Genomic DNA, 72,089 nt, shown 5'->3' on the forward strand with positions numbered 1-72,089 from the left:
TATAGGAACACTGCTTCAGAAGTGTGCTAAATTTGTGTCTTTAATTGTATTATCCTCTACTGCAGATACAGTTGCAGTAGGTCTTTAAGATGTAGAACTGGGTGGGTGTAAAGGCTATTGGCAATAGCATCTTGAAAACTCTAAGGCAGGTTTTCTGTCAAGTACGTAGCGTAGTTGCTGGTGAGAAGTGGCAAGGAGCCAAGATTTCCTTAGCATCCCTTCAAGAGAGTCTACAGTTTTGGTTTCTCTATTAAAACGTGGGTAATTCAGCCAAGCACTTATAGGTGTACCATAGAAAAAAGTTTGTGCATGAGATAAATCACAGTGTAAATACTCAATTTTGTAATTTTATTATGCTTATTGTTGGAGATAAAGAAAAAGGCTGGATTCAGTAATTTCATGTCAAGGAAGAGGTTTATGTTGGGCCCTGGTGGTCCCGAAGGAGGAGGCTAGGCTGCACCACTCTTGGGCTAGCCTGTCCCCACATTGCTGGCTGCAATGTCGTCCCCAAATGAAGGCATTTTCACTACAAAATGATGCTTAGTAGCAAAATATGGCACATTGTTGCCAGAATTCCTATTTTACTCTACAACTTAAGGACATATCCAACAGATATATCAATTTCTGTCAGTTATTAGAAGAATTTCACATGAATATCAATACTTATCCCAGAAATTAAAATTTGTCACTTAAGTATCATTCTTCATCCTTGCAAAACTTTGGTTTTCTAACCAAAATAATGCTTTTCATCCTTACAAAATCAGTTGGCATGAGGTAGCTGCCTATTCATCTAAGGTTCCCATAGAAGTACTTTACATGATCCCACAAGTGGTTTCAGTAAAAAAGGACAAGGTTGGGGGGGAATATAACTGTGTGACCTCCTGTTGTATCAACTAGTTCTGATATGCTCCCTTCCAGTCTGATCTCCACCTGTTCTCCTATGACTGTTTTATGTACACACTGAAGCCTTTCCTGGTCCAGTAGAGGTCAGTGATTAAATTCTGTAGAATTTCTTCAAAGAAATCAATTGGAATACGAGCAGAATACATGGGGCTGATTTGCCTTTCTGCCCACCCCTCCAACCCTTTTCCTACCCCCACCCCCCACCCCCCCCATTCCTTTTTATCCCCTTCTTTTCCTTTTCTTCTCTACGTCTCAGAAAACAGAAGGAAATTCCAAACCCAATACTCTACTGGCATGTCAGCAAACCAAGTTCAGAGCGGGTGCTCTGGGCTTTAATATTCTTTGATGTTCTTTTTGGTCAGAATAAATGAAAACTCAAATAGCTCCTGGAAAAGCTCCACCTGTCTGATTCTGCAGTTAAGTGTAAAAATGGAACCTCCCATTCAGAAGTGAAGTTTGGGCACTAAGATTAGTAAGAGAAACATTCAGCACTAGTCATACTCCTTTGGGTAACAGACATGTTTCTGCCTGCTCTCTCTTCTAAGTATTCATTATGATTGTGTGTTAGTGACTTTCTAAACAGAAATTCCATGTGAATAACGAACAAAATATTGCCCTGCCCTCTGCTCTAATAATTTCCTATTCTTTTAGCAATCCTTATATACCATCAACAGTATGCTGATATACTAACTGGATATCCCAGGCTTGGCTATTTTATTATCCATTCCTTTAGCTATCTGCTCTGATTACTGACCCTAAAGAGAGTTTATAGATTAAAAATTATGAATTAGACCTCACTGTTGTATTGCAGTTTGGCTTTCAGAGAATAACTTGCAGGGAGAGAAAGAGAAGTGCACATGGGAAGCCCCTTCCGAACCCCCTCATGAAAGAGCAGTGAAAAACAGACTTAGCATGTTCAAAGGAGACTATAAAAGACACTGAGGACCCGTGTTATTATTATGGCGCTTAGCATTGACGGAATTTTCTTCAGTCCTCATTCTAACATGGGGGAAAAATTTGTGCACTGGGGGACAGAGACCATCTCACATTCCAGCAAGGGTACAGTACATAAGCAGAGACAGACTTTTGTGTTTGATGCCCCCCAAGCCTGAGTCAAAGGAGCACATCCAGGTTGCACTGCTTCCACTCAGTCTCCTTCGACCTCCGTGGGTGGATGTGTGAGCTAGTAGGAGTACACAACATTGAGCAGTAAGTGTTTCCTGCCTTCCTGCTCTGCATCTACGTGGTGGGACTAAAAGGAACCTCAGAGCAAAAGTGGCAAGGCACCAAGGTTTACCACTGCTTGGAGCCGCGCACTGCAGGAGAGCTGGGACACAGCTCGCACTTTCTCCTGTCAGCAGAGCCCTCCGAACTTCTCTGATAGCCCATGTGAGGACGATTTGTAGTGTTGGACTGACCTCTAGCGCCGCCGGTACGGCAGGGCTCGGCAACAGACTGCGAAGCTCCGAAAGCCCTGCCGGCAAGTTCTGCTGGGCAATTGCAATCCTCAGACACGGAGTCACATCGTCGCCAAAACAACAGGCTCCGATCTTGACTACGCCTCACCGTACTAGCAGTCCGCAATGACAAAGCTGTCAAAAAACTCCTGCTCACACCGAAACCAGAGCGATGCAGCATTCCCTGCAAGACTGTTCACAGGGACAACATAGTGTCACCACTGTGGACCTAAATGCCACGACAGCTGTGATAGTCATTTCTCATAGTTGGCAAGAGTAATGAATGCGTACTTGTCAAAGTTAGTATACCCTGTATCTCGAGGGTGGTCCTAGTGTGTTCAGGCAGTAGCAGCATCTACACTCCTGGTGGGAGAAAGCAGGAAATTAACTTTCAGGGGGCAATTGATTGTTAGTCCTCATCAGGTAATAGCAGTTTTCACTCAAAAAGAAAAGAGATGGCTGATGGATTCCAGAATACCTAAATACAATGCAATGTTGATTGAAAAAGATTATTTAACTGTTATCTCTGATGCTATCGTGAATTCTGCTTCCTTCTTAATAAAGATGCTATAGACATAGAACATATTTCTTGACTTAAGAAATTACCAAATAGAAATAAGGTTAGAAATGCAGAATGTACCTTTAGGTGCAGAAGAAATTTTGTTAAGAGATGAATCTCCCAGAGTCGTAAATGGGAAACAGTGTAATGGTTGTGCAGTTACTGGGGGAACAGATGGGAAGGTAGCAGAAATGGGAAGATTCACAAATTACTGGTCAGTTCAGACTTCTGGAAGAGACCTCTAGAGATCACGTAGTCCAACTCCCCTGCCAAAGCAGGCTCTCTAGACCAGACTGCACAAGTAGACATCGAGGTGGGTCTTCAGTGTTTCCAGAGGAGGAGATTCCATAGCCTCTGTGGGCAGCCTGTTCCAATGCTCTGTCACCCTTACCAAGAAGTTTTTCTTACACGCATTTGTGTGGAACTTCCTATGCTTCGGTTTGTGGCCATTTCCCCTTGTCCTTTTGCCCTGCACTGCTGAAAAGACTCTGGCCTCATCCCTTTGCCTCCCACAACATTTACAGACATTGATCAGATCCCCTCCAAGTCTTCTTTTCTCCAGGCTGATCAGACCCAGGTTGTACAAACTTTCCTCATTAGAGAGGTGCTCCAGGCCCTTTATCATCTTTGTGGCTGTCCACTGAACTCTTTCCAGGATATCCCTGTCCTTTTTATACCAGTGAGCCCAGAATTGGACACAGGGCTCCAGGTGAGGCCACACGTGGGTAGAGTACAAGGGGAAATGATTGATATGCCTTGAATCAAACATTAAAACTTTCACAATAGGGAATTACATAGACAGAGACATGTTATTTATATAAAATTGTACATACACTTGGAAAAAAAAAAAGAAAAAGAAAAAAAAAAGGGGAGAAAGTGGTAATAAACGGCAGAAAGAAGGAGCTGGCTCATGAAGACAGATCTTGCAAAACCTGTTACTAACCTAAGAAATTTCTGTAGTACATATAAGGGGACATCAAAAAGGAAATTCTTTGTTAGCACAGGAAAATAGAGTTGCTGATGAGAAAGTGAAGGAGGCTGCTTTTCTCTTAGAAAAAGTGATGAAACCATCATCATGGTATTGTGTATTCCTTCCCAACTCATAGCAGCGAAGAGCCAACAGAGACAAAACCACTGGAGGTCCAGGATGTTCACAACATATTCACGACATATTCTGGAAGCTAGCTTCTGAAAAATGCTTGAGCTAGGTTAGGATTATTATTTCCGGCATTCAGGATCCTCCATAAAATCCTGATCCAGAGTATGAAGTCCATCTTGGAAAGTAACTAGTTGAAAAGCAGAACAGTCAGAGATAGAGATTATCATGGTTAAAGGACCCATGAGGGGACTACGATTCAGATTCCTTTTCTACGGATTCTAACCACCTTGCCATTCCTTAGACAGCCACCTACCTGTTGAGCAATCCCCTTTGAGTCTTCTCCCTGGAGAGAAGTTTAACTCTCCAGGGAGTTAAACACTAGATAGTCAAGCACTGAATGAAAACAGTTTCATGGAGCAGACACCACATTATTTGCACCTATGGAGTTTACTTTTGCTCTCCTTCCAGTCCACTTACAACCCTGGCTATATGATGTCCAAAAGCAATCTAGAGGTTAGAGCAGTCTTTTAGGATCTGTGGGATGTAAGACTAAATCCCTTTGCCCTGAGAAAGGATGAGATACAGATATAGCTCAGTTCCTAAGTAAAATGAAGGAAACAGAGTCCCCAGTTCTTCTTGTAGGATACTATTTGTGGCTGAGTTAATTTCTGCCTGCATACACATTAAGTGCATCCAAAGACTTCAGATTTCTAAACTGCAAGCCTCTCTCTCAGTTCTGAACTGCAGTTGTGTCACGGTTTGAACTAAAAATCCACCTGCGTCCGTGACAGGGGGCCGTGGGCCCCAGAGGGGCCCTAGGCCGAAAGGAAAAAAAAATTAATTAGGAAAAGAAAACAGCGGCAACGATCTAAGGAGGCACACTTATTTACTAAATACTATATCGAAATACAGGATAACACAATATAATACAATATAATTGAAAATTGATCTAACGAATCAAGCAAAATAGGAGAGAGAATGAGTCCCGTAACCGAGAGGCCTACTGTAAATCTAGGCGAACGGCTGAAGGCTCCCACACACTCCCCTGAATGCCAGAACTCGAAAGACGTCAGTCTGTTCTGCGACTGAGTTAATATAGAGTCCAGGTCCCGTGACCTATCGTGTTGTTCCCTGGGAGATGTAGTCTTCTTCTGTAAGTTGCAGATTCAGTAAAATTATTCATGCTTTATATGATGTTATGATGTGGAATACTGATAGCAAAAAATACAAAATTATTAAACCATGACATTCCACCCCTTATTCTACATCATTACATTATGTTTATACATACATACACACTCATATGTATAATTGTGAATAATCAGCAACCTTATTTTTCTCAACAATTTATATTTATTCCATACAAATCCCTAAGTTGAGAACAAAACTCTATAACCTAACCTACTATTTATTAATTTTGAGAAAATGGCAAAACTGCCAGAAAAAGGAAAACATGTCAGCGGTAGAGGGGAAAGGCAGCGCTAGTAGGGCGTCCCCCACATCAAGGTGCACTCATCCCTTCCCAGCCACCACAGCAGATTTCCTTTTGACTTATACTTCTTTCCATGTGTGCTCTACACATGCATGGCCAGTGCAGGATATAGAGTCCAGATGGAAAACTTGCTTACAGAATGCCTAATTAAGGTATATAGAGAAAAAGTGTTTCCTTAACATTAATCCACTCTATCTTAAGTCCTATACCTAATTGAACTATTCTGTACCTAATTGAAATATTTTCTGAGACTCTACCTATATATTTACAGGAAAATCATTGGTTGCACTCCCCCAACATCAAATTCCCTTGTGGTACACATTGAACATTCCCATTTTTGTCCATCACCCACCATGTGCACCCAGGTCCCTGGGCAAAGACAGTACCCCGGAGAGGTTTGCCCTTTCCAGACGCTGGAAGGACCCAAACCGTCTTTCCCAACACGCTCTTTATGTGTACTACAGGAACCTTATCTCCCTCCACGGTACGTAGGGAGCTGGATTGGTTAGGACCATTGCGATTACTAGATCCTCGAGTGTTGACCAACCAGGTGGCTTCTGCTAAATGGTTCTCCCAATTTTTATACGTTCCGCCACCCATTGCTTTCAACATAGTTTTCAACAACCCATTGAATCGTTCAATCTTACCAGAAGCTGGTGCATGATAGGGAATATGGTAAATCCACTCAATGCCATGATTTTTGGCCCAAGTGGTTACAAGGGAATTTTTAAAATGGGTCCCATTATCTGATTCAATTCTTTCTGGAGTGCCATGCCGCCACAGGATTTGCTTTTCCAACCCTAATATGGTGTTTCGGGCGGTAGCATGGGGTACTGCGTATGTTCCGAGCCACCCAGTGGTTGCCTCCACCATGGTGAGTACATAACGCTTACCATTGCGAGATCGTGGCAAGGTGATATAATCAACCTGCCATGCCTCTCCATATTTATACTTTTGCCATTGCCCTTCCCCCCAAAGAGGTTTCATCCTCTTGGCTTGTTTAATTATGGCGCATGTTTCACAATCATGAATAACCTGAGCAATAGCATCCATAGTTAAGTCCACCCCTCGGTCTCTGGCCCACTTATATGTTGCATCCCTTCCTTGATGACCTGAAGTCTCATGGGCCCACCGAGCTAGGAATAATTCACCCTTGTTCTGCCAGTCCAAGTCTATTTGAGCCACCTCAATTTTGGCAGCTCGATCAACCTGATGGTTATTTTTATGTTCTTCAGTAGCCTTACTTTTAGGCACATGAGCATCTACATGGCGCACCTTTACAACAATGTTCCTTATTCGGGCAGCAATGTCTTTCCACAGTTCAGCAGCCCAAACAGGTTTACCCTTTCGTTGCCAATTATCATCTTCCCACTGTTGCAACCACCCCCATAAGGCATTTGCCACCATCCATGAATCAGTATAAAGATGAAGCATTGGCCACCTCTCCCGTTCAGCCACATCTAAAGCCAGCTGAACAGCCTTTACCTCTGCAAATTGACTTGATTCTCCTTTACCTTCAGTGGCCTCTGCAACTTGTCGTGTGGGGCTCCATACAGCAGCTTTCCATCTGTGATGCTTCCCTACAATACGACATGATCCGTCTGTGAATAGGGCAAATTTCTTTTCGTTTTCTGGTAGCTCATTGTATGGTGGTGCCTCTTTAGCACGTGATACCTCTTCTGTAGGTGGTATTTCAATTTTTTTACTCTCAGGCCAGTCCATGATCACTTCTAGAATTCCAGGATGGCTGAGTTTTCCCATTCGAGCTCATTGAGTAATTAATGAAATCCACTTACTCCAAGTGGCATCAGTAGCATGATGGGTGGAGGGAACCTGTCCTTTAAACATCCAGTTTATTACTGGCAAGCGAGGTGCTAGAAGAAGCTGAACCTCTGTCCCAACTACTTCAGAAGCAGCCCGAACCCCCTCATACACGGCTAAGATCTCCTTCTCAGTCGGAGTGTAGCGCTCCTCAGACCCTTTATATGCTTGACTCCAAAATCCTAGGGGTCGGCCTCGGGTCTCTCCTGAGGCTCTTTGCCACAAACTCCAGGTGGGACCTTTGTCTCCAGCAGCAGTGTAGAGGATGTTCTTCACATCCTGTCCCGTCCGTACTGGCCCCAAGGCCACGGCACGGGCTATTTCTTGTTTTATCTGCTCAAAAGCCTGCTGCTGCTCAGGACCCCATGAGAAATTATTCTTCTTCCGTGTTACCTGATAGAGAGGGCTCACTATGTGGCTGTAGTTTGGGACATGCATTCTCCAAAAGCCCACTACTCCCAGAAAAGATTGGGTCTCTGTTTTATTTGTGGGCGGAGACATAGCAGTGATTTTGTCAATCACATCTGCTGGGATGTGACGACGTCCATCTTGCCATTTTATGCCTAAGAACTGGATTTCCTGGGCAGGCCCCTTCACCTTGCTGCGCTTAATGGCAAAACCAGCTTTCAAAAGAATTTGGATTATCTGTTTCCCTTTCTTGAAAACCTCTGCTGCTGTATGGCCCCACACCACAATGTCATCAATATACTGCAAGTGCTCAGGAGCATTACCCTGTTCCAAAACAGCTTGGATCAATCCATGGCAAATTGTTGGGCTGTGCTTCCACCCCTGGGGTAAACGGTTCCAGGTATACTGAATACCTCTCCAGGTAAAAGCAAACTGTGGCCTACATTTTGCAGCCAATGGGATGGAAAAGAAGGCATTAGCAATATCAATGGTGGCATACCACCTAGCTTCTTTTGACTCCAATTCATACTGGAGTTCTAGCATGTCTGGTACAGCAGCACTTAATGGAGGTGTGACTTCATTCAGGCCACGGTAATCTACCGTCAGCCTCCATTCCCCACTGGTTTTACGCACTGGCCATATGGGGCTGTTAAAAGGCGAGTGCGTTTTGCTAATCACTCCCTGATTTTCTAATTGGCGAATTAGCTTTTGAATGGGGAGCAATGAGTCCCTATTGGTGCGGTACTGCCGTCTGTGAACCACTTTGGTGGCAATTGGTACCTCTTGGTCTTTTACCTGGAGCAACCCCACAGCAGAAGGATCATCTGACAGACCAGGTAAAGTTGACAGCTGCTTAACACCATTTGTGTTTACAGCAGCTATCCCAAAGGCCCATCGATACCCCTTGGGATCCTTGAAATATCCCATCCTAAGGTAATCGATTCCCAGTATACATGGAGCCTCTGGACCAGTCACAATAGGGTGCCTTCGCCAGTTTTTACCAGTGAGGCTTATTTCGGCCTCCAACATAGTCAATTCTTGGGAACCCCCAGTCACTCCATGGATATATATTGGTTGTGTCCCTTGGTGACTTGAGGGCATTAGGGTGCATTGTGCACCAGTGTCCACCAAGGCTTTATATTTCTGTGGTTGAGATGTGCCAGGCCACTTAATCCACACAGTCCAGTATACTCTGTTGTCCCTTTCCCCCCCCTGGCTGGGGGCAGGGCCCCTCTATTGTTTACCTCGTTGACTTGCAGCAACTGGAACTCTCCCCTTCTTGGAAGAGTTCACCTTGGTAGTTGTTTCACCTTGTAATTCTTTCACTCGTGCCTGAAGTGCAGAAGTGGATGAATTACACCACTTCTTCATGTCCTCCCCATGACTACAGAGGAAAAGCAACAAGGCAAGACGTGTAGTCTCATTGTTGATTCGAGGTGACTTATCATCGTCATTTGCTTGAATACGAGGACGTCTCTTTTTAATGGTTGAGATTTTCGATGATACAGGTCGAGAGGAACTCATGTTGTTTAGCTTCCTCAATAGGCGATTGTGGAAATCCTGGTTTCCATCATCTTGTACCACCGTGGATTCATCTACATCAGGCACATTAGCCAATTTGTCAATAATATCATTTTGTGTTCCCTCCACTTCGTTTAACCTTTCCACAATTTTGACAATGGCTGAAGTATACAGATTAACTTCTGTGGCGCTTATAAATAATTCAAGTTCCTGAAGTCTGCCAATTAGTTCATTCACAAAGGGTTTCCTGTCCCCTTTGCCATATACTAATGCAAGTGCACTGGCATGCTTTTCTGGAGCTGCTTTTGTAAAGTCACGCCACATTTGTCGTGGAACGCGGACTGCTTCGGGATCATGTAATTGGTCTGGATCATTACGATTGAACTCGCGGCTGTATAGCATTTCCACCAGAGCATTTTCTCTCAAAAACTGGATACCTTTCTCAATATCAGTCCATTTCTTTCTCTCAGGCTCCAAGTCCCGTTTAAAGGGGAATCTATCTCTTACCGCTATCAACATCCGCTTCCAGAGGGTGTAGGACCGATTTTGGCATGTGCCAATACCTCTGTCCACACGTGGGTCCCTGGAAATGCTACCCAGTTGGCGAGCTTCACTGCCATCGAGCCATGCACTGTTGGCACCATTGCCCCAGCAGTGAAGTAACCAAGTGACCATATTTTCTTTTGGCTGACGTGTGTAATCCTTTCTTAGATCTCGAATTTCACTCAGTTTAAAAGATCGATCAATAATGGTCGTAATACTTTGCTCACCTTTTGCTCTATCAAGAGTCCCAGGTGTTGATGGTGGCAACTGTGTTGATGAGGCTGCCCCATCTACAAGTTTGGACTTGAGAAATTCTCGTAAAGAAAAAGTAGCTTTTGGCTCCTCTTCTGACTCTGACCCTGACCCTGATGCTTGTGTTATTTCCTCCAGGTAACCCTCCTTCTTTTTCCTCTCTCCTAACTTTCTCTGCTCCTCTAACTTCTTCTGCTCCTCTATCATCTTCTGCTCCTCTATCATCTTCTTATACCCCTCTAACATCCTCTGCTCCTCCAACTTCTTCTGGTCTTCTGACTCCCCCTGCTCCCCTGAGTCTCCTGAGTCCTGCTCTCCTAACTCCCTCCGCTCTTCTAACTCCTTCTGCATTTTCTCTAACTGAGTTGAAACTTGTTTTGTCTTTCGCCCTCTTACAGGGGCAACCAACATTGTATCTGGTGTCCCAGATGGTTGGTCCAATTGGACTACCTGTGCCCCCATGGCTGGTCAGATTGGACTACATGTGCCCCCAATGGCTGGCCAAATTGGACTACATGTGCCCCTGGTAGTTGGTTAAATACATTCAACTCACCCTGGAGGGCACATAGCTGGTCTCGGAGAGCGTTCCGCTCAAACTGGACAGCACCAAGCTCAGTCTGGAGGCTGTTGTAGTTGGACTGGAGAGTGTTGTACCCGAGCCGGAGGACGTTATGCTCGGCCTGGAGGGCAGTGTGCTCAGTCTGGAGAGTGTTGAGCTTGGTCTGGAGGGCATTGTGTTCGGTCTGAAGAGCGTTATGCTCGGACTGGAGGGCATTATGCTCGGACTGAAGAGTGTTGTGCTCGGTCCGGAGGGCATTGTGCTCAGTCTGAAGAGCGTTATGCTCGGACCGGAGGGCATTATGCACAGACTGAAGAGTGTTGTGCTCGGACTGGAGGGTGTCGCAGTTGGATTGGAAGGCATCATGCTTGGCCTGGAGGGTGCCGCACTCAGACTGGACGGCGTCATACTTGGACTGGAGAGTGTTGTGCTCGGTCTGGAGGGCATTGTGCTCGGTCCGGAGGGCATCGCGCTCAATCTGGAGAGTGTTATACTCGGACCGGAGGGCGCTGTACTTGGACTGGAGAGTGTCGTGCTCGGACCGGAGGGCGCTGTGCTCGGACTGGAGAGTGTCGTGCTCGGACCGGAGGGCATCGCGCTCAGTCTGGAGAGTGTCGTGCTCGGACTGGAGGGCGCCGTGCTCGGACTGGAGAGTGTCGTGCTCGGACCGGAGGGCGCCGTGCTCGGACTGGAGAGTGTCATGCTCGGACCGGAGGGCGCTGTGCTCGGACTGGAGAGTGCTGAGTTGGGATTGCAGGGAGCTTTTCTCATCCCAAAGTTTTTCTGCGTCAGCTCTAAGATTCTCTTTCTCGTACCAGATTGAGTCTCATTGGTACAGGAGATCTTTTCTCTCAGCTTCAAAAACTTTTTCTCTCTCTACCTTCTCATCCCAAAGTTTTTCTGCGTCAGCTCTAAGACTCTCTTTCTCGTACCAGATTGAGTCTCGTTGGTACAGGAGATCTTTTCTCTCAGCTTCAAAAGCTTTTTCTCTCTCTACCTTCTCAGTCCAAAGTTTTTCTGCCTCAGCTCTAAGACTCTCCTTCTCGGCCCTGAGACTCTCTCTCTCAGCTTCAAAAACTTCCCTCTCAGGAATGGTATTGACTAAGGCCCGATAAGCATTAGCTAGGCCCAAAATCATTTGTGCCTCCTGAGATCTGCCTGAGCCACAACATTCCTGCCTCAAATATGCAATCAAACTCTCAGGATTCTTCAAGTGTTCAGGAGTGAAGCTCCATAACACTGAAGATGTCTGTCCTTTGAGAATCTCTTCAAAGCCTCTCCACACTCCCTGCCACTCAGTATTCTCTGGTTCTAGGGAAGACTTCCTCCGGATGTTATAAATCCAGATACTGAGTGAGATTATTACAATAATCAACAGTAAGATCAGGGAGATTAAGAGTGTGGCCCACTGATCATTCAAAAACTGCATAAAGGATTCATAGAAAGAAAGAGGAGCACGCTTAAAAATCACCATTTCTGTATAATTAGTTGCATTAGTTGCTCCCTCTGGAGCTGTATACAGATACGAAGTGAGCATTGCTAACCATGCTTTCAATCCATTATACAATTGTATAGCTCCATAAGAAAAAGTGGCTAGCTTAAACATGACCCAATATGTTCGGAGCGTCTCAAAAAAGGAACCAATGGCACACAGTCCCTGGTAAAACAAATTTAGTAGAGAAAACATTTTTTTTTCCTCCAATAGAGAGAAAAAAAGTAAAAGAAAACAAAGCTCAGCAGTGTTTATAAAATATACCGGAGTATTGGCAGTCCGCCTGGACTTTCAAGGTCAAGCTCGCAGGTGCAGAATCGCAAACACGAGATAGCTCCTTAACAGGGAAAAAAAAAAAAACTCGTAGCTCTGTTAAAAGCTAAAAGAGCAACAGAAGAAAACACAGAAAAACAGCAACTCAATTTGCCCGCATTCTCCACCAAAATCTGTCACGGTTTGAACTAAAAATCCACCTGCGTCCATGACAGGGGGCCGTGGACCCCAGAGGGGCCCTAGGCCGAAAGGAAAAAAAAATTAATTAGGAAAAGAAAACAGCGGCAATGATCTAAGGAGGCACACTTATTTACTAAATACTATATCGAAATACAGGATAACACAATATAATACAATATAATTGAAAATTGATCTAACGAATCAAGCAAAATAGGAGAGAGAATGAGTCCCGTAACCGAGAGGCCTACTGTAAATCTAGGCGAACGGCTGAAGGCTCCCACACACTCCCCTGAACGCCAGAACTCGAAAGACGTCAGTCTGTTCTGCGACTGAGTTAATATAGAGTCCAGGTCCCGTGACCTATCGTGTTGTTCCCTGGGAGATGTAGTCTTCTTCTGTAAGTTGCAGATTCAGTAAAATTATTCATGCTTTATATGATGTTATGATGTGGAATACTGATAGCAAAAAATACAAAATTATTAAACCATGACAAGTTGTGATACAGAAAGTGAAAAGCAGGCTGTTGTTACCAACAACTGACCCTGGACTGGACCCCGTCCAGAATGGATCCCATAAATGGCGGAGGGCCCCTATAATGGGTGGGGGTGTTAAAATGGGGGGGGGTTAACAAGGGAGGGGGGTTCCTTAAAATGGGGTGACTTAAATGGGGTTCATTGGCCATAAATGACCTGGAGGTGCATCAGCATCAGGAGCTGCAGGAGGCAGGTCCTTAGAAGGTGGGGGTAGTTAAATGCAGTGGAGGCTTTAAATGGTGGGGGGGTCCTTTAAATGGGGGGGAGGCTTTAGATGGTGGGGGGGTCCTTTAAATGGGATTGCATGGCCATAAAGGACTTGGAGAGGGACATAATTGGGGTGGGGTGGAGGGGGTTCCTAAAATGGGGGTATTGCTTAAAATGGGGGAGGTCCTTAAATGGGGTGGCAGTCCATAAAATGGGGGGTAGTCCTTAAATTGAGGGAGAACCAATAATGGGTGGGGGGGGTTAAAATAAAAAGTACACTCTTAGATATCACTCTTGATTCTAGCAAAACTATGTTTTTCTTCCCAAACTAATGCTTTTCATCCCTACAAATAGCAATTTCTCCCTAAATTACTGGTTTTCATCCCCAAAAGAAGAAATTTTCTCTACAAAATGATGCTTTGTAGCAAAATATGGCACACTGATTCCAGAATACCTATCTTACTCTACAATTTAAGGACATTTCCAAAGATACATCATTTTCTGACAAATTATTAGAAGAATTTTACAGGAATATCAGGACCTCCTTATATTAGCCTCCTGCAGCTCCTGATGCTAATGCACCTCCAGGTCATTTATGGCCAAAGAACCACATTTAAGTCCCCCCATTATAAGGACCCCCCCCTTTTAAACCCCCCCCCGTTTTAATGCCACCACCCATTATAGGGTGCTCCCATTTAAGGACCCCCCACAAATTAATGACCTTCCTGCTATTTAAAGGACCATCACATTTTAACCCCCCCCCCACATTATAGGGTCCCCCCATTTAAGAACAACCTCCCTGTAAAGGACTCCTCTAATTTTTAACCCCCCCCCTTCTAAGATCCCCCCATTCTATGGTCCCCCCCACATTAATCGACCCCTACCCATTTATATGGATCCCCCCCCAATTTAAAGGACTCCTCCCATTTAAAGACCCCTCCATTTTAATGTCCCCCTCCAGTTAAGAACCACCCCATTTAAATGCCCCTCCCTTTTAAATGACCCCTCCATTTTAACCCCCCACACCCATTATTGGTTCCCCCTCAATTTAAGGACTACCACCCATTTTATGGTCCCCCCACATTAATCGACCCCTACCCATTTATATGGATCCCCCGCCAATTTAAAGGACTCCTCCCATTTTAAAGCCCCCCCCCCCCACTTAAAGACCCCTCCATTTTAATGTCCTCCTCCATTTAAGAACACCCACCTTTAAATGCACCCTTCTTTTAAAGGACCTTTCCATTTTAACCCCCTCCACGCATTATTAGTTCCCCCACAATTTAAGAACTACACCCCATTTTATGGACCGCCCCACATTTAAGGACCCCCCCCCTTATTTAAGGACAACCCTCCCCAACCTGCCTCCTCCAGGTACTTTATGGCCATTGACTCCTCATTTTAAGCCCCCCACTCAATTTAAGGACCCCCCCAAATTTTGTGGACCCCCGCCCATTTTAACAATCCCCACCGTTATAGGGTCCCACATTTTAACCCCCCCTCCTAATTTAAGGACCCTCACCCCCATTTAAGACCGCTTCCCATTTTAAAGACCCTCACCCCCATTTTATGAACCACCCCCCATTTTAGGACCCCTCCCATTTTAGGCATCACCCCCATTTTATGAACCCCTCCCCCCCCACCCCCATTATGTCCCTCTCCAAGTCCTTTATGGCCATGGAACACCCATTTAAAGTACCCCACCCTTTTAAAGCCTCCCCCCCATTTAAAGGACAACCCCCCATTTATAGCCACCCCCCCATTTAAGGACCAACCGCATTTAAGTACCCCCCCCCCCCCTTTTAAGGACCTGCCTCCTGCAGCTCCTAACGCTGATGCACCTCCAGGACACTTATGGCCAATGAACCCCATTAAACAAAATCTTTTCATTAACTGCAGTGGAGTCTCTATTACAGTACTAGCATGATCTATTTAGGATTAAGTATTTCTTTAAAAACACACTGCTTTTAGTTCTGAAGCATTTCCCATGCCACGGGACTCAATAATGATTCAGATCAGCAAAATGTTGAAAATCTGCATCACGTTTAACAAAAAGAGTAACTGAAGCATCCTGTATTCTGCAGAAGTGCTCCTTGGGTTTGATTTAACGGCCAATTAATCATATTTAACAAGCAGTTCCGTTCATTTGTTCAATCAGTTCTCATGTAGTTTTATCCTGCTTCGTAGCTGCTGTATTGTGAACTTCTCATCTGGATCCATGACTGACGCTCTGTAGAATTCTTCTTACAATACTGCCTATAGAATAGCAACACTACTTAAATTAATAACATAACTATTATAACTCAATCAAGGCCTCGATTGACAATACTCTATAAGTGAAAAAAGGGACAAGTCAAATACAACATAACAACATTACTGTTAAACCCACTAAAAAGAATAAACATGTTTGTACTGCAGCCTAAGTTTCTGCAACCTAAAAATAAATCCATGAGGGTCCCATTGTGTTAATCTGTAACTGATCAGGAAAAGTCTTCAATTTTTATATACTCTGATATATTGATTTTTAATAACCATTAAAATTTGTGCAGTAAATGCTTTTAAGATGTTCATAACCACGCTCTACCAACTGAGTTATTCGGGCTAATAATTGATTAATGATTGCACAATTTAATGGAATAGCATGTCAAATAGAACCAATTTTAGAGGACAAATGTACTAGAGTATCACTAGGGGCATTAATACTTATTGACCCTTGAGAAACAGCAAGCCATGTTGGTGGTGGACGTGACACGTAGTGCCAGCAGGGTGTCCCCTGCTTCAAGGTGCACATTTCCTCTCTCACCCATCACAGATTCTCTCCTGCATTCAGGGTCTGAAGGATTTCTTCCAGTTGTACACCACATCCACATGGCCAGTGCGTGATACAGAGCCCAAGTGGAACACCTGCTTGGAAAACAAAATAAACTATCAAATTTAGTTCTATTAGCGTGCACTTTTGTCTAAAATGATGCATGGTTATATTTCAAAAATCCCAATTAGTTGGATGTAAGAGAGGTATCTATTCTATGATACAGGGTCATCTCTTTGACTGGGATTCCTTTCCAGGTTTTGTCTTTGCAAATTAAGAAAAGCTAATTAATAGGCTAATAACATCATAACCAAACAGTACTAAAACATTAAAAGAGCTATTCCTGTAGATTCTAGCATTGATTAGATCAAATCCTGTTTAATACACATCTGATCTATTACTAAAATAGAAGAAGCACACAGCAGCCTAGCTAATGCCTTAAACTCTAAATCTTGAGACTGCATTGGTAAAACAGAAAATCACACACTATGTCAAACTATTACTAATATTATCTATAACACAGCAAGTTACAAAGCAATACCACTAAGTAAGAAACACACAATTACAATTACTATAAAGGCTGGATGCTATTTTCTGCCTTCAGCTGAGACTGAAGATATCATGCTGGAACCCACATAGGGCCAGTCCCTGTGGAAATACGAGCATATTCACGACCCCAAGTTGTCAGTGGTAGGGAACAGTCCCAAAGTGCTGTGGCCATATTCCAAACATTAACCACAGGCTGTTCCTTTAGCACTGGGGAAGCCCCAAAATGACGAACCACATAAGCTGTATCTGTATGAACACGATTCAAAAACTTCAGCACAAGCAAATGTGTCCCTGGGTTTCTGTTTGTTAAAGGATCTACGAAAAAACACATGAAAAAAGCAAGTTATTTTGTGCAGGCTTAAATTTGGCACAAATAGGCCTACAGCTTTCCTGGAAGACTTCTAAGTGGGAGGGAGGAGGGTCATAAATTTAAAAACAATTTTTAAAAAAGATTAAAAAGCACTGCAATACAACAGTGAAGTCTAACACAAAGCCTTGCAGTTTAGAAATCTGAAGTCTTTGGATGCACTTAATGTGTATGCAGGCAGAAATTAACCCAGCCACAAATAGTATCCTACAAGAAGAACTGGGGACTCTGTTTCCTTCATTTTACTTAGGAACTGAGCTATATCTGTATCTCATCCTTTCTCAGGGCAAAGGGATTTAGTCTTACATCCCACAGATCCTAAAAGACTGCTCTAACCTCTAGATTGCTTTTGGACATCATATAGCCAGGGTTGTAAGTGGACTGGAAGGAGAGCAAAAGTAAACTCCATAGGTGCAAATAATGTGGTGTCTGCTCCATGAAACTGTTTTCATTCAGTGCTTGACTATCTAGTGTTTAACTCCCTGGAGAGTTAAACTTCTCTCCAGGGAGAAGACTCAAAGGGGATTGCTCAACAGGTAGGTGGCTGTCTAAGGAATGGCAAGGTGGTTAGAATCCGTAGAAAAGGAATCTGAATCGTAGTCCCCTCATGGGTCCTTTAACCATGATAATCTCTATCTCTGACTGTTCTGCTTTTCAACTAGTTACTTTCCAAGATGGACTTCATACTCTGGATCAGGATTTTATGGAGGATCCTGAATGCCGGAAATAATAATCCTAACCTAGCTCAAGCATTTTTCAGAAGCTAGCTTCCAGAATATGTCGTGAATATGTTGTGAACATCCTGGACCTCCAGTGGTTTTGTCTCTGTTGGCTCTTCGCTGCTATGAGTTGGGAAGGAATACACAATACCATGATGATGGTTTCATCACTTTTTCTAAGAGAAAAGCAGCCTCCTTCACTTTCTCATCAGCAACTCTATTTTCCTGTGCTAACAAAGAATTTCCTTTTTGATGTCCCCTTATATGTACTACAGAAATTTCTTAGGTTAGTAACAGGTTTTGCAAGATCTGTCTTCATGAGCCAGCTCCTTCTTTCTGCCGTTTATTACCACTTTCTCCCCTTTTTTTTTTCTTTTTCTTTTTTTTTTTCCAAGTGTATGTACAATTTTATATAAATAACATGTCTCTGTCTATGTAATTCCCTATTGTGAAAGTTTTAATGTTTGATTCAAGGCATATCAATCATTTCCCCTTGTACTCTACCCACGTGTGGCCTCACCTGGAGCCCTGTGTCCAATTCTGGGCTCACTGGTATAAAAAGGACAGGGATATCCTGGAAAGAGTTCAGTGGACAGCCACAAAGATGATAAAGGGCCTGGAGCACCTCTCTAATGAGGAAAGTTTGTACAACCTGGGTCTGATCAGCCTGGAGAAAAGAAGACTTGGAGGGGATCTGATCAATGTCTGTAAATGTTGTGGGAGGCAAAGGGATGAGGCCAGAGTCTTTTCAGCAGTGCAGGGCAAAAGGACAAGGGGAAATGGCCACAAACCGAAGCATAGGAAGTTCCACACAAATGCGTGTAAGAAAAACTTCTTGGTAAGGGTGACAGAGCATTGGAACAGGCTGCCCACAGAGGCTATGGAATCTCCTCCTCTGGAAACACTGAAGACCCACCTCGATGTCTACTTGTGCAGTCTGGTCTAGAGAGCCTGCTTTGGCAGGGGAGTTGGACTACGTGATCTCTAGAGGTCTCTTCCAGAAGTCTGAACTGACCAGTAATTTGTGAATCTTCCCATTTCTGCTACCTTCCCATCTGTTCCCCCAGTAACTGCACAACCATTACACTGTTTCCCATTTACGACTCTGGGAGATTCATCTCTTAACAAAATTTCTTCTGCACCTAAAGGTACATTCTGCATTTCTAACCTTATTTCTATTTGGTAATTTCTTAAGTCAAGAAATATGTTCTATGTCTATAGCATCTTTATTAAGAAGGAAGCAGAATTCACGATAGCATCAGAGATAACAGTTAAATAATCTTTTTCAATCAACATTGCATTGTATTTAGGTATTCTGGAATCCATCAGCCATCTCTTTTCTTTTTGAGTGAAAACTGCTATTACCTGATGAGGACTAACAATCAATTGCCCCCTGAAAGTTAATTTCCTGCTTTCTCCCACCAGGAGTGTAGATGCTGCTACTGCCTGAACACACTAGGACCACCCTCGAGATACAGGGTATACTAACTTTGACAAGTACGCATTCATTACTCTTGCCAACTATGAGAAATGACTATCACAGCTGTCGTGGCATTTAGGTCCACAGTGGTGACACTATGTTGTCCCTGTGAACAGTCTTGCAGGGAATGCTGCATCGCTCTGGTTTCGGTGTGAGCAGGAGTTTTTTGACAGCTTTGTCATTGCGGACTGCTAGTACGGTGAGGCGTAGTCAAGATCGGAGCCTGTTGTTTTGGCGACGATGTGACTCCGTGTCTGAGGATTGCAATTGCCCAGCAGAACTTGCCGGCAGGGCTTTCGGAGCTTCGCAGTCTGTTGCCGAGCCCTGCCGTACCGGCGGCGCTAGAGGTCAGTCCAACACTACAAATCGTCCTCACATGGGCTATCAGAGAAGTTCGGAGGGCTCTGCTGACAGGAGAAAGTGCGAGCTGTGTCCCAGCTCTCCTGCAGTGCGCGGCTCCAAGCAGTGGTAAACCTTGGTGCCTTGCCACTTTTGCTCTGAGGTTCCTTTTAGTCCCACCACGTAGATGCAGAGCAGGAAGGCAGGAAACACTTACTGCTCAATGTTGTGTACTCCTACTAGCTCACACATCCACCCACGGAGGTCGAAGGAGACTGAGTGGAAGCAGTGCAACCTGGATGTGCTCCTTTGACTCAGGCTTGGGGGGCATCAAACACAAAAGTCTGTCTCTGCTTATGTACTGTACCCTTGCTGGAATGTGAGATGGTCTCTGTCCCCCAGTGCACAAATTTTTCCCCCATGTTAGAATGAGGACTGAAGAAAATTCCGTCAATGCTAAGCGCCATAATAATAACACGGGTCCTCAGTGTCTTTTATAGTCTCCTTTGAACATGCTAAGTCTGTTTTTCACTGCTCTTTCATGAGGGGGTTCGGAAGGGGCTTCCCATGTGCACTTCTCTTTCTCTCCCTGCAAGTTATTCTCTGAAAGCCAAACTGCAATACAACAGTGAGGTCTAATTCATAATTTTTAATCTATAAACTCTCTTTAGGGTCAGTAATCAGAGCAGATAGCTAAAGGAATGGATAATAAAATAGCCAAGCCTGGGATATCCAGTTAGTATATCAGCATACTGTTGATGGTATATAAGGATTGCTAAAAGAATAGGAAATTATTAGAGCAGAGGGCAGGGCAATATTTTGTTCGTTATTCACATGGAATTTCTGTTTAGAAAGTCACTAACACACAATCATAATGAATACTTAGAAGAGAGAGCAGGCAGAAACATGTCTGTTACCCAAAGGAGTATGACTAGTGCTGAATGTTTCTCTTACTAATCTTAGTGCCCAAACTTCACTTCTGAATGGGAGGTTCCATTTTTACACTTAACTGCAGAATCAGACAGGTGGAGCTTTTCCAGGAGCTATTTGAGTTTTCATTTATTCTGACCAAAAAGAACATCAAAGAATATTAAAGCCCAGAGCACCCGCTCTGAACTTGGTTTGCTGACATGCCAGTAGAGTATTGGGTTTGGAATTTCCTTCTGTTTTCTGAGACGTAGAGAAGAAAAGGAAAAGAAGGGGATAAAAAGGAATGGGGGGGGTGGGGGGTGGGGGGTGGGGGTAGGAAAAGGGTTGGAGGGGTGGGCAGAAAGGCAAATCAGCCCCATGTATTCTGCTCGTATTCCAATTGATTTCTTTGAAGAAATTCTACAGAATTTAATCACTGACCTCTACTGGACCAGGAAAGGCTTCAGTGTGTACATAAAACAGTCATAGGAGAACAGGTGGAGATCAGACTGGAAGGGAGCATATCAGAACTAGTTGATACAACAGGAGGTCACACAGTTATATTCCCCCCCAACCTTGTCCTTTTTTACTGAAACCACTTGTGGGATCATGTAAAGTACTTCTATGGGAACCTTAGATGAATAGGCAGCTACCTCATGCCAACTGATTTTGTAAGGATGAAAAGCATTATTTTGGTTAGAAAACCAAAGTTTTGCAAGGATGAAGAATGATACTTAAGTGACAAATTTTAATTTCTGGGATAAGTATTGATATTCATGTGAAATTCTTCTAATAACTGACAGAAATTGATATATCTGTTGGATATGTCCTTAAGTTGTAGAGTAAAATAGGAATTCTGGCAACAATGTGCCATATTTTGCTACTAAGCATCATTTTGTAGTGAAAATGCCTTCATTTGGGGACGACATTGCAGCCAGCAATGTGGGGACAGGCTAGCCCAAGAGTGGTGCAGCCTAGCCTCCTCCTTCGGGACCACCAGGGCCCAACATAAACCTCTTCCTTGACATGAAATTACTGAATCCAGCCTTTTTCTTTATCTCCAACAATAAGCATAATAAAATTACAAAATTGAGTATTTACACTGTGATTTATCTCATGCACAAACTTTTTTCTATGGTACACCTATAAGTGCTTGGCTGAATTACCCACGTTTTAATAGAGAAACCAAAACTGTAGACTCTCTTGAAGGGATGCTAAGGAAATCTTGGCTCCTTGCCACTTCTCACCAGCAACTACGCTACGTACTTGACAGAAAACCTGCCTTAGAGTTTTCAAGATGCTATTGCCAATAGCCTTTACACCCACCCAGTTCTACATCTTAAAGACCTACTGCAACTGTATCTGCAGTAGAGGATAATACAATTAAAGACACAAATTTAGCACACTTCTGAAGCAGTGTTCCTATAAATAATAAGACTGTCACATCATATCTCATTGAGAGTTTGAAAGTAGAAGAGAAAGGAGAAGCATTTCAACCCCCTCACACTAAGTGCAATACCCCAAACCCTCAACCTGCTCTCCTAAAGCTTGCTTAAGAGCACAAGTCCCACAGCCCACCGATGATACAGGAACCTGGGGATGCTGGCTGCAGCCCCAGGAGCAATGCAGGAGCTGGCTCAACAACAGGGCAGCTGCTTTTTCACAGCTCAACAGTCATATACAGGAATACATGCTGCAGGCCACTGGGGAATTCCTCCATTTATCCCTCAGGGGAGTGAGTCTCCGGAACTCTTATGAAAAGATAATGTGGGATGCTTTATTGCCATAGCTTTTTCCTCATTGTTATTGTTATAGGGAGAAAAAAAAAAAAAAAGAAAAAAAATAAAAAAGAGAGAGAGAGAGAGAGAGAGAGAGAGAAAGAAGCTTCCAGCTGAGAATACGTATGAGTGCTGTTTTGTGCAATGTGCAATGGCAATGCCAAGCAACAGCAGCCTTCCCCAGCTTGACCATAGCAGCACCTGGAGGGGACAGGGGAGAAGTGTGGGGCAGAGTAGCGCTCAAGTGAGCACTGCAAGCAGTGGAAGTCTAAATAAACATTGACCATTAGATAACAGGGCTATTATTGCTCTGTATGACTTCCTGAATGGGCTAGAAAAACAGAGACAATTCTTGTTCCTTCCTGAAGGAAAGGAATACAAGAATGAGCCTTCCTGCCTTCCTTTTTTTAACTCATTTTTAAAAGTTCAATTTTATTTTTTATCCTTAAAAACAAATTGCATACACCAACAAAACCATGAAGATTCTCTACTCATGCAACCCCTCAAAAGTTTTTTATTGCCTCTCTACACAAAGTTATTTCATTCTTTCGGAACTTCAGTATGGTTATTGCTTATGTAAGTAATCTCAGCAAGGGCTATTTGCTGCTTTTAACCTTTCTGCCTGCAAATACGATATTGCTGATGTGCTAAAGCTGTTAGAGCCATTAAGCCAGTGATGTATAATTACAGCTCCTCAGGCTCAAACCATATGTTCCAGACATATGTGCTATTTTTGACATATTCCATGTGCTTTTTGTATTCCCTGTTTTGTTTGTTTGTTTTGTTTGTTTTGGCTTTTTTTGTTTTGTTTTGTTTTCAAGGTGAAAGCAGTGAGCAGTAGGTAACTCTAAACACCAGTTTTGGAATATAGTGCATCTTAGATTCGGAGTTGCAGAAGACCTTCTTCTCCCAAATCACTAAAAATCTGTTTTCCCTCCTCCTGGCCAACTGAGTGTTCCCTACCTTTTGTAAGCTCCATCCCTCTGGCTGCTTGACTCGCTATATGCATAGAAATTGTTAGAAAATGAAGCATCTCACCAAAATGCCTCTCATATCTGCATCCCTAAAGCTTCTCACCAGCTTTTCTACTGAAAATGAACTTTCTACCCAACAATTTCAGCTGCTGCAATCAGACCATGCCTGTATTTTTCTCTTACTCCCTCACTTTTAGATTTCTTCGAGTTCCTGTTCCAATTATACAAGTTTTTTTGTTCTTCCCCAGCTCCTCTCTGCTCAGTACCTTCTCTATTGGTGCATGCTTTCCTCAGTTCTTTTCCAGTAAACCATTTGAAAGCCATTCTTTTGCAGCACTGAATGGGAAATCACAGACAGCGACCGTCTCTTTGGCAGAGGAAGGGTGTGCTAGACTCCTTACAACACAATACCTCTGTGTTGTGCAGAACAAACTGACCAGAAGCCTGGCTAGTGCCAACCACTGAACAGGAGCAGCAAACCAAAAGCACTGGTCAGCTACTGAAGCTAAGGAGACAGCCTGTACAAACAGGGTTGCAATGACCTGCAATCTCATGCACCCTGAACTGAAAAGAAAATCCACGTGGAAAACAGACATTCATGTTATGAACAGCAGATGAAATACGTTTAGTATTGAGAGCTGGTATCTAATGAGCAAATCGGAGGAAAAAAGAGAAAAAACAAACCCCAAACACCCCAAAAGTTTCTATTTAATTCTATTGGTGTTAATATGTTGTAATATGTAATAAGTTAAAGAACCAGAAACATGGAAGATGGGAAAGAAGCCCCAAGTCTTGTAGACTGCAGGAAGGCACCAGGAAGGTAAGATAGGTAGAGCAGAAAGAACATATTGCTAAAATGCACGAGTGAGCCTGTGGCAAATGAAATGAAAATAATTCTTCAACAGATTTCGGATGCAAATAATCATGATTTCTCACAAATCCTTTCTTGTATTTCTGAATTTTTTTTCTTCTAAAGCTTCTGCCCTTGGATGAACAACAAGAGAAGAAAAAAAAAAAAAAGCTGAGTGACAAACATTTTTGCACTTTTATTTTAGTAAACCTCCAGCATCAAATATTCACCAGTCATTAGCTCATCCAAAGCTAATTTCCAGCAGGATTGGAAATAGTGATGTTCCTTTACTTTTACTTGACTGGAACTACATGATCCTTGGGGTCCCTTTCAACCCAGGTCATTCTGTGATTCTGTGACTTAAAAAAGAGTCAAAGTTTGTTTCCTCTTGTTTCAACATTTTCCTAGGAACAGTTAGTTAATTCAGATTAGTGTCTTAAAGCTTAGTTCCCAGAAAGGCAAGTATTAAATAAACAATAAAGTTCACATATAAGAATACAGATATCTTTCAGGCCAAAACAAAGATCAAGCAATTCCAAAAGCCCCTGAAATGACCAAGTAAACAGGCATGAGGATGGTGTCAGAAGTGGTTCAAAGTCTGAAACGCTTCTGAGCCCTTCTGACTGACCCTCTCCATTTAACCCCCTCTCCTTATTTAAGGACCCTCACCCCCATTTAAGACCCCTCCCCATTTTAAAGACCATCACCTCATTTTAGGAACAACCCCCATTTAAGGACCCCCCCCAATTTTAGGCAACACCCCCAATTTAGGAACCCCTCCAACCCCATTATGTCCCTCTCCAAGTCCTTTATGGCCATGGAAACCCCAATTAAAGGGCCCCACCCATTTAAAGCCTCCCCCCTTTTAAGCACCCACCGCATTTAAGTACCCCCCCGTATGAAGGACCTGCCTCCTGCAGGTCCTTTATGGCATTGACTCCCCATTTACAGCCCCCCTCCAATTTAAAGACCCCCCACATTTTACCCCTCCTTATTTAAAAACCCTCACCTCCATTTAAGACCCCTCCCTTTTTTAAAGAGCCCCCCCCCCATTTTAGGCAACACCCCCATTTTAAGAACCCCCCCCCCCCCCCCCACAATTATGATCCTCTCCAGGTACTTTATGGCCATGGAACACCCATTTAAAGGACCCCCCCTCCTCCCCCCCCATTTAAAGCCTCCCCCCCATTTAAGGACCCACCCCATTTAAGTACCCCCCCCTCTTTTTAGGACCTGCCTCCTGTAGCTCCTGATGCTGATGCACCTCCAGGTCATTTATGACCAATGATCCCCATTTAAGTCCCCCCGTTTTAAGGACCCCCCCCCCCCCTTTTTAGAGACAAAACATTTCATCCTTACAAATAGCATTTTCTACACAAAAATTAATTTATAGCACTTTGCCAGTCTGATGCTTATCCTGTGTATAGGAGATTGGTAATCACAGCGTGAACCACTGATTAATCAGCTGAGGCAAGTATGGGGTCAGCTGCGGGAGCACAGGTGAAAGTTATGTAGCTGTGCTCCCGGGAGGGGTGGAGTTCGACTCCACCTCCTCTGAGACCTCCTTTAAGGGCTGACCCTCACTGAGGCAGCATCTCTTGGAGATGGCTTGCTAGTGAAGATTGCCTCAGCTCCTAGTGTCATCATTGGTGAGTTTCCCTTTTTTCCTTATACCTTCTGTACTTCTACTGTCATCCTTGTAGTTGCCATTCTTGTTAACACCTGTATAGTTACCACCAATACATCCTGCAATGACAGCTAATCACATTCTTTCTCCTTCCCCTAGCAATTCTACCGTAAAGGCTCCCTTTCAGCTGTGGGATTGTTCTTGATCATGTTAGATGAGCCACCAGACACCTTAACTGTTGTCCCCTTCTCAGTCCCTGCACTCTCCCAGACACACAGCTTCAGCTCAGAGTTGGCAAGGCAGAAACTCCTAAGTGCCTCAAACCTCTCAAAGACCTTAAAAACTGCTTTTATGCATAAATCCATGTTGGAAACTTGTTAGCCAGTTCTAATATGAATCAGTTTTACATTACTGTATTTCCTCCATAACATTTACTTCTGGGGCAACAATGCTCACAGTTGTATTTGCTTTCAGTCTGTACATTTGATAAGAAATGGCATAAAGCAGCAGGCTTCCCATATGATAACACACAGTGAACCACATTTTCACCCTTCCTCAGGGCAGCTGAGTTCATTCTGAGGCATAATGCTCATCCCCTAAGTATATCAACATGTTGCAATGAGAAAGAAAATATAAGCTTAGCTTTCTCATTTCACAAACATAGAAGTACTTGTTTCTACATACTAAAGGTAGGCACAAATAATTTTCTTGCAGCCTTCAGAGCAGAGAATCTATTATCTCCTGATGAATATTGGACCTACACAATCCAGCCACGGCTAATTTCCAGAGCTGCTGGTGCAGCACTAGCCAATCAGTACAATGCAAGGCAGAGTAAAATGCTCTACTGAACTAAAACAAGGCAGGAAGGCTGTAAGAGATACAGACTTATTGTAGCTAAGCTCTTCCAAATGACAACATGTTCAATCTAAGCCCTTAGCTTCTACCTCCCGTGAAATATTAAATATCCCCTTTATTGAAGAATAATAAAATCTGTCTAAATCACTTTTTTTTTTTTTTGTCAAGATGCTTCAGTTCTTTGTATTTGACGTTCTCTAGCTACTCAACAAATCCTTGCATTCTAACATTCATAGTCTGACCTTTCTTACTATCATTCGCTTGCTTGTTAACAATGACAGCACCACCCAAAGGCCTCTCAGGAAATCAACATATTAAATTAAACTCTGAAGGACTTACAGAGAAAAAACACTCTGGCTTACATTGTAAGAAACTCTGTGGTACCATCAAAGTATGTATCATATCAGTTTCCTCACCTCTTCTCAAATTTCCTCACCTAAATTCTTAGGTGCATACATCTGTCATGTTGCTTCTTCAAGTCAAATCAATCTTGTATGAAATAAATTTGATGTGTCCTGTCATGTAATAATTTGATATTTATCCTGTGCAGGAGGGAAGACAGGAAAGGATGTTATTGACTGCTGGGCTTTATTGAGAGAGCCTAATCATCTTCTCAGAACACTTTTTGTTTGGTTTTGCTTGTTACATAGGATGGCAATTCCTGTATTTCTTTTACACTATCTAGCCTGTGGCTATACAGAAGAACTCTTGCACTCACAACACAAAATGAATTAATTATCTGAAGAGTAAAAATGAGACTGAACATGAATGGATGTAAGAAGACACATATTAAGAGTTATCTCTTAAATCCCTCCTAATAGCTATGAACAAAATTAATTTCACCCTTACAGATTTTAAGACTATATATACCGTGCAACTCTGTGGCATGGAGGGTAGTTTAGATTTATGAAGTCTACTAAAATCTTGCAGTGGTGTCTCTACATTCAAACTACATAACATTCGAATGTTCTTTCCTATTAAGTAGGAAATGCTGCTGCTGTGTTGTACACCTAAGGCTGCCCCCTGTTTGCAGTAAGCAACAATGACGGTTAGCTTATAGTGCAAACGCATACTGAAGCTGCATTTTGCTTTTTGAGAAAAACAGCTGGGGGAGTACAGTATACATTATCCAATCAGATAATTAAAATTTGGGAAAATACAACATTGAAAGAGGAATGAAGGTGCTTGACAGCTAGCAGCTGTACAACGACTTGTCGTTACAAGCTTGTACAGTCTAATTTTCATACACTCTTGTTGCTACAAATGAAATTTTTAGTATTACTACATGCAAGACCGGAAAAGTTAATCCTGGTAGAATTTCTTCCTAAAATATTGTATTAATTCACTGAAAATAAAATGAGAGTGAAGAGTCAGGAAGGAAATAATTTTCCAGTGAATTATAATGTAAGTAATATTAAATATTGTTCTGAAATTTTAAGCCCCTAATAATCCTATTTTAAAGAGCTTCCCAAACTGGTCAGCACATCCTTTCACGTAAAGCAGGAGATTTCCTAAATGATACTTAGTCTCATCAGCTCCAGTCTGGTTTATTATTTCTTGCTTCTTAGGATGCATCAGTAGATGGGAAAGCTAAATAGAGTGATATATCTGGTAGAATTTTCCTTCACATTAATCCTTTTCAAGTCTGAATTAAAGCCAGAGGCTATGGAAGTTAATTCTATGGTGGCAGTGCTAGAATTATAATAACCTGTAAAAACTGCAACTTTGACATAAAGAATTAATAATGAATAGCATGTATGGGCTTGTGAAATCAAGCAGTGGTTTTCATCAGTAGCAAATATATTTTATATTTTTCAACTAGGAACAGAAAATTCTGAAAATATCAGTGGTGCTCTAGCACCCAACAGCTCTGGAAAGGATCTCAGTGAATGAGTGTGCAGCAGGAAGGACAAAGTCTGGTAAGGTCACGATTGGCAGCCTTACATCAGACAATAGGAAAAATGCATGAGTTCTGGGATAACATATTCCTTATTGCTTTCAGTAGTATTTTGTTCTTTTGTTTTACCTAGATACTGCTTCCAGAATACCTTTTCTCTTCGACAAACTGAGGACACTACTAACAGAAATACCTTTTCTCCTCTACAAAATAAGGACATTTCCAACAGATATATCCTTTTCTGACAGATTTTAGAAAAATTTCACAGGAATATCAATAGTTATACCAGAAATAAAAAGGTCTCTCTTAGGTATCACTCTTTACCCTTGCAAAAATATGGTTTTCTTACCAAAATAATGTTTTTCATCTCTACAAACAGCATTTTCTAAACATAAAGGTGGTTTTCATCACCAAAAGAAATCAATTTCTATAGTTTTGACACAAGCATTTATTTTGAAAGACTTTGTGCAGTATCTGGCTGACAGGCCACAGACCTGTGGTTTGGGAAGAAAAGACAAAGGAGACAGAGCCAGAAGCTCTGGTGGGCCCTACAGGACACAGATTAGCATCTAATGCTTGGCCAGTACATGGTGTAGTGTATGCCTTTTCTTAAACTTGTTCTCATGATACCACAGTAACAAGAACTCCAGGATGGAGTGACACCCTTCGTCAGGAAGATGAATAACACCAATCCAACTCAACACCCTTATCTTTGTTCACTAGCTTGCACCAGTTATCTCCTAGAAGCTGTCTGATAAAGTCCTCTAAGAAACAAGTTTGCCCTGTCAACTTCTGTGTGCATCTGATGGTGACTTGGCCCAAACTATGGGTTGCAGCAGGGAAAGATCTGCACTTTCAGGGCTATGGATATCATCTGGGCTGCTCTGCAGAAAGGCAGACGAGACTACACTTCAACCAAGAAAAAGACAGCTCTAAAAATGATGGGACCAGAATGTAAACACGCTCGAAGTTATCTGTATCGATCTTGGCTCATAAGTTGCATTTAAATTAAAACTGTCTAAGTACGAACCTTGACTTTTGCCTGTGCTGTTCCCAAGCATCATATGTAACTTCCTTCTCTGAAGAAGGAATTGTTGGAAATCCTCCATAAAGATGAAATCATTTACCATCTCTGAGTGCAATGCAAGGGTTGGTGCCTGTTGTCACATATTAAATGATTATCAGGAATCGTTGTCTAGGTGGCTGTCCATTTATTCAAGTCTGGAAGGAATATTCCCATCAAGATTGCAAAGCAGATCTAACTATTTTGAAATCAGAGCATCACCACAGAGATAAAATGTAAGCAAGTGTCAACAGCTTATGGGCTGGTTTGACCTGCTTCTGTGACTAGTGGGGTGGAGGGATTTCACAAAATCCATGCCTCTAGAAAAGGGAAACGGGGGACCCCAAAATAATTAAAAACAGAGGCCATGATCTGAGGGGAAACAAACTGATTTACTAAATATGGTATCGTAATGCAAGATAAAACACCATAATACAATATAATTAGAACTGAAGCTAATATATCAAATATAATGAGAGAGTATCTGAAAGCTGAAGGCCTTACAGTAATACTGAAGAGATGTGTGCAGTCGGGATGGGCAGCAGCCGGGAGAGGCAAAGAATGAAGAAGAGCCCAATCAGGTGACCTTGCCAGGAGTTATATCTCCTCTCTGACCGCAAAGCCCTCTGGGGAATGCAGTTCTTCTCTTCTGGATAGGCACCCAGAACTGGAGCATTAACACTACATGACGCTATGATGTGGAATACCAGTAACCAAAAATCATAAAACCATGACAGCAAGCTTGGAAGAAAACATCAGAAAGAGGTATGTTTGCAGCAAGACTCCTATTTTCTTGATAGAAGCAGTGCAATAAAAATATAACATGACAGAGACTTAACATGTTCTGTTTCTATCAGGCATCCATAGGCAAGTGACACTTGTTTCAGAGTTTTGGGAGCAGCCCATCAGTAAAGAGATTTTTTTTGTTTTTTATTTTTTTATTTTGTGGACCTTCTCATCCATATTAACTTAGAATGAAATTTATTTAAAGTGTGCTGGGAAGAACATTCTGACACTGTTAAGTAACTTCAAAAGGGGAAAAAGTATTAAAACAGGTTTGAATTGCTAACAGTATTTTTTCTAGTTGAATGTATTTACTTCTATGCTCATTTAAGTGAGAAGTTACCGCCATTGACTCCTATTAGTCTGCATAACTAAGGAACTTAGCCAAAAATGAGTGAATGAAAAAAACAAATCTCAAGTGTTACTCCGGTTTCTTGGTTCAAGTAATCTGACCAGCATGTTTTCCTTTCTCTGTGCTCAGCCCACTGACGCAATGCCAAGGTATCCTCTTTCAGAGGGGTAATCGTTGCTTGACCTGGGAAATTCCAGCAAATAAAGTTGAATCCCAGTTTTTTCACTGAGTAATGTTATTACCAGAATGAATGAAAGGAAAATAAAGAAGCAAGATATGTGCAAAACTTGGACTAAGTTTCCGAATATGAAATCACAATGAGAAGGTCTGCAGAAGTTCACCATATTCCTTTTACTGGCTGTACTGAGACCTCCTGTGAATACAGTGGTGCCCATAAACTGCTGAGAGCTCAAACCTGAAACGGCTCAGTCTACAGCATCAAACTGCAATAACATCTATGAGAAGTCACACTATACATCCTCCTCTAGGAAACAGCATTTAGAAAAACACAGACACAGTTATTGCTAAGAAATGACCACCAAATAATACATCTGAAAGTTTCAGTGAGAGATACAAGTGCTAAGAGTTCCTGTAAAACTCAACACATTTATTAAAATTACTGAGAGTAAACAAGGTTGTCTGATGAAATACAAAGAATACAATGCAATTTGTAAGTCTGCTTCTCTTTTGATGCCTATCCACATAAAAAATCTCTCACCATTTTATTCATTGTCAAAATCACTGATCTTAAGCACTGGTGAAGAAGATACAACAGCGCTTACTTCAGTGTTGCCTAACCTGGTCCCAGTAGAGTAAGAGGAAACCACTACTTGCTCAGTAGCACAGGAAAACTCAGCCCATCTCTTATGAGGCAGGATGGCAGCCACCGGGGCACCACATGCTCCTAAAATCCCCTGCCCCACTCCCAAAACATTTTTGGGATGGTGGCTGAAGCTCATTCTCCATCTAAGCTTCCCTGATCTGAAACTCTTCAGCTACTGGTTCTGAAGAATTTTCTTTACAAATCACGTGAATATATTGTTTTGTTGGTTATATCTATGGTGAAGAGATGATCTGTATATCCACCACTCTTTGCATGGGGACAACACGGCATGCTGAATGCCCATAGTCCTGAAGGCCTCTCTGCTCTCCATCAGACATAATTTTCCACATTCTTCCACTGTTTTTTTAAATTCTGGCCTATGCAAAGACTCTGGTGGCACCATGCTTAGACTGACTTAATTTATTCTTCTCCTTTAAATGCTCTCCCACTGAAGATACCTCATGTCAGCCAGCAGGATAAATGCATCACTTGAAGTCTAAAGCACAAGAATGTCGTAGCTCCACTAGCATTTACAATTCTGAAACAGATTGACGCTGCACAACACAAAATGCAGGATTTTTTTCACTACCTCCAGCCCCTCAAGGACGCTATCTCCCCAACTCTTCTCTCCATACCTCTTCTTATCCTTATCCCAAATCAATGCATTGTTTTTTCTTTTTTTTTCCATCCTCAACACTTTAATCTCTTTAAATACCTCTTTCAACCTGTTCCAGTGGAACCTTCCTACTTTAACAGCTAAAAACCATCTCTTTCTAAGATACCCCTGGAGAACAGTAGCTGAAATGTGTTAGTTAATGATCCAGACTGGGAAACATAACCTCTGCGCTCCAGCCTGCATCATACATCTCCTGCATGACACTGGATGAATCACCTTCACAGAAATAGGCACAGAAGAGGTGAATCAAAATTAGATTCATTAATATTTGCAAAGCACTCACTGATCATAGCTGGGAAGTGTGATTGCAGAGCTGTAACTCCTTCTCTCTGTAGCTCTCCAAAATAAAAAGCTGTCCTGAAAACCTCAACAACCTCAGGTGAGACGTGCTCCAGCACTGCCATAATTGTTGGGGATGGGCAGAGAGGAACTGAGAGACCAAAATCTCATATCATCTTGTTAAACAGGCTCAGCTAAAAAATTTAAAAATTGCTGGAGAACTATGCAACTCACTTTGAGCATGGTGTGAGTGTGTGACTGAAACAAAGCATACAAACTGCAAACCATGTAAAAGTCTGATGAGATTCTTGAAGCAAAAAAACAAACTACAGACTATTTAATTAAAAAGAGCTTGTGTGGGCAAGTCTGATTCATTACTTCGGCTTTTTGTAGTAGGCAAGATGCTATTATGAAGTGGCTAGAGTAAGTTAAACACCTATTAAGTTTTACAACAATTACTGGCATTCTGAAAAAAAAAGCTGGCATTTGTTTTTTAAAAAAGTTGTTTTATTTAACTACACACAGCATTTAAAGCATTAATAACTGCCCATGCCACTAATTCTTACATGCTTATGTGCTTTCCAAATTGCACTTGGTAAAGCTTGTTCCATCTGTTTTCCCACACTCCGTCAACACATGCAACAGTCAGCAGGCACTACCTATGGTATGGTTGTATTTAGTTCAGAACTTTCTGCTTGCATACCAGAAATTCAGAGCTAATTCAACATGCTTTGTGGGCACTCAAGCTATGAAGGATGGGCTTGGAAAGGGGAGCGGAGAGCAGAAAGGAGGTTTCACTCACTGCAATACACACACTACCAGATGAACCAAGTGAAAGATTTGTGCTTTGTGGAAGTCTGGTTGTGCCCACTGCCTTTAGACTCCAGTACAAACTTATTGCAACACAGTGATATCATACCACAGAAATTGGATGAGTGGCTGCTAATCTGCTTGCTAACTTCAAACAAACAAACAAACAAACAAAAGCACAAAAAACCACATATATTTTCTTTTTAAGCCCATCCAACAATACAAAGAGAAGTCTGAGATTCATCACAAGTCCCTGGCCAATCACTAATTTGCATGAAAATGGGTATGGTGATTCCTTTAAGTAGCTCTCCTCAGGTGCTCTCTAGGTAGAGTGGCCTGAGGAAAATTTCAAGAGAAACCACAGTCAGGATCAGCCAGTGTCAAAACGTTGGAAGCAAAAAATGGTCTGATGTGTAGTCTCCAGATGTGATGGTGAGAGTTCTTTGTACAGATTGCCAAGGTCCACAACAGGAAAATGTGCACAGGCTGAAAACGAGAATGAAAATGCCCAAGCTGCAGCTTTTCTAGGTGAACTCATTGCTGGAAAGTGATCCTGCTATCCTGCTGCTCGCCTGTCCTCTGCCTGTTCTCATAAAGCTGTGTGCCTGCCACTCTATTGTGCCAGCACAACTGTTTCAGAAACCATGCTCTATGAACCGGATTAACAGGTCTGACTTTAAAAATAAATAAATAAATAAATAAATAAATAATTGTCAGTCTAGTCAGTCTATTTTTAAATTCTCCAGTGTTACACAACGTGGTGGGTTTAACTGAGGGTGGCACATATTAGCATGAGGCAAGGGCAAGAGAAGAATGAGGATGCCCTTAGCAGTCTAAAGCAGGGAAGGTTTTATCAAATAATATTTATGGTATCACTTTCTCTTCCATTAGAGTTTACTCTGTCTGCTTTACCTACCATTACTTCCAGGATAGCCTTGTTGCAGAGAAAGTACTATTAATTTTTCATAGTTCTAAATTTTGACTCATTAAAATATTCAAACAAAGAAATCTACCAGCTCTGGGAAGAAAGCCAAGCAGAGACATAATTATGTATATATATATATATATAATATTATATATGTAATATATATTATAATATGTATACACACATATGTTTTTAATATATATTTATACATTTTATTGGTCTAAAAGTATCTGGAAGAAGATACTGAGTTTGGTAAGCACGGACAGAGTAAAGACATAGTCAAATTAAATGGCCCCTGCAAGCAGTTTTTGGTGGAAACAGCTATCACTTAAATCCTTTGTATATTAGACTTTGCAGACATTTCCCTGCTGCTTTTGCTTATCAGAAGTGGCAATAATGTTTAAAATCCACAAAGGAAAAAAATTCTGCCTTACTGGGGTTATTTTCCTAATGCATTAAGGTAGATGGGCTGATGAGCATTTAGAGATGTCAGAGATTAGAATGGAAATTTAAAATACCCCCTCTGTTAACATATGAGTTTCTAGTCATACAGGTAGGATGCTGTATACATTCACTATTAAACACACAGGCAGTAGTCACTTGCACATGCTCTGGCTGCCATCCAAATGTTAACTAGCAAGCCCAGAAATAGAAAATTCCTTCAGTCAATATAAGAGTCAAAACCTGTCCTCATACAAAGCTTAGACTTTAAACAAGGTGTTTTTCCAGTGTAATGCTCTTGCACTGTAGTGTGGTAAATTCTAAAGTACCAATGGCTTGTGCTTCAGAACTAGATATTATTGTTTTAAAATACAGGTCCATGCTTGATTTATTCATTCCCTGTGTTGCACAGTACCACTATAAAAAGTATGCTCTGGTAGCTTATACCAGTGTAAAATTTAAAGAAAAAAGTTTCCCATTCAGCTTCTGCTCTTCCTGGGAAAGTCCTCATGCAAGTATATATAAAGATTTCAATATCTGGATTAAATTAAAGTCATATCCAACTGAAAAACTCAATTCAGCAAAGCCAGGTTTAAACCCAGGTTTTGCAGCCTACATTTAAACTAAAACTGTTGTTCAAAACCTATGTTCAAATGACTGAAGTACTACGATATTCTGATTGAATGATGAATTTTATTTTCCTCAGTTTCCCTCATCTGGACTACTTCCTTTGGCACCAGGAGATACTTGGAGCTTCATTCCTGCATCTTGTGGGCTTTCCCCCCCATGCAGTGTGGTCGTACTTAAGCATCAGCAAATCTCCAGCTTCACTCTGTTTATGTTGAGTGGCATGGAAACCGCAAGTGAATTAAATGAGCTTATTTGGTATCACTGTGATTCTTCCCTATTGTTAGTCCTTATACAAACAACGGGGGAGGAAGGAGCTTTGCAAACGTAGGAGATGTTACAAGGTCTTCCTTCAGCCATTCTGCTGCTACTTGCAGTCAGCGTTAAGGCTGGAGTAAAGTGGAAACATGCTATACCATGACTCACAATCAGAGAGGTTTCTTCTGAACAGCAGTAAATAACATCGTGAAGACCATGAATGTAAATGGCAACAGAAGAATCTGAAGGAGCATAATTACTTTGTGGTGAAAGATGAGCTCATTCAAATGAAAATCCAGAAAGATGGGCTACAGATCCCATTACCATAGCTGCAGTAATTAAAAACAAACAAACAAACAAACAAACAAAAACATTTCAGAGCAATTTTGCTTGTGAAAAGTGCAGAATCTACAAGGAACCTGGATCTCCCAATCTGCTTTCAGTGCCTGCCTAATATGTAAGATTTCAGCTGTAAACACCTCTCACAGCAGAAACATTCAGCTGCTCACATTTTACCTAATGTTAAGCTGTCCGTTTGACAACACTTAAGAAGGCAACAATAGAGTGTACCCCTGCAAATCCTCTCTCAGCCCCTGTGATCACACTGTTAACTTCTGAGTGAAGAGGTAAAAGGTTTATTGCAGGAGAAAGCCAAAGTAGATCCTGGTGAAGCCTTCTGCCATCTTCAGCTCCAAGCAACCCTAAACTTTGGCCATTAATACAGTAACAAGGAACTGCTGAGAGTTTTGCTTTCGTAACATCAGACAGGTTGTAATTTGTTGGAACAGAAGAAGTCTACCAATCAGTACAGGGGAATTTTGTTCACTGCTATTTTTCTTCCTAAACCTAACATTTGCCCGAAAATGTATCACTTTATCTAGGAGAAGATTTTCGTTTACGAGCAATTTGTCATGCAGCTCCAAACTTCAAAAAGCACATTGATTCCAGAGCCCAAACTACAGTTGTCAGCAGTGCAGTCTCATGTGATCTGTTAAACACTATGTGAGAAATTAGAGTAAGCTGATGCTGAACCTCAGGTGCCACTGCATGGATCAGGCCAGCCACATCTGTGACAGGGACAGCAAGCTCAAGGGCTGTTGGGGCACCAAAGTTCAAAGGAACCCAAGCTCGATCTGTCAAGGATTACAAAAGCCAGCAGTGTGGTGGCAGAATTGTTTTTGTGTGCTTGCTGCTGCAACCTCAGCAAACTTTGGCAGCAGCAGTGCCTGTGGGCTCTCTTTCTAAGAATGCACCATGAGTCTCAAACACTATGGAACAGTTCCATTCCTAGATCCTCCCTTCCTGTCATGAATTAATACCTGTTTCAGGCATGGCAGCCAGGTGAAATTAGGTGCAAGAGATCCTGTTGGCTTCTCACAGCCAGAACTCTGGCTGGCAAAGTTTGTCAGAGCACCCCTGAGAAGCTGTAGTATGATTTGCACCAATAACCCCTGTAAGGATTTGGAAAAATTACCTATGAGTTAATAGGCTGAGAGATTTTAAGGCAAGTGAAGGAGAACGGCTCTTCTGTCTGACTTACACCATCTCTGAAGGAAGAGGAGGGGGAAAGGTGAGCTGGAATGGTTTAGCTGGAAGGCTGCAGAGCAAGAGCAGGTGTTTGCCTGAGTGAGGTGCTGCAAAACCCAGCCAGATCAGAATAGAGAAATGTTGCCATCTATACTAGCATTTCTTCATACCAAATACATTAATAATATCAAACAATGCATGCAAGAAAAACGCACATCATACTCAAACAATTGCCTGCTTTCTTCCCTCCTACACTGTAGTCAAAGGTGATGCAATTCTGACAAACTGCAGAAGACTTTCATTTATTTGTTTTATATAAACAAACGTGCTAAAAATAACATTCAAAGTATTTCTATCTGAATGATTCTGCTGAAGGTGAAAAGTGTGAACAAGTGACACAAGGGTCAATCTTGTGATTGTCAGAGCCTTAAGAGAGATTTTATGGCTTTGTCATAATTAACTTCTCCCTAAGCTCTTTCTTCTTTAATCACTCCTGAAACTGTTGTTAGCTATGAAGTAAAGTAAAACAGAAGAAAGTTTGGACCTAAGATGCTCTCAGCAGAAAGGGCTGGTTCTTCCAGAATTTTTGGATATTCCTTTTTCAAATGCCAGGGTGAATGGTATAACTAATTGAACAAGAGCACAGGTGCCTCCCCAGTTAGATGGTAGGGTGGACCATAAAATCTTTCCCCCACAGTACCACCAGAGAGCTGCCCTGGAGATTCCCAATCTTGAATAATTTCCTGCTGAGTCCTCTGTAACATTCAAGACTTCACTGCATAAGGAAAAATTTCCTATAGGCCTGGTAGCCTTCACACCCTGCTGTGAGTGGCAAGCTGTATGGTTACCTACCGCTGTAGAGAATGCAGGAGGGATCTTGACATCTGTGTCAGGCGTTGGAGGAAACAAGAGGGAGAGAGATCTGCAGTCTCTATTTCCCCAGGCAGTTTTCTCTTGGTACAGGGCAATCATGCATCGCATTCCCTTGGGGTCCTTGGTCCATCCCAGTTGAAAGGGTACCACCTGAGCTATGGGTCGCCCTGATTCACAAGCATAGCAGTTGCTATGGTTGAGACTCTGGACTGTATACTTAATCCATTCTACCCAGGCATTAATGTCCCCATATCCTGTTTCAATTTCAAATGTTTGTCTAAGATCCTTTATTTCCTTAACTGTCACTACTGCGGGGTTTTTAGGAAGATTTTCTACCCCCTTTTTAAGCTCTTCACTCTCCTGGACATTCTGGGTATTTTCAGGGAGTGTATCCCACACAGCTATCCGGAATCTAGCTGTTGGATCCTTTCCACGCATATCTATACCAAGACCAAAAGTGGTATTAACAAGTTTATCAGCCTTATTAATTGTTATTGTTACTGGGTTACATTGTAACGGTTGGCAATCTGGCTGGACAACTCCCTTAAACATACAAATTTGATCTTTTAGTGTATGTGCCCATGAAGCATCAAATATTCCAGGTGTATATGTCCAGCCTCGATAGGCGGTTGTCCACCATACATTATTCCACCCATTGCAGGGGAATCCCTTGTTCATAGTCAGTTCTGGACAAAGATATTTATTTTCATTACTCAATTGTCTTTGAGTACTTAAACTACCACAGGCTATTACTTGACATGCATCGAATGTGACAGTCTGGGGCACTTCCTTTCGTGTTACATTCACCCATATCTTAACAGGGTATCCTCCTAATCCCCTCTGAAAGTCATCTCTCTTCCAAGTCATCAACTGACCAAGGGTTTCACTGTAATTAATTGTTATTAAGATCAAAACTACCAGTTGGTCCTTCCCCTGCATTATTGTCAAATTTTACGTTTTCCAGATAATTATCAGGATAACAAATGGGATACACTCTGTTACAGCAATAAAAACTTCTTGTTACAGCATGGAAAACTTTGTGAGCATTAATTCTATATAGGTTATATTACTCTCCCACTTACATATATAATTCATCTATCTATTTGAGGAGAAGTTAAAGGTTAGTTAAAATAATAAAAATACATTAAAAAAAAAAAACTTTTCACAATTTCCTCCTGATTCTTATCTTTAAAGGTTCTTCTGTGGCAACAGCTTCCCACGCCTCAGGGTTAGTGGATGCCTTTACCCGAGTGTAGTGAGTCCATCCTTTCTCAGCCGTCCTCACAGCTGTTTCAGTTGTTAGAAGTACTTGGAACGGTCCTTCCCAGTCAGGTTGCAGTTTTGCCTCTTTCCACATCTGGATCAGGATCCAGTCTCCAGCTTGAAATGGGTGAACTGGAAATTCCAGAGGTGGTGTTTGTGCTAACAGTCCTTGAATCCTGAGAGATGATAAAGAGGAGGATAACCCAAGTATATAGTTTTTGAGGAATGCATCCTTGGATTCAAACTGTGGTATCTCGTTTTTCTTTCCTAGATATGGCAATCCAAATAACATTTCATATGGGGAAATTCCCACATCTTTCCTTGGTGCTGTCCGAATTCGCAGAAGTGCCAAGGGTAAACATTTTGTCCAAGGGAGTCGAGTCTCCAAGACTAACTTAGTCAAGTGTTTCTTTATTGTCTGATTTATTCATTCCACTTTTCCCGATGATGAGGGATGCCAAGGGGTATGAAACTCCCATTTAATCTCTAGGGTATGCATTAATTTTCGTAGAATTTGTGAAGTAAAATGACTACCTTGATCCGAATCAATGCGTTCTACCACCCCATATCTGGGGATTATTTGTTCCAAAATTACTTTGGTTACAGTTTTTGCAGTGGCAGATACTGATGGAAATGCTTCCACCCATCCAGTTAAATGGTCTACTAAAACTAGTAAGTATTTGACTCTACCCACTTTGGGAAGTTCTGTAAAATCTGCTTGGATACTCTGAAAGGGCCAAATCCCTGGCTCTCTTCCCCCTGCAGGTCGACTACGAATGGCTTTGTTATTTACTTTCTGGCATACTGCACACCTTCTACAAACTAGTTTAGCCAGAGTACATATCCCTGCATTTACATATTTCCGCAGTACAGCATCACACATAGCTTGTATTCCCCAGTGACTCCCTTGATGCAAGATGGTTAAAATTTCCCTTGTCACTGCCTTGTTTAACAACTCTCTCCCATCCGGAAGGATCCATCTCCCTTCAGATTCTATGGCCCCCAGATCCTTAAAAGTTTCTTTTTCTTTTTCACTGAATATTTGTCTTGGGGGAGGGGGAGGTACTTCAGGCACAAGATAGTTCATGGTAATTTTTGATTGTAAAGCAGCCTCACGAGCAGTTTTATCTGCTATTCGATTTCCCTGAGCAATAATTGAATTTCCTTTCTGGTGCCCTTTTACATGTACTATTGCAATTTCAGAAGGTAGTAGTAAATTTTCTAGAATTTGCCTGATCAGCGCTTCATGAATCAACTCTTTTCCTTTACTATTGATTAGTCCTCGTTCCTCCCAAATTTTTCCAAAAGTATGTACCACTCCATATGCATACCTTGAATCTGTAAATATAGTCCCCTCCCCTCCTTTAAGGAGGTGGAGTGCTCAATTTAAGGCATATAATTCACATGCTTGAGCTGACCAATTATTAGGCAGCTGGCCCATCTCTCTTACCTCCCCCTCTGCCCCTTCCACTATCGCATACCCATTGTATCTTTTCCCCTGTACCACCCTTGAGGATCCATCAATAAACAAAAGCTTTCCCCCTCCAAGAGGAGTATCTTGTAAGTCAGATCTTATTTTTGTCTGATACTCAATTAAATCCAGGCAATCATGTTCGATATTCCCTTCTTTCTTTTCCCCCTTCCACAAGAAAGTGGCTGGATTTAAGCAAGATTCAGCGGTGAATCAAGTCATCCTTCTCAATCAAGATTATTTCATACTTCAGAATCCTAGAATCTGTTAACCACCTTCCAGCTTTTTGAGTTAAAATAGTTTTAACCTGGTGTGGGGTTGTGACTACCAATTGCCTTCCAAAGGTCAATTTTCTGCTCTCTTCTACCAGAAGAGCAGTTGCTGCTACAGCTTGGATGCACTCTGGCCATCCTCGTGATACAGGATCTAGCAATTTAGATAGGTATGCCACTGGCTGACGCTTATCTCCCCATTCCTGAGTTAGCACTCCCAGAGCTGCCCCTCGATCTACAGTAACAAAAAGCTGGAAGGGTTTATTTAAGGCAGGAAGAGCTAGGACTGGGGCTGTAATTAGGCTTTGCTTTAATTCTTTTATTAATTCCTTCTCTTCATTAGTCCATTCAAGGATGTTGGGTTTTTCATCTAATAATTTAAGATATAAATCCTTGGTTTTCTGAGCGTATGCCTCTATCCAGAGTCTGCAATATCCTACTACCCCCAGGAATTTTCTCAGTTCCCTCTTTGTCCTAGGCAAGGGTAGCTCAGTAATTCCCTGAATCCTCTCTGGGGTTATTTTACGCTTTCCCTCAGAGATCAGGTGTCCTAAATATTTAACTTCTCTTTCCACGTACTGTAGCTTATTCTTTGATACTCTCAGTCCTTGTTTCCCTAGGAAGTTTAGCAGCTCATTTGTGGCTCTTTTAACTCCTGCCTTTTCTGACCCTGACAGCAAGAGGTCATCTACATATTGTAGGAGTAATACTCCTTCTGGTGGCTGAAAATGTTCTAATATTTGTTCCAAGATTTGACTAAACAAATTGGGAGACTCTGTGAACCCTGGGGTAAAACTGTCCACCAATACTGCTGTTTCCGCCCACTCTCAGGATCTTCCCATTCAAAGGCAAATATGTCTCTACTTTCAGGATCCAATGGACAAGACCAAAAGGCATCCTTTAAATCTATAACACTAAACCACCTGTTCTCATTTGGGATTTTACTCATCAAGGTATATGGGTTTGGAACCACTGGGTGCCGTTTTTGTACTATTTCATTAATTTTTCTCAAATCTTGCACTAATCGGTAGGAACCATCAGGTTTTTTTACTGGCAAAATGGGGGTATTGAAAGGTGACATACATGGTTCCAGTAATCCATCCTTTAATAATTCTTGTATTACTGATTTAAGGCCAATACGTCCCTCAAATGGAATTGGATACTGTCTCTGTCTTATGTTTTCATATTTTTCTTGCATCTTTATTTTTAAAGGGGTTATTTTCAGTCCCCCTCTATTCCCTTCTCTGACCCAAACCACAGGGTCTATCTCTCTCTCATCTACCTCAGTTAATACATTCATTGATACAGTAATCCCACCATGACACGTTGTTATTTGTAGTCCTAATTTTATCATAAGATCTCTCCCCAGCAAGCTAGTCCCTGCATCAGGTACATATAATAATTGTCCTGTTATTGTTTTATCCCCTAGTTTTAATTCAGTATTCTCAAAAAGTGGTACTGTCATCCCAGTTCCCTCTACCCCTGTTATCTTTAAAGTTTTATCTGTTAATTTGAGTCCTGACACCTTATGAGCCAGGGATGAATGGGCTGCTCCTGTATCAACTAAAAACACAACTTCTTCCCCTTCAGGTCCCACTCTAATATTTACCAGGGGCTCCTGGTGGGACCAAATTTTTGAAAGCCCCAGACCACCCTATTCTGAATTCAGAGCAGCCAGTAGCTTTTCTTCTCTCTTCCATTCTGGGCAGTTTCTCTTTATGTGCCCTGGCTTGCCACACTTAAAGCATTTCCCTATGCTTTGTTGCAACTGGGGCCTCGCTTGATATCTCTGGGATCTGTCCTCTCCCTGCCTCCCTCCAGGGCCCACTCTTCCCCCTGTTTTCTTTACCCTATTACCCATTCTTTGTTCCACTACTTGTTCCACTGTGGAAACCATTAACTTTTGTTTTTCTTTCTCATCTCCCCTTCTAACATACACTCTCTGTGCCTCTCGTAAGAGCTCCTCCAGGGATCTCTCACTCCATCCTTCTATCTTCTGAAGCCTCTTTTGCACATCTGGCCACTTTCACAGAAGAAAGTTTGGACCTAAGATGCTCTCAGCAGAAAGGGTATTAGGTGGCATCTTGCACATCAGAGCAGACCTCTAAAGCTTATGACACTCTCTGCCAGATATGCAATATATAGTCAACCCTTCTGAAAACTGGTTAGATTGCCCCTGATTAATTTTATTGTCATATTACTGACCCATCCTTTATGCTCTTTACAGGACCTGTCATGAATACCACAGCAATCATGAAACTTTCAAGGACAAACAGCACATTTTAAGAGGAGGTATTTGAACTGCAGCTCTATTTACAAAACTAACTCAGTAGAAAAGATGAGCTTTCTCCATAGAAATTTGGCATTTTACATGAGAAGCTACAGGGTGCATTTCTAAAAAGGCACATCAGCACATAAATGAGTCTCTATCAGAAAGCAGATGATGTTGAAATTAACACTAAGTGCTGATAAAAGGCACAATTAAGAGAGGACAGCTACACAATTTTGCAGAGGCAGTAGTATACAGACAAGACAAACAGCACATTTTAAGAGGAGGTATTTGAACTGCAGCTCTATTTACAAAACTAACTCAGTAGAAAAGATGAGCTCCCATTAGCATTCTAGACAAAATGCCTCTGTGATACATAGTGATGAAAACTATTCCCTAATTCAATGGCTAATGACAGCATATACACTCACATAGCCCAACAGAAGTGATATTCTGATAAATATGAGTCCATGGACCTCAATGGAGGATCTCCAAAATTATTTTAAGGAATTAGGGATGATGAAGGCAATATATGGCAATGCATTTGAGAGTCCAGACTTGGTTTTCAGTGAGGATGAGGGACTTCATATTACAATAAGCTCTGCTCCATCTGTATGGCACACTGGCGTCCATGCTGAACCCCTTAGTCACCTCAGAGGCCATTTTCCAATGGGCTGCCCAATTTTTGGCTGATCTAGGGGAGACAGAACACCTCCAGATCAGGCACAATATCCAGATGTTGGAAGGGGCTGAGGTCCTCCCCATAACTAAAACCCACCCCATGGATTCCTCAATTGAGACTGTTATAATCAGAGAGATTAGCATAGTGGAAGGGCGATACAAAATGTAACAAAAAAGGCACCAGTGTGGATAGGATGGTATTTCATAGGAAAGTAAATATGCTGACCTGTCTCCGAAGACATCTCTATAAAAAAGCAAAAAGAAAAGCAAAAGAAGTGGCTCATGGCTCTGACTGGATAAGGACCTGCATGCACAGTTAAGGGGTGTTAGTAGAATACTCTGTTGACATGCAAAGATAGATGGGAAAGTTGTAAGGGCATATAGCTAAAAAAGAAATCTTGTGAATGTATATAAGTGATGTGAAAACTTGTGGTAAACAATTTGGATCATTCACATCTGAGTCTGTACATTAGATGCTACACCTCAATACAAAAAGGACACTGAGGTGCCGGAGCAGGTCCAAAGAAGGGCAACAAGGCTGGTGAAGGGACTGGAGAATATGTCCTATGAGAAGCGACTGAAGAAACTGGAACTGATTAATATGGGGAAGAGGAGGCTGAGAGGAGACTTCATTGCTCTCTTCCAATACCTGAAGGTACTTACAGAGAGCACAGCTGGTCTCTTCTCACTGGTGACAGGATGAGGGGAAATGGTCTCAAGTCGTGCCAGGGTAAGTTTAGGTTGTTTATCAGGATAAGCTTCCTTACAGAAAGGGTTGTTAAGCACTGGAATAAGCTCCCCAGGGAGATGGCTGAGTCACCATCCCTGGATGTGTTTAAAAACCATATGGATGTGGTGCTCAGGAATGTCATTAGGTGCTCAGGAACGTGATTAGGTGGAGGTTTGTGAGAGTTCAGATAGTATGGTTAGGTTGCACTTTGACTTGATGATCTTTAAGGTTTTTTCTCAACCCGAGCAATTCTATGTGGTGTTTTTGTTTGTTTGGCTTTTGTTATAATAGTTTTTTTTGTTTGTTTGTTTTTTGTTTTTTTTTCCAAGGCATAAGCTCTTGCTAGGACTTAACAAGGCATACTGAAAGCTATTAAAAAAGATAAGGAATACATGAAGTGGTAGAATTTCTCATTTTGACCTTGTAATCAACTTCACAACATAGTGCCTGACACAGTAGGAAGTTTTCCTGGAAGCAGTATTTATGTACATCCTGTTATTTCCTTTACTGGTTTAAACATATTTTACATTGGTTCCTGGTGTGTGGGGTTTTTTGTTTTTTAATTATTGCGTAGAAAGCATACATTTTGAATTACATTAGTGGAAATGTTGCCTGATTGTGAAACTAAATAATTGGAATTTGTTCATTTGAGTCTTGTGAATTAACAGTACTTTTTAAAAATAGTCTGCGTCTTTCACTTCAGCATTTCAAACTGTTCCACGTACAGAAAAAAATTTGGTAGAGAAAGCTAAAGATCTCCACCTAGTGGGTAATAACTTTTTAATAAAATAAAACAAAATTTTTCACTACATTTTATGCATGAGGAAGTACTGCCTTGTTCCAGTAAGATGTCACATTGTCCTTGATTCTTGCCTTCTACAAAGCCATTATTTCAGATGCAAAGTCAAAACAGTAAGAATTATTCTGATAATCTTGAGCAAAAAGCAATAAATGATGCAAAGTGAGTGTTTTTTTTTAAAAACAAAACAAAACAAAACAGAAACCACAAAAAAATTATGTGTTAACAAATATTTTTTTTTAGGCAGGATTTAGAACACAAGTGTTTGGGGTAAAAAATAGTAAAAATACTATTTTTACAGAGGGAACTCTCCCCATGTGTTACTTCAGCTTCCTTAAATGACTTGCTTACCTCTGATGTGTGAAATCTGTTTTCTCTGGCAACCACAACCCATGCACTGCTTGTAGCAAGACACAGCCTCATCAGCCTCTGCTCTCTCTTCCAGAGGCAAACACCACAACTCCTTTGTCCTGCCATTTGTCGAGGATCCTGTCTAGCATTGTTGGGTGTCCAAAATCATCCTGACAGGATACAGCAGCTTTATTTTAGGTGCATAATCGTCGCGCACAGTACTACATTTTTTTTCCTTCTTGATCTTCTGCACTGCATTGCAGTTATGCTTCAAAGTCCCAGGATACTCAATCTTCTGTTTAAAGTAAAGTGAAACTCATATTATTCTTTCCTTCCAACCATATATGGCAAGCAGATGAAACAGTTTCTTTGGTGTGTTTCAGGTTCATAATTTGTGTGAGCAGGAACAAGTGCAGCAACTGCAGATTTGTCTTATAACATACAATTTGTTCAGTGTTCAGCCTTTTATCTGACTGCTCATCATTTTTATGCCATGCATGCTGGCAAAATGCCTACTAGGGGTGGTGCCCTGCTAGACCTGCTCTTCGCTAACAGAGAAGGACTGGTGGGTGATGTGAAGGCAGGGGATTGTCTTGGGCAGAGTGATCACAAAATTCTTGAATTTTCAGTTCTTGGAGATGTCAGAAGGGTGACTGGTAAAACTGCTCTATTGAACTTCCAGAGGGTGGACTTTAACCTATTCAAGACACTAGTTGCAGAGGTTCCTTGGGAGTCCCACCTTAGGGATAAAGGGGTCCAAGAAGCCTGGATGCTCTTCAAGACGGAAATCGTAAAGGCACAAGAACAGGCTGTCCCTGAATGCCACAAGGTGAGCTATAGAGAAAGAAGGCTGGTATGGATGAACCAGGATCTATTGTTGAGACTCTGGAAGAAAAAGAGTCTATGTCCTCTGGAAGCAGGGACAAGCTACTTGGGGAGACTACAAGGAGGTTGCTAAGGAATGCAGGGAGGAGGTTAGGAAGGCAAAAGCCCAGCTCAAATTTAGATTGGCCATGACAGTAAAAGAGAATAAGAAATCTTTTTACAAATATATCAACAGTAAGAGAAGAACCAAGGAAAGTGTTCACTCCTTAATTGATGCAGTGGGGAATGTGACCACTGAGGATAAGGGGAAGGCTGATGTCCTCAATGCCTTCTTTACATCTGCCTTTAATGGGCAGAACAGTTGTCCTCAGGGCACTTCATGCCCCGATCTGAAAGTCTGGGATGGAACACGGAGTACACCCCCAGTGATTCAGGTGGAGACAGTTAAGAACTCCTCCTCCACCTGGACTGTCACAAGTCTATGGGACCAGATGGGCTCCACCCTCGGGTGCTGAGGGAGCTGGTGGAGGTGATTGCTGAGCCGCTCTCCACCATCTACCAGCACTCCTGGTTAACTGGAGAGGTCCCAGAGGATTGGAGGCTTGCCCGTGGCCTAGACAGGTATACCCTTCTTTGGGTAAGGAACTGTCTGGAGGGTTGTGCCCAGAGGGTAGTGGTTAATGGAGTTAAGTCCTGCTGGCAACCCATTACAAGTGGTGTCCCCCAGGGGTCGGTTCTAGGGCCCATCTTGTTTAACATCTTCGTTGATGACCTAGATGAGGGAATTGAGTGCAAGCAAAGTAAGTTTGCAGATGACACCAAGTTGGGAGGTGGTGTTGATCTGCTCAAAGGTAGGGAGGCCCTCCAAAGAGATCTGGATAGGCTGAATTGCTGGGCTGAGGTTAATAGGATGAGGTTCAACAAGGCCAGGTGCTGGGTCCTGCACTTTGGCCACAATAACCCCATGCAGCACTATAGGCTTGGGGCAGAGTGGCTGGATGACTGTGAAGAGGAAAGGGACCTGGGGGTGTTGATCCATGCTCGGCTGAACACGAGCCGATAGTGTGCCCAGGTGGCCAAGAAGGCCAACAGCATCCTGACCTGTATTAGAAACAGTGTTTCTGAGCAAACGAAATACAAACTTACATATGTGAAACTCTGGGGGACGTTCAACTATGTGCTTTTGTAATCTGTAAACTCAAAATGATCATTTGGGGATCAAATATCAATTTGTCAAGTCATTTTATAGTATAGGCTAGTACAAAACTACTAATTAATGCTTACTGTAGCTATTCTAGATTTTTATTTTTTTTTTTGTCTGGCCTAAATCTACTTAGGAATTTAATTCATTCCTGATGGGGTCAGCAGTCTTTACAACAATAAATGGGCATGCAAAAAAGCTTTTTAAAGCACTTTCAAGTGTACCACTAATTTTCTTTCTTTTTTTTTTTTTTTTTTTTTTGTAGATAAACAGGTTCTGAAGTTCAGAACACTCATCAGTACCTCCAATACCTATGACAACTCTGAGATTGTGACCACCGAGTTGGACAAGCCTTTGCTGTGGACAATGGCAATCAAAATATAAGATTAACTACAACTGCCTTTTCTAATTCAACTGAAATTACTGTAGAATTTCACTGAATTGAGACAGTATAATTGTTCTTAAGGGAATAAGTATGCACACATTTTTAAGTACTAAATAAAAATGTACAAAAGAAGAGTCATTTAAGACCAAACTGAGGAACAACTGAGATAATTCTGGTATCTCAGACTATTTGGGCAAAAGATGTGCTGCCACCCTATACAATCACAAACAGAAGCATATGTAAATAAACTGTTAACCTGTTTAAATGCATTTCATTCTAATACTAAACTATTTTTCCCCGTTTTGAAAAAAGGAAACTGTATACAGTTGCAAAGAGTACAACTTCATTATGAAATGGTTATGGCATGAAGCATAATTATTTTCTGACCCTGCTTCTAAACATACATAGGTGCTAGTGAAGTTTTCTCAAAAAGAGTAACAGCTGAAACTTCCTACTTGTATGTCAAGTGTATCCACTAAAGAAGCTTTGGTTTTGCTGTAATTCCAGCATCAGATTTTCCAGCATCAAGTGATTTTGAAGCCTGCATTACAAAATAGCACTGTAACTTCTACAATTACCAATTATTTTCAGTAAGCTTTTTGGAATGAAAGATATTTCTTGTAATACAGGAAACATACAAGTTTTTCTTAAACTAAAGAGCAAGAGCACTGCATCTACCTATTTCTATAGGCCTAGTTTTAAAATCAAAGTAATCAGTCATTTAATAATTGAAATTTCCAGTTTTCAGTACAGGCAGAGACTTTTATTCTATATGTTGGAACAATGCTATTTCCTAAAAGGAAATTAAGCATTGAAACAGTTTCTGAGTGACTGTACAATTTCCACTCTTGAGTTTCTCAAGATCCAGCCAGCCAGCGCCCTGGGCAACCTTGAGACAATCACAGAATTGTAGGGGCTGGAAGGGACCTCTAGAGATCATTGAGTCCAATTCCCCAAAGCAGGCTCCCTACATCGGGCTGCACAGGTTAAGCATTCAGATGGGTCTTGAATACTTCCAGAGAAGGAAATTCCACAGCCTCCCTGAGAAGCCCGTTCCAGTGCTCTGTCACCCTCACTGTGAAGAGGTGCGGAACTTCCTATGCTCAGGTTTATGGCTATCTCCCTTTGTTCTGTCCTCACAGACCACTGAAAAGAGGTTGGCCATGTCCCCTTTTCTCCCACACTTAATGATATTTATATATTTTATTAAGATCTGCTCTCAATCTTCTTTTCTCAAGGTTAAACAGACTCAGGTCACCCAGTCTTCCCCCAGGCCCTTTATCATCTTTGTAGCCCTTTGCTGAACTCTTTCCAGGATATCCCTATCTTTTTGTCTACCAAGGAGCCCAGACTGGATACAGTACTCCAGGTGAGGCCTGACCAGGGCAGAATAGAGGGAGAGGATCACCTCCCTTGATCTGCTGGCCACACTCATTTTAATGCACCCCAGGATTCCACTGGCCTTCTTGGCCACCAGGGCACACTGCTGGCTCATGGCCAACCTGCTGTCCACCAGGACCCCCAGCTCCTCTTAAGAACTCCTCTTCAGCATGTTATCCCCCAACCTTTACTGATACATGATGTTATCCCTTCCTAGGTGCAAGACTCTACGCTTGCTTTTGTTAAACCTCATCTGGTTTCTTTCTGACCAACTCTCCAGCCAGTCCAGGTCTGGCTGAAAGGCAGCACAGCCATCTGACACATCAGCCACTCCTCCTCCCAGCTTTGTATTGTTACTATACTTGCTGAGGGTGGACACTATCCCCTTGTTGATGTTGTCACTGAAGATACTGAGCAACACTGGGCCCAGAACTGACCCCTGGGGAATACTGCTAGTCACAGGTCTCCAATTGGACTTCACACTGCTGATCATCACCCTCTGAGCTCAGCCAGTCAGTCAGTTCTCAGCCCACCTCACCACCCACTCATCTATCCTACACTTTATCATCTTCATTATCAGGATGTCATGTGAGTCAGTATAAAAAGCCTTGCTGATGTCAAGGTAAACCACACCCACTGCTCTCCCCTAATCTGCCCAACCAATGATGTCACCATAGAAGGCTATGAGGTTGGTTGAGCACTATTTCCCCTTGGTGAATACATGATGACTATTGCTGATAACCTTCTTCTCTTCCAATTGCCTGGAGATGGCATCCAGAACAAGCTGCTCCAATACCTTTATACGAACAGTGGTGAGACTGACTGGCCTGTGGTTTCCCAGATTCTCCTTCTTGCCCCTTCTGAAAACCTGAGTGACACTGAGTATCCTCCAGTCTTCACGCACATCTCCCGTTCTCCAAAACCTGTCAAAGATGATAGAGTGTGTTTTGACAATCACCTCTGCACATGTGGATGCATCCCATTAAGGCCCTCAAATCTGTGTACATCGATTCCATTCAGATGCTCCTGGAGCACTCCCTCCTTAACCAGAGGGGACATCTCCATCTTCCAGACTCTTTCTTTGCTCTAGGGCCAAGGAGTCCCAAAGGGGAGTCTTTGAAACAAAGACCAAAGCAAAGAAGGCATTCAGCATCTCCATATTTTCAGCATCCCCCACCACCAGGACACCCCTCTCCCCATTCAGCAGAGGACCCCCATTATCCCCTAGTCTTCCTGTTGACATAATTAAGAAAATCCTTCTTATTAAGCTTTATCTTCTTTGCCAGCTTCAGCTCCAGGTGGGCTTTAGCCTTCCTCATCGTACACCTGCAGGTTGTGACAACACTCCTATACTTCTGCCAAGAGGACAGACCCTTTTTCTACATTTCATAAACCTTCCTCCCTTTGATCGTATCCATGAGCTCCTTGTTCATCCATGCAAGGTATCCACCTCCCCTTCCCGATTTCCTACCACTAGGGATGCACCAGTGCCTTCAACCTTCACAATCCTAACACACCCACCCCTGTTCCCCCATGTGAACCAGTGTCTGGTGTTGCGAGGCTACTTCTAGCTGCTTGTAGAAGTCGCTTCATCAACTTATCCTCCTGATGTGGTGACCTGTAGTACACCCCTACAACAGTGTAACCCATATAAGCCCACCCCTTAATTCTCACCCACAGACTCTCCACACATTCTCAATCTTCCCCCAGGTGGAACTCAAAACATTCTAGTTGCTCTCTCACATAAAGGGCAACTTCTCCACCCTGCTTCCCCAGCCTGTCTTTCCTAAAAAGGACATAGCTCTCCATTAGACAGCATTCCAGTCATGCAAACTGTCCTACCACATCTCAGTGACTGTAATGAGATCACAACCCTGTGACCCTACACAGATCTCCAACTCATCCTCTTTGTTTCTCATGCTGCACACATTGGTATACAGGCACTCAAGGGAAGCAGCAGATCCATTTACCCCTAAAGGGATGCAAGATTCTGAACAGAGTATTGGCAGTATTATCTTCTCTGAGGAGCCCTCACATGATTCTGTGGGACACCTCAGAGGTCCTTCCCTGCAATCTCCAACAGTGACAATGCCCCCCAGGCCTTCTCTGTCACATCTAAATCGCCTCCCTGGTAACCAATCCAAAAACCTTTCTCCCCATAACACTTGTGCCCCATTTGCTCAGAGTCCATCAGAAGCCCACATACCTGACTAATTAAAGGCCTGCTGAAGATCGAAATACCCAAGGCCTTGATCAAGACACCACCCCCTCAGCCATTTATTTACCTTACACATTCTCCTCTTCCTTTCCAGTCCCAGCTACCCATCAGGAGAACAGAGAAGAACACTACCTACACCCCTGATCCCTTCAACATCTTTCTAAGGGATGCAAAGTCCATTTTAACATTCTTCAGTTTCCTGATAACAGCATCCTGGGACCCAGCCTGCATAAAAATAAAAGAACATTAGTCTTCCAGTTTAATTAGCTGCGGAAGAACCTTTCCAATTTCTCTTAACACATAATCCTGGAAGACAATTCACCTCTCTGGATTATGTGTGCCCCGGTGGCGCAGTGGTTAAAGACGCCGCCTTGCAACACTGGGGCCCAGAGTTCAAATCACCCCTGTGGCGCAAGTGGTAGAAGTGCCGCTCTGCTACACTGAGGCTCGAATCCCGGGGGCTGGACTTGATGATCTCTAAGGTCCCTTCCAACCCGCACAAAACTATGAAACTATGAAACTATGGAGATGTTATCCAGGCAGCAAATGGGAGCCTCAGTGCCCCTCAGCAAGGAGCCCCCAGTTGCTAAGACTCTGCCTTTTTATGGTGGCACCCGTATTGATGTAGTGCCCTGACTGGCCCTGCTCCCTATGCCTGTTAGTCCCTGCATTCTCAATGTGCTTCTCAGGGGCTGGGTTCCAGCCGCTTTCCAGACCTTCATCCCTTTCCAGTGCAAGAGCCTCAAATCTATTACCCACAGACACTGCAGGAGTTGGTGGCACTATGGGTGTCGGGGGCAGATGCCTCTTTCTGCTCTGAGCAGAGATGAGGGTTCAGCCCCTTTCCTCTTGTGGGTTGTCAAGCCCTCCATCTGGCAGGTCATCAGCAGGACTGGCTACTTCCCCTTGCAGGGACTTAGGAGGTTGTGAAAGACAAAACTGTTCTTCTTTTTTGTCTTAAAGCTTGCTTTGTGAGGCCTCTCTGATGATAAGACTCTGACTGGCAACTGCTAACTATCTAGGAGGGTGACTGGTTAGTGTCACCGTGCCACAGTACCTCTGCTTATGATTGCAAAGATAAGCAGAAGCAGGACAAACAGCCTTTTTCTGGGGTGTAGCTTGGAGGAACTGACCACAGCAAAAGGTGATAATGCTTGTGCATGGCAGTGAAGGCACCACTCCTTGGCTTACCTGTTGGGCCAGGTATGTCACACTAAACTGAGAGAAAAGAAGAAGAAAAAAAAAACCACAGAAATGGGGGATAAAAGGCCCTCACTAAACTAGGGACTTTGGAGACAAACTCCCAAAGACACCTCTGATGGAGAATTCCCTGAGAGGAAAACCCCTTTGGAAGAACTCGAGGCCGGCTTGCTCTGGAGCTTCCTGGCTTTCTTCCATTCCCTGCGGTGATCAGACGAGTTCCCTAGATCAACGGACCTACTGTGTACTTTGCTGGACCCAGGGTGGTGACTATTTCTTTTGCTCTCTACTGAGACTCCTTGCTTATATTTCCTACCTTTCCTATCACCTACTGCTGGGGGAATGCAGTCAATAATTCTATGTATCTATATATGTATTTGCATGCATAGTGTATTTTAGTTATTATAATTATACATTTAGTTATGTTACATTTAAATTGTACTATTTAGCTATCATAGTTTTACATATGTGTATATATGTATATATATTAACCATGATGTAATAATGTAGAATAAGGGGTGGAATGTCATGGTTTTGTAATTTTGCTATCAGTATTCCACATCATAACATCATGTAAAGCATGGTTAATTTTACCGAATGTGCAGTTCACAGAAGACTACATATCTGAGAGAACATTACGGTCAGGGATAAGTCATGGGACCGCGACACTATATAATCTCACTCCCAGGCTGGACTTCTGGCAGCCAGGGGGGAGCGTGTGGGAGCCATCCAACCGTTTTGCCTAGAGTTACAGTAGGCCTCTTGGTTGTCGGGAACTCTCTCACTCTGTTTTGTTCGATTTATTACCCTTAATTATATTATATCATATTGTGTTATCTTGTATTCCTATATCATACTTAGTAAAATAAGTTTTCCTTCTTAGATTGCTGCTGTTTTTATCCCATTCCCCTTTTTCCCTCCCTTCCCGGGCCAGGGCCCTACGGGGCAGCTGTCCCTTGTCACGGGCATAGGTAAATCTAGATAATCCGTGACACCTTACCTTCCCTTCCCCATCTCCTAAACGGCTAGGACTTGTAATAAACTGGTTGGACCAACATTTGAACCGTTGCTTCTTAATCTCATGCTGGGTATACATATATCAAAGAACCTTGCCTCCCTCCTATAAATTGGAGTGAGACAGAGGGGTGCTGCCATTCTGCCCTTATCTGTCCCCCTCAGATTCCCAGAAGCCCCTCAGGCTGCTGATTTCTTGCTGCAGCCTGGCCATCTACTCAAGCAGGGCACACTTGCACCCAGTGACGGCCTCATCCTCCCTGTGGATCCAGTGGTATGTCCAGATTCTTGAGCTCCCCACAGTCAACAGTCTGGATTGCCACATCACCCCTTGGTGATGTGCCTACAAGAGCCCAGAGAGGCTGTGTCCCCTTCTGGGGTCTGGGTTGCTGCCTTGGCCCAGTCACTGCAAATGGTGCCCACCATGATAATTATAAGAGGCAGCAGCAACCTAGAGTTCTCAAAGGAGGGGAGACAGAAGAGGGGAAGAAATGAGAGGACCCTCCCTGTCCCACATGAACTGCCAAGCACACCCTTCTGCCAAAAACACCCTGTTTGTGCTGCTCCCTAAGGGCTACTTTTATGTTGGCAGGGAGTTGGCTGCCATCACTGTCAGTTCTACCCACATCACATCAGCACCTGCAGGAGCAAAAGTGCAGCTCTTGCCCATTCAGCAGAGGGATGGACTGACCAAACGACTCTGCACAAGTACAGAACTGACCTGGCTTTAAACAGGTGGAGGGACTAGGGATGTCTCAAGAGTTACTCTATTACAGTAGAAAGAAGTAACAAGAATCACTCTACTATTTAAAAAATGAAGAAAGCTGCAATGTAGACAGATATGACTGTGTACCCTTTGGAAGTTGTCAAGAACATTTGAAAACCCAAAATGAGTTTGCAAACTCGAAACTGTTTAATAGCAAACAAGTTACACGCTCACGAAATTTTTTGCAGCGAATGTCACAGTGTCTCATTCTTCATGATGAGCAGTCAGCCGCCTCTGTTGGGAAAGCAGAGTAATCAGTTTCAACCAATCAAACATCAAGTGATCCCACCTGAAGTCTAATTTCAACTCCCAGCATTGCCTTGTTAGGAAGAACACTGCTACCATTTTAGCTTTTCTCCTATTTTAAAACATTTAACTTTGCTTAGAGGACATCTCTTAGAGGCGTAAGTTAGCCATGTTTCATAGTCACAGAATAGAATTTTACCCATTCCACATAGGCTAGAAATCACACTTTTAGAAGGATTACCTCATCTCTGGAAAATAAAAAAAGTTTTAACTAGTGCCATTAACACGTGCATACATTTGCTGCCAATTGTTTATGCTGCAGCATCCATCCCAAAGTGTATTTTATGGAATGCACTTAGACAGAAAGCAAAGAGTTCTAACTGAACCAGTCACCTAGTAAATTAAAGAGTATCATCTTTGTTCTGTGCACTGCCATCTTCCAAAACCACCAAACTCTCTATCTTACCCTCCTGCAATTTATTTTGGATACTCATATTATAAACCAGAAACCGTTTCAGTATGCAAAATCTAAATAAGGTGGTTGTTCTATATGCATACACTGCAGAACTTGAAATAAAATATTTAGCATTCAGTTTCAAAGCAGATACTTGAAAGAAGATAAACTAAGTATCTAATATTTTGCATCATGCTAAGATGCAAACCCAAAATTAATGATCTATTTCATGATCAAGTTCTTTGAATATTCACAAAAACCTGTCATATTATATTAAAATCTAGAATTTAAAATAAAAATAAAGTATAAATAAAAAATTTAAAAAAAATTAAAAACTTTAAAATAAAAAAATATTTTAAATATAAAATACATTATTTTTTATATAAAATAAAATGTGAGAGTTTAAAGCAACATGAATTCTGTAATGGCTTACTAACAATGGATGAAAAACCTGGCAAAAAAAAAGTTTTGTATTTACTTACACAATAATGTTGTTGATTGGGATATGGATCAATTTGACAAAGAAGCCAATAAATCCCATTATTGCAAAGCCTATTGCTGTTGCCATTGCAATCTTCTGGAATTCTGGAAATACAAAAATAAAATCCAGTCTAGAAAGCCTCACGTATGGCACACAGGAGATGTTTGCCCTGGTTCTTTATAGGAGGTTAATCTTCAGGAAACAGTAGTGTGTTAAGAAGCAGTTCAAGCACAAAAAAGCAATAAAGTTGAGAAACAAAGATGTTACTTTGGAAGGCAGATAATATTTTAAGAGACAAAATGCTATTCTCCACAAATCATAGAGAAGATTTTTTTGTTTAAGTAGTAATCAGAATTTGATATATCCAGAACCTGCAACAATTAATGGCATATTTATTTCATCACCATCCCTTCATACTGCTACAAGTCCTACAAATAATTCCCAATCCATAACCAAACACGGAAAAGCTACAGTTAGGTTTGTTACAAGATGACACCTACTTAAGTAACCTACATCACAGCACTTAAGTGCTGCTTCCAGTTATTTTAAGACATGAACCATGAGGTGGGCTAAGGAGGTCTGCAGCTCCTAAATACCCTGCCAATTAAAAAATCAATGAGGTTCCATACTGATCTCATCCTAACTACTATCTGTAAGAACCACCACTGACATCTTACTCATAGTTATATCCTCTCTACAATGCCTTACAGACATGCCAAAACTCTCCTTCTGTATTTCCAGCAACAAAGTTCTTCCTGTCTCAGTCAGGTACTCGCTGAAGATCATGAAGCACTGAATCAGCAGTGCAAAAGGCAACCCTATCTAGAGTATCCTATAATAAACTATTTCCTCCAAGATCACATAACAAGCAAAATTTCCTTCAGAATTTTCCTCAAACTGACTGCAGATTTGACTACTGTAGCTTAATTTTCTGGAGAAAAGTCTACACAAGTTCTTCTCACATCAGTTTACCTGATCAGTGAAAATATTATCTGCCCATCTCAGAATGGCTAATTTCAGCTACTCAGCCTATTTTATAAGGCGTTTTAATGCTGCTGTCACATGCAAGACAACACATCAAAAAATGACAGATTTATTCTAACCAGAATGAAAATTTATTCATGCTACTCAAGTTTGCACCACACAATGAAATCCAAGAAACACTAACAAATGAATCAAAATCAGTAGCACACAGGAAGATGCAAAGCAATACAGATAATGAAATAAGCATTGTATTCTGCCTTATCAGGCACTATACCTTTCCTGTCAGGCTTAGTGCATCTTTTAACCAGTCGTATGGAGTCTTTAACAAACTGACGGCTGGGTTCCACGAACTGCATTACCTGATCCATGATTGCCTGTAAAGACAGATAGATTTAGCATACATGGTGCCACACATAATGATATTTTTTTCATTTCAGAAATATAAACAGCAGTTAACTATAAAATTTGAGTAGGCTTGAGATGACTGAAAAGCCAATCTAACTAGACATTAATTTCTGCAAAGAGGAATTACCTTCTACAGGTATACATTAACATAAGAACCTACCATGGCCTACAAAAATATATATACGTAAATATTAAAAGCTGCGCCTCTGAGTGTACTAAAGGAAAACAAGAGTTCCAGTTTGCATCCTGTACTTTCTCAGAAATTTTTTTCTAAGAAGATAGTTGAAGGCTACAAAACAGAGAGAGACTGCCCACTTCACAAAAATCACAGAATTGCAGGGATTGTTAAGGAACCCTGGAGATCATCTAGTCCTACCACCCTGCTAAAGCAGGGTCTCTACAGCAGGTTACACAGAAAAGCATCCAGATCAGTTTTGAAAATCTCCAGACAAGAAGACCCCACAGCCTCCCTGGGCAGCCTGTTCCAGTCCTCTGAAACTACCACAGTAAAGCTTTTCCTTATGTTCATACATAATTTTCCATGTTCCAATCTGTACCCATTGTCCCTTGTCCTATCACTGATAGCCTGCCAGACTGAAGACCCAGGTCTCACAGCCTTTCTTCAAACAGGAGATGCTCCAGGCTCCTAATCATCTTTAAGGTCCTCCACTGGACCCTCTCCAGTAGTTCCCTATCTCTCTTGAACTGGAGAGTGTAGAACTTAAATTCTTAAGCCTAAAGCTGCTGGAGGACTGCTGAGAATTAAAGAAATAACACTGCCTAATCTCATCCTCAGAATAAGTATCTGCTCGCAACTACTGCCACCAGCAAGGCTTCAGTCCGTTCGGCTTTGTGCTTAATGCCAGCAAATTCTCTCTGACAGGGCCTCTCCCGTCAAATCTTCTAACCCAGTACTCCCCGGGCTAGGTTGTGACCAAACTCTGTAAGGAAGTACTCGAAGCTTTGGGGGCTACCAGCACAACAGTATGCGATGCGACGCGACACGGCCGCTCCCCGTCACGGCAGACTTCGAGCCGAAACCTCGGGCCCTACCCCCCTCTCGCCCTCACATCCCCCAAGCCGAGGCCAACCCAGAGCACCGAAAAACAGCACCCGAGCACCCTTCACCCAGCGGAGACACACCCAACCACTCAGAACCCATCCCTTCACACTGCGGCAGGAAAAACGCCAGCCAGCCATTACCAGTCACTCCAACAGAAAAGGCCACGTCGTACTACAGCAGAGCGTAGTGACGTCACCGCGCGCGACGTGCGCCACGGCCACCCTCCTTCCTGCGTCTGGCGCGGGGCGGGGCGGGGCGCTGGCGGCCGGGGCCGCCCCCTGAGATTTGGAGGGTGTTGGGCGCTTCTGGTTGTGGTCTCTGTGGACTTTTGACAGCTGCGTTTGGCTTTGCGTGGCGCTGCACTAGGCTCTCAGAGCGTTCTAATATGAAATAAAGACGGTAGCGGTATGCTTGTAGTCAGAGAAAGGGTGACTGGCGGTGGCAAGGTGGACATGAGCCTACAATGTGCCCTCGCAGCCCAGAAAGCCATTAAAAGAAGTGTAGTCAGGAGGTAGAGGGAGGTGATCCTGCCCCTCTGCTCTGCTCAGCTTTGGTCACCTCCAATACTGTGTCCAGATGTGTAGTCCACAGCACAGGAGAGATATATGAACCTGTTGGAATGTGTCCAGAGGAGGACCACAAAAATGATTCAGGAAGTAGAACACCTCTCATACAAGGACAGGCTGAGAGGGTTGTGGATCTTCAGCCTGAAGAGCGGCTCCAAGGATACATAATAGTGACCTTTTGATATTAAAAAGGTATTTGGTATTATAAAAAAGGGGACACTTGAGCAGGGCTTGTGGTGACAGAACAAGTGGTAATGGCTTCAAACTAAAAGAAGAGAGGTGTAGACTGGATATGAGGAAAAGTGTTTTACAACAAGGGCACTGGAGCAGATTGCCCAGAGAGGTGGTAGAAACCCTGTCCATGGAGGCATTCAAGGCCAGTCTGGAGCAGGCTCTGAGCAGGCTGATCTAGCTATAGATGGTCCTGTTCTTGTTCATTGCTGGGGAGCTAGGCTAAGTGACCTTTTAAAGGTCCCTTCCAACTCAAACAATTATATTGGAAAAAAAATAAAAAATAAAAAAAAATAGAAAAGAAAAAAGAAAGGTTCAGTCTGGGAGTGCTGTGATTCAGTTATTGATTTGTGAAAGCCCTGAAGCCATGGCAAGCTGTGGAGTACAGCACATTTGAAAACACTGACTCCTACGGCTTTTTGTACAGAGGGATATGCAGCATGATGCTTAATGGAAAAACTTTTTACTTCTAAGCCCCACAGGCATAATGTACAACACATTATTTGCTTGTAGAGCAAGAAGTGGTCACTGCCTGAAGTCCTTCCTTGCTGCTATGGAAAAGCAAATCAGGTCATGTAGCACATGAAGGAAGAGCAAAGATAATACTTAGTGATTTTTTTTAATCTTATTTGATTTTGCCACTTTCAGCCTAGAACTCTGTTCCTAGCTGGCTGCCACTGTCATTCAAGTGTCATTTGTGTACCTATGCTTACTAACTGTGCATCAGTCATGCTATGGGTTTTCTGCATCCAGAGAAAGAAGACCACCATCAGATCAGACAAATACTTCCCTGTTCTCAACAAGGAATTGATACAAATTATTTTCAAGGCTTTATTTTTTGCTGAAGACTTCATGACAGATAAGGTAGCAGCTCACCTCAGAATGGGGCAACTGGGTATTCCACTGATTTTTTGTTAGCCATGTTCCTTGTCTTTGCCCATAAAGCAGGTCTCTCAGTATCGCTGATCTCTTTCAGATGTAAGCTTTCTCTCTAAAGGGTTACTGCCTTGAGCTCCTCTGTGAGTTTCCTCCAAAGGCCCTGGCCTTGAATTGGATTTTATGTTGAATCAGTCCTCTGGTAGCACTGTGCTTCAGATGGGGCCATAATTCTGGTAACCAAATTCCGCTGGACCTTCTCCTTTGCCATGCCAGCAGGATAAGACAACAGAGTCAAGCCTCCCATGACAAATGTGCACATCGTTTGTCTCTTTCTTTGAGGCTGTTTTTCCATCAGCAATATGCATGGTGTCACCAGTGAGGGCAAGAGTGGTCCCTAAAGAAATCAGATGAAGGTCTTCAGTGAGTATGTGAGCCGAGCAGGCTGCCAGTGTTATGAATGAGAAGTCACTATATGCAGTCTTCTTGGGAGTTACGATTTTGTTTTCCTTCAGCATCACAGATAAATACCTTTAACAGTAGAGGAAATGCACGTTTCTGACTGTACACAGCATTGAGTTCCTGTAGCCAGATGGCAATGGTTAAAAAAAAATAAAAAAATAAAAAAAAATTGAATCAAGAAGTCACATGTATGTAACAATTCATCACATTATATTTCTCATTGGATTGGATTTTGATTAAAAGACATTAATTGAAACAAACCTTTCCACTGCCCAGATTCCTTCTTTTAACTTGTTTTACTGGGGAGAAACGTTCTGTACATTCTTGGCATGTGCTGCCTGGCTCAGCAATGTTGTTATGTTGTCATGAGCATTGTTGTGTGGATTTTGTGACCATGGGCAGTAATAAGGCAGATAATATGGTTGTCCTTTCCCATCTGTCCTCTCATTCCTAATACAAGCTCTTTTCTCCCCTTTCTAAACTGCAAGTATGGATTTCAGCAGCCTGAGAAGCAGAGTCCTGATTTGCACAAAGGAAGCAATTTTTTTTTTGCTTGTTTGTTTTTTGTTGTTGTTTGTTTGTTTTTGTATGTATTACTGCCCTTGAGCTTTTTTACTGTTCCTTAAACTTGGTCATTAGGATGTGTTACTTTTCTGTATAATATTTTCAAAGAGTCGTCTACAGTTACAGAATATGTGAAAAGTTTGCATCTCCCAGCCATCTGTTCTTACTGGGAAAATGATATTATTGGTAGGGTGCTTTGTTTCTACTTCTTATGGTCTTTGTAAGACTGGGAAAGCGTTGTGTTTGCACATGGAAATTTTCATGACAGTTTAACAAGTCTGCATTTATGGCAATATCTAAACATTAAATAATCATTCAACAGAAAACAAGAGCTGTTATGCTACATGGCAATGTACTGATTTGCTTATGGATATTCATTTTGCATTAACAGGAACCTAGCATTTTTATTTTTTTTCACCATTGTTTAGAAGTACAGTGGGTGATTCATTAACCTCTCGTGTTGTCATCCATCTGTGATGGGACATCCCGTTCATAAAGCAGAGATGCAGTATCTCTGAGTTTAGATGCTCTAAAGATGTCTTGAGAATGATTTGAAAGTATCTGCCAATACAGCAGCAGTTTTGCTGAGTCAGTGGCTGAGTGCAGAACACTGCTCACATGCTACTGGCTGCTTCTGCAGGAGGTGAAACATTTGGTGACTGCCACTTAAAGCATCTCTGCCTGGGAATGAGGCCCCAGAAACCTGCACCAGTGCTTTTCTGTTTCTTGTCCAAATCCTTGCTTCTAGTGGGATGGATAACTTGAATTTCATGCTCTATTCCTCTGTTTCTTCTGGAAAACCCTTTTCACTGTGCAGTTTGGAAAAGCTGATTATGAGTTCCCAAGGATATGAGGAAAGAGCAGCAATAAGGTCGTCGTAAAAGTGTGCCTGTGGGAATACAAGAAAAGCTGTTCAGAGCAGCAGCTGTGGAGCAAGATAAACAGCATGAGAACCAAGGACACCTCTGCAAGGAGAAGAAGAGTCTCACAGCTCTGATTGGTTATGTGCCTGCATGGACAGTTGAAAAGTGTTTTGTAGAATGCTTTGTTGACATGTAAGATGTTTGGGAAAGTCGTAAGGGCGGATGGGAAAGTTAGAAAATAACAACTTGTGAAGGTATATAAGGGATGTGAGAACTTGTAATAAACGATTTGGATCGTTCACATCTGAGTCCGTGCCGAGTCGCTGCAAATGGCGCCCACAACGTGGAGCAAATCAACCCGCGGCTGAGCGAGCCCGGTCCGGCAGCGTCGCCCGACTGAACTTCGGAGAGACTGTTTCGCGCGCACCCGCACCGTTCTGCAGGACAGAAGGTGAGCAGTCGGGAACTATGGGGAGCTCACTAACGAAGGAGCAGAAAGTAAATCTCGAAGTATTGCGGTCAGTGTTACCGTATCAGGATAAGACTGTGTCTACTAAAGCATTAGCTACTCTTCTTAAATGGATAAGCAAAAATGTCCCTGAATTTCCAAAAACTGAGTTCTCTCTCGATGGAGAACTTTGGGACAAAATCGGCTCAAAACTCTACGAGGCTTCTCTCGCTAAAGACAGAAAGGCTGCTAAGCTGTTGCCCGTTTGGAGCCGGATAATGGAAGGGATTAAGCAATCACGACGGGAAAGAATTTATTCCGACCATTCCCTGCCGCCCTCCGTCCCAACCCCGCCGCTGCCTCTCGCTGCGGGAAGCGGCCCGTGCCCGGATCCGACCGGCGGCTCCGACCCCCCCGCGATTCGGGGAGACGAGGGGCCGCGGCCGCCCCCCTTCGCGCTCCCGCCGTTCGCTCCTCCCCCGACGTTCGCCGGGTTGCCGCCCTCTACGGCGCCCTCGCCCTTCGCTCCGCCTACGACGCTCGTCGCGCCGCTTCTGCCCTCCTCCCCCCCCACGTCGTGCGCTGCTGCGTCTGTGCAGCCGGCGTGTAACGTGGATAAGGACACGGACGGATCGAAACCAGGGGATCGTTGTGACCCCGGTCCAGAAGATCCAGAAAGAGAATCGGACGCATTTCCTCCTGATGATACTTTGAAGGAAGCAGGAATGACAAATTTCCCTACAGCGTACTGTGATGTCTTAGAGCAATGCAAAAAAGAAACAGTATTAAGAAGTGATGCTGACACGTTGCAGACCTTTCCTAATCAGGTCCCCCGTTTGGAATCTCTGCCTTATGAGGCAGTGAAGGAGCTAAGGGAGTCAGTGAGAACATTCGGAGTTCAGTCAGCCTTTACATACAATCTTTTGGTTACAAACAGTGACACTTACGCTATGACCCCTCACGATTGGAAAACTGTGTTAAGAATGATCCTCTCTCCTATGCAATACACCGTGTTTATGACTGAATATCAGCTACATAATTTGACTGATAGCTCTTTGCCTCAGACTCGGACAAATCCATGTGGCACAGCACCTCTTCAACTGTGTCAGACAGATGTCACTCACGTTCCTGAATTTGGCCGTCTAAAATATGCACATGTAACAATAGATACTCATTCTTCTTACGTATTTTCCACAGCACATACAGGTGTTCCACTTGGGCTCTATATCACGCACTGGCCATGCGGATGTGGTGTACAACTGGAAGAAATCCTTCAGACCCTGAATGCAGGAGAGAATCTGTGATGGGTGAGAGAGGAAATGTGCACCTTGAAGCAGGGGACGCCCTGCTGGCACTACCTGTCACATCCACCACCAACATGGCTTGCTGTTTCTCAAGGGTCAATAAGTAATAATGCCCCTAGTGATACTCTAGTACATTTGTCCTCTAAAATTAGTTCTATTTGACATGATATTCCATTAAATTGTGAGATCATTAATCAATTATTAGCCCGGATAACTCAGTTGGTAGAGCATGGTTATGAACATCTTAAAAGCATTTACTGCACAAATTTTAGTGGTCATTAAAAATCAATATATCAGAGTATATAAAAATTGAAGACTTTTCCTGATCAGTTACAGATTAACACAATGGGACCCTCATGGATTTATTTTCAGGTTGCAGAAACTTAGGTTGCAGTACAAACATGTTTGTTCTTTTTAGTGGGTTTAACAGTAATGTTGTTACGTTGTATTTGACTTGTCTCTTTTTTCACTTTTAGAGTATTGTCAATCGAGGCCTTGATTGAGTTATAATGATTATGTTATTAATATAATTAGTGTTATTATATTATAGTATGGTAGTAGCTTGTCAATAAACAAAAAAGGGGGAATTGTGGGAATACAAGAAAAGCTGTTCAGAGCAGCAGCTGTGGAGCAAGATAAACAGCATGAGAACCAAGGACACCTCTGCAAGGAGAAGAAGAGTCTCACAGCTCTGATTGGTTATGTGCCTGCATGGACAGTTGAAAAGTGTTTTGTAGAATGCTTTGTTGACATGTAAGATGTTTGGGAAAGTCGTAAGGGCGGATGGGAAAGTTAGAAAATAACAACTTGTGAAGGTATATAAGGGATGTGAGAACTTGTAATAAACGATTTGGATCGTTCACATCTGAGTCCGTGCCGAGTCGCTGCATGTGCCTCTTCATCAAAGGCAAGTTTGCAGCTGGACCTGTAAATGGGAAGGAAGCCTTTGGTCCACATGAAAGTGAGAAGTTGCTTTTCACAGCATGAGGAAGTCATAGGCCCTTCCACATCCCCAGTGGGTGTCTGCCTCAGTCTGCAGCAGGCCTGGTGAGCTTTATTTCATCCTGCGCAGACACTTATGAGATTGGGTTAGTTGCTCTGATTATTTACATCATCACTCTTCATTCATTTATCCAATACCTTATTCAGTGAAAAAATCTAGGGAGTCTTCTGTTCAATTGGCACAAATATATCCAGCAGCTTTCCACCACAAAGTAGCACCTAATTTCCTAGCACTATCATTAACAATTGTATTGTAACAATTCTGGCAATTAAATATTTATAAATCTCATTTCTTTAACTTCTTTCTCCAGGAAGATCAAAATAATTTACATATCTCAATGCAGAAATGAGCAGAAGCCTATGAGATGGTGTTTGTTTAAAACATAAATACCTAAGGATCTAGCACTTTCTGATGCCTTTATTACCCAGGTGTCACTTCCTCTTAAACAAGTTGTAAAACTGTCCAAAATCTTGAAATAATCAGATATGGGAATTTTTAAGAAAGAGATTTGCTAACACCACGATAAGTTTTTTTCTGTTCTTCTGAACCAGACCAAATGCTTTCTTTGGTAACTAGATGGAAACACTTCAGTGGCAGCACCTCTGTAAATCTGACAGCATTATGACATCTGGTGTTTTTTTAATGGCACCTTTTGAAGTCGTTAGGTTAATCAGTCAAGGATAAAATAATCTTGCCCAAATGATTATCAGCAAATAACACTTCCAATGTTGCATCTGTGGACACACTGCTACTCTGATAATTCCATTGTCTGGACTGTGTATGCCACTTGTATCAAATTCACAGCACATCATTTGCATGAAATATAGCATACATTTATAAATTCATTTTTTTAAGTGCCTGGCAGTTGCTTGGTGATAGAGTTTATAATATTACAGTTTGTCAAGTATAATCAACAGACTTTTATTTTTTACCTACAACAGGGAGCCTGATCTCAAATGTATTTCATAAGAACACTAGTTTTGGTTATTCTGGGTTCATGCTGATGGAAAAAATATACCTCCTCTCAATCTGTGAGAGCTGTAATACCAATCAGAACCCAATATTAAATCAAGTGTGAAACTGACATCATGTTACTGTCCTTGTTTTTGGTGTTATCTGTTGAACTTAATGTTGACTCTTCTTGCATAAAAATATCCATATAGGAACCTAATACTGTAAAAAACCCATTAAATCCATATATGTGTAGGTTGTTCCAAAAGTGTTACCTCCTATTTATTTCCATGAAAACTACAGCAGATACAAAGACCACAACAGCATTCTTTGATTGAGCAAATTCTCAGCTACAAAACACTCTTTTTCATTGTAGTCCCCACCATTAGCTGTGCATTTTCACCAGTGATTAGCAAGAGCCTGCACACTATATGGTGCATCTGCACCAGTGCAGGTCACCTGACCCACTGTCGCTGTTGGCAGTGCTGAAATGCACCACTCACTACCTCACAGTGCTCACATCCACTGTTTGGTCTCTGTAAATGCTCAGCAAGCATCAGTTAATGTCAGTGAGTGCAGTTTTTTCTTCATGGAGGAATTTAGTTACACACCTTTTCTTCATAGACACTTCCATGTTGGACTGCCCCCTTTCAGCCATCTATCTTGCAGCAATAAAACATAGCAGAATATTGACAGGAAAGTTCAGCCTCTGTTATACCACCAACAGCCCTTACCTATGTAGGGCAAAACATACAATCTACATCTACAATCACAGGTTAAGACCAGGTGGACTGGCAAGTCCAAATTAAACTTTGGTTTGGTAATAGACATGAGAACTACTGACTACCTTGTCTTCAGAAAGCTTTTTACCTAGAGTTATGAGCAGAATTCATCTATCACCTGTGTATTTCTTCCTTGTTCATATAAGGCTCAGAGTGAAGAGGCAACGGGGTGCAGAGAAACCTGTCCCACCACCAGCCTGGGTAGAAATTAGGTGCTTGGGCATGACACCTTGCTTAGTATCTGCTGCAAGTAGGAATGAGTTTCCCTGCTGTGATAAAGCCAGGAAAAGGTGCAGGTATGGTATGTAATGTAGATAGAAAAATAAAATGTAGTGTAGCATGAGGATCTAAGTGGTCTGAGATGGAGGAATGTCTGAACTGAGGAAACAAAGAAAATGCAAAGCAAAATAGGGAAGGACGGGTTACACAGTCAAGTTTAAAATGTTTCTGGTCTGCACAACTGCATAACTTATTCCTTGGGGGTTGCAGTATAGATTGACTAGTTCTGAAACGCCTACTGTTTATAGACATGAACTTGATATATTTATTGCCACTGAACGTGATGTAATTAAATGTGAGTAGACTTTCCAGTCCTGTCTGCTTTTCATAACATGCGCATGCACATATATATTTGTGCACACATATATCTGTGATGCATAAGATGTGCAGTGAACTGAAGAGGAAGAGAGATTACAGGAACTCCTTCCTGTGTGATAGAACTCTTAAGAACCCATCTTGGGATTCCAATAATAGTTCAACATATGAAGTAACAATATCTATTGTAGTTCATGTAGTCATTGGGACTTAACAACGATTCTTGCCGTGGATTACCTAATGTGGATTCTTGACACTTTGCTCTAACTTAATAATAGGAGCTCTAGGGAAGGCTGTTTTTCAGCCTATATTTTTTTCTCTATTGTAATTGACAACAAATTCTGTGTAATATCATCCTTTTGGGACCATGCCTTTAAGGAAAATTTGCAGAAAGATTCAGGACCTAGCAAAATTAAACCACTCTTTTCTAAATTCCAAGGATCATTGCTTTCTCTGGAAATCCATAGGAAATGCACAAAACTACATAGAAGTAACTTCAAGTAAATGCAAAGGATCTAGTTACAGCAGCAGGAAATTTCCCAGTAGATGACAGGGAAATTTTGGAAATTTCCAAGTTCAAAAATTTGAAAGTTGCTAAGGAAAAGGTGACTGAACCACAGACAATTAATCCACAAAAGAAAAAAACAAAGAAAGAAAAAAATAATTAGGGCTATCAGATGAGGTGGTGGAACAGATTATTGAAAAAAAGATCTTTGATTTCCTAGCTGAAGGTGAGCATCAGAAAGCAAATGATTTGCTGTCCAGTGTCATCAAACTGAATCTACACCTTGCAGGCTTACACATTAACAGAACCAGTGTCTTTTTGCAGCTGTGAGGGCCAAATATAGCCATCGGTAGCTGTGATAGAGTAATCAAACTCAATTCCAGTTTAGCATAGGCCTTTATCTCTCCAGCTTTTAGCACATTTATAAGAAGCTGTCCATAACATTTCCTTGGCTTGTAGATTAAATTCTGAGGCTCAGGCAAAATTTAAGAGGCAGGGAGAACCTGGTGAAGAGCTCTGGAGGGATGAGAGGAAGTGGGAGACAGATACTGAAGGAGTGATCAAACTAGAGGAAGATGATTCCCCAAAGTTGAAAGGTAATGGTCTGGAGGTAAACCAGGTATATGATGAAGCAGGCAGAGAAGTGGGTAGGAAAGAAAAAGAAAACCCTTGATACAGTGTAAGAGTTGAATTTCACGATGAACTCAATACTGAAAATGAAGGAGTGACTGAAGAGTGTGGAGATGATGTAGCAGGGCTGTGATCTGCTGCAGCTGGAGCTGAGCAACCCAGAGGCTACTTGAACTGACCCAGGTGGGAGTTAATGAGGAAGTCTGGTAATAACCAATCTGAACTGGATGCCAAGGGGAGTAATCAGGTCTTAGCTGTGTTTGTTTAGCACTATAGGAATGTTCACCTCCCTGTATGTGAGGGGAGGTTTTGTTTTTTTATAATAAGGCTGGAAGATAGATATCACTATATTAGTGCCAGTCTGTTATTCTGTTCACATAGCTGTAGGTGCTTTGGGAGCTCTCTCCCTGTCCATTCACCTTGATTGTTGTTGCTAGTGGTGACAGAAGAGGATGAAAAAAAAATCTGGAAACAGAAGATGACAGTGTGAAGATAGCTAACAAGATGATCAAACAGATCATTGTAAAGCAGATGCTATCATGTTTAACAATGTCTTGCATGTGAACTGAACCAGTGTCTACCTGAGGCTACTGAAACCAATAGCAGACACAAAATCCATGCTAGAAAAAGTTCAGAGAGTCCAGAAAGGTAGATGACTTTGTGGATATAGCAGAGAAGATGAAGAAAGAACAAAAGAAGTCTGGGTTGGGAACTATGCAAGCCACTGGAGATATGGAAGAAGTTAGGAAAGTGGCCCTGGAGTAGTTAGCTCTCAGGAAAAGTACAGACCTTGGGAAGAAGCTGTGAAGAAGGAATAGATACAAGTCAGGCAGAAGATTTTAGTTCAGAACACATCAGAGGAGTTGATGGAGCAATGAGAGTGTAGAAGACACAGAAGCAAGAACTGGAGAGAGCTTAACAGTAGGATTTTGTTGAACTGATAAAAAATCAGAAGGAACCCAACAAAGAACATAAAAGAGCTTATAAGAAACCCTGTGAAGAAAAAGTTGAAAAAGCCTTAAACAGTTCATCAAGAGCCCAGAACTTTAATGGCCCTGGAAGATTTGGAGGTGGCTCAGGAAGATGGTCTGGAGGAACAGGAGAAAGGATCAAACTCACGGAATGACTGGGGGACCCAAAAAGAGCACAGAACAGAAGAGAGCTCAGAAGACTCTAGATGAACCAATCACAAAGAAAAGCTAAGATGGAATAGAAGAGAGCTCAAATAAGGGCTGTGAGCAAATGAGAGCACAGAAAACCTGGAAGTAACTCACAAAAGCACATTAACAAGCCTTGCAGTAACTGAAGAGGACCAAGGTAGAATAAGGCTTGTAAAATCTTGGAAGAACTGGAGAGAGCAAAAGAAGAGGAAAACAACAACAACAACAAAAACCAACAACAAAACAAAACAAAACAAAAAAAAAAACTTGATTTAAAAGAACTTGAAAAAACTGAGAAAAATCTCTTGAATGAGCAGAATAATACTCAAAAGAAAACCCTGGAGGAACACGAGAAAGATCTGAAATCGTTGGAGTAGCTGGAGAGATCTCTGGAAATGTGTGTAGGAAAACAAGGGAACTTTAAAAAATGTAAAGGGAAGGAGACCAAAAAAAAAAAAAAAGAAAGAAAAAAAAAGAAAAACTTCTTAAAGAGCTACAATTTCAGAAGAATGCTGAAGAATCTGAGCCAGAATCAAAGTAGTTCTCAGAGAGTTGTGATTTATTTATTTATTTGACATGATAAATCAAGGGAAAAACTTTGGTTGAAGAGCTGAGCTCAGTTTGTCGCCTATGAGTGCTCTTTAAAGTAACATTCCAAAAGTAGACATACTCTTCTTTTAAACTGCATTTTAAAGAAAATAATTGAAATGCTTTCCATACCATATTTTGACCAGCACAGAAGCTCACATGACCTTCCAAAATGAGTCCTAATTTTCAAGGACTATTTCAGGCTGACCCAGGAGAATGGGATGGAGAATCCAAGACCATTTAATTCAGCATCTTGAATACATATCAAAGGTAGTCTATATGAATACTGTACCAACACTGTGCTATAATGAACTTTCATTTTCTTTCTTGCAGTGTAAGTATTTGACATCTTTAATGGTTCTGCATACATGAGATCGAGGGACTCCAGGCTTGTGTAAATGATGTAAATCATTGCTGAGGGGAAAGATTGGGCATTTAACTGAGAGTTAAAAATTCAATAGTGAATTGGTAGCATGGAGACAAAATTAAATGGTGTGTTGCTTCTGATGGAAGCAGAGACTGAATTGCTTGAAGTCTCAAAAGGCATCTTGCTTGTCCTATCTCTCTGCAGTGAAGGGACATTCTGATGTCAGCAAGTCCCTTGACATGTGCAGACATTAGGCCACATGGGGTGTGCTTCTTGCTTCAAGGACTTGTCACTCAAACTCTGGATTTGCTTCTTAAAATGCTAATTGCATCATCAACTTTTGAGACCTGCAGACATTACAGAAATAAACAGGATGTGTTCAAAGCAAAATGAAGTAAAATCATGAGCTGGACTTAAAACAGTAAAATTTTAAGTATAGGGCTATTTTGTTTTTTTCTTTAATATAATTAGATACTGAGCTTTCAGTCAGAATGGGTCTTCTGAACTTTTATCTCTAGCTGTGAATTCTGGGAGCTTCTAAATGCTTATTTTGATAACATTTAAAGATCATTTTATTCAAGGGATTAGATGTATATGATAAACTCCAAATACTGTAAAAGTTGTCTGAAAATATTCTAGGCTACATTATACACACAGCAGCCTGAAGATTAAAAATGAGGAAAAAAAGAAAAAGGAAAGAAAAAAAAGACTATTCATACCCACAAATTCACATGGGGAAATATATGCCTTTAATGCAGATGCTGCAAATGCTTCTTCATTTTTACAGGAGACTTGTTCAGCTGATGTTTATTATCAGTAGTGAGATCTGAGGAGAGAGGAACTGTTACGCTATTTTTATGTGCTAGAGGAGCTACAGGTGCTTGGGCTGGGCTGAAGTTTCTAAAGCTTTTTGTCTGCTGAAGGAGCTGATGGGAGTTGCATGACCCAGCTGGAGTAACCAAGCAAAATATAATCAACTTTTTCAGGGACACTGTTGGAGCAAACTTTACCTGAGTCGGTTTCACTAGTAATGAGGAACTTGTTTAGAATAGACCGTATCTTCATACAGATAGCTACATTTACCTGTTTACATCTCAGTAAGTAAGGTTGGAACCAGGGAGTTTTCTAAAAATGTCAAAAGATGTAAAATGAATTGGAGCAATGCTAAGCAGGCTTATTTCTGTCTCCCTTTCTACCTTAGATGCAGAAACAGCACTGAGGAGAACAGAATTAGGAAATGAGTATCCTTTGGTTACTCTCTTTCCCTTACCCATTGTATGCGTGCTATAATGACTGGAGCTGCTCTGTGGTCAGAGACATGTTTGTTACCAGGAGCCAGTTGCATCATACAGTAGTTTCAGGCTGACTGAGGGCAGAGCGTTGCTCAGGATAAGGCAGTGAGTTCTGTTTTGTCACAGCACTCAGCTACTTCTGCTGTTTTGCCTTGCCCTGAATACTTTAGTAGCCCATGGGCTAGCCATTTGTTTGTCTTGAGAAACACGGGGAATTATTTCTTTATATTTTGAGCTGCTCTCATGCCTTGCAACTTCCCAGAAAGGGTTTTTATGGGCTTATTTGAATTTTGATTGCACATGACTTGTATCGTAATCATAACATGAGCAATGAAATGAATGCAAGTTCAAAAGCCTTGTGAACTCTCATTAAGTGCTCATTGTCTGCATGCTACATTCCCACAAAGTGTGACAGTACTTGCAAGAAAGCTGCAGTGAAGCAGACAGAATGCATGAGCAGGAGGGGGCAGGGCCCCTCTCACAGCAGATGGAGTTAACAGAATACGCAAGCTCACCAAAAGGCTCCTACTCTGCTGTGGGTTCTTTTTGTGGAATG

General features: G+C 42.1%; 1 protein-coding gene and 1 long non-coding RNA gene across 6 annotated transcripts; one reads left to right on the forward strand and one right to left on the reverse strand.

The window, feature by feature from the left end:
* Positions 1 to 25,624: 25,624 nt before the first annotated feature.
* On the forward strand, positions 25,625 to 52,017 carry LOC146761835 (uncharacterized). Of its 3 annotated transcripts, none has more exons than XR_014943456.1 (3): positions 25,625 to 25,722; positions 28,378 to 28,474; positions 28,561 to 52,017. It is a non-coding gene; the product is annotated as an uncharacterized LOC146761835 (long non-coding RNA). The 3 variants fall into 3 exon arrangements; XR_014943455.1 differs by having other exon boundaries at positions 28,586 to 52,017; XR_014943457.1 differs by lacking the exon at positions 28,378 to 28,474 and having other exon boundaries at positions 25,644 to 25,722; positions 28,586 to 52,017.
* Positions 52,018 to 54,838: 2,821 nt separating this feature from the next.
* On the reverse strand, positions 54,839 to 58,544 carry SEC61G (SEC61 translocon subunit gamma). 3 transcript variants are annotated; one of them, XM_015854900.3, is made up of 4 exons: positions 58,488 to 58,544; positions 57,154 to 57,253; positions 55,897 to 55,999; positions 54,839 to 54,948 (listed from the first exon to the last, which is right to left on the reverse strand). In XM_015854900.3, exons 2-4 carry the CDS (start codon positions 57,245 to 57,247, stop codon positions 54,939 to 54,941), a joined length of 207 nt encoding a protein of 68 aa, XP_015710386.1. In that variant the 5' UTR covers positions 57,248 to 57,253; positions 58,488 to 58,544; the 3' UTR covers positions 54,839 to 54,938. The 3 variants fall into 3 exon arrangements, with proteins under 3 accessions (XP_015710386.1, XP_015710385.1, XP_085395977.1); XM_015854899.3 differs by having other exon boundaries at positions 58,428 to 58,544; XM_085539851.1 differs by lacking the exon at positions 54,839 to 54,948 and having other exon boundaries at positions 55,893 to 55,999; positions 58,428 to 58,544.
* Positions 58,545 to 72,089: the final 13,545 nt, after the last annotated feature.

Source organism: Coturnix japonica, chromosome 2, assembly GCF_054131305.1.
Source record: "Coturnix japonica strain WE chromosome 2, WE-NBRP24, whole genome shotgun sequence".
NCBI lineage: Eukaryota > Metazoa > Chordata > Aves > Galliformes > Phasianidae > Coturnix > Coturnix japonica.

Excerpts from the sequence above, each read along its gene's own strand:
- SEC61G (XM_015854899.3), bottom strand. The coding sequence starts at position 58,484 with ATGGCTGGCTGGCGTTTTTCCTGCCGCAGTGTGAAGGGATGGGTTCTG. Across the intron at positions 57,254-58,427 it reads GATGGGTTCTGAGTGGTTGG|GCAATCATGGATCAGGTAAT; the intron begins GTGTGTCTCCGC and ends CTGTCTTTACAG. Across the intron at positions 56,000-57,153 it reads CACTAAGCCTGACAGGAAAG|AATTCCAGAAGATTGCAATG; the intron begins GTATAGTGCCTG and ends TTGTATTTCCAG.